This window comes from Euprymna scolopes, chromosome 19 (assembly GCF_053919585.1).
Source record: "Euprymna scolopes isolate OS-2025 chromosome 19, ASM5391958v1, whole genome shotgun sequence".
Lineage (NCBI taxonomy): Eukaryota > Metazoa > Mollusca > Cephalopoda > Sepiida > Sepiolidae > Euprymna > Euprymna scolopes.
Window position 1 is genome coordinate 14,179,829 of NC_136500.1, and position 72,089 is coordinate 14,251,917.

Sequence of the window (72,089 nt, forward strand, 5' to 3'; positions counted from 1 at the left end):
GCTTTTCCATCACATCTTCAGCTGTTGTGGTGGTCTCAAGCTGTGTACATAACAGATATTCTTCCTTGATATCACACAAGAAAATATACCTAACAAACACGAGTAGCTGTGCACACGAACTCACATCCGTTGACTCATCCAGTTGTATTGCAAACATACCAGCTGGAGACGATTTGATCTCCTGTATCACTTTTTCCTTTATGTCATCTGACATTTCATTAATTCTCCGCTTCACTGTGTCGTTTGACAAGGAAATTTGTTGAATTTTACGTTCATTTGCATCTCCAAGAACACGCTTGACCATCTTTAAAGTACATGGCTTAATTAAGGTTTCACCAATTGTGTGGGGCTTCTTTTGCTTCGCTATTTCAAGGGCAACCTCGTATGATGCCTCAACTACACTTGAGGTCTGTTGTTGGAAAGCACCAGTTGCATCCAGTTTCTGTTTTCCGAAACTACTTTCATGGCGCCTGAAGAAATCGGGGTCTTTTTCAGCATACTGTGGATGGATGGTCTGCAAATGATGCTTCAACTTACTAGGCCTCATAGAATCGTTCCCCAACACTTTGAAGCACAGTACACACTGAGGTTTCTCGATGCCATCAGCGAGAATTGATGTAAATCCGTAGCTAATGTACTCTTCACTGTACTTCCGCTTCTTAGTAACACTAGTAGCCATCGCAAATCTAGGGAAAATAAAGAAGACAGACCATCAGAACAAACATTAAGTGATAAGACAAAAGAATGATAATGAAGGACAGATAAATAGGACAAGTGATAAAATGACAAACACACAAATATCCACATACATAATACATCCATGGACTCACACATTAAGCACACACACAGTCATACACAAACATGCACAGAGAGAGTAAAGATGATAAACATTCACACTCAACCTAGCAAGCTGAAATGTACTTTCTACAGCAAGAACACACCTCCTTTGACAAGCACTGCCCCAATTGAAATTATGAGAAGAATAGCGAGTCACATCAATATTAGCACTAAAAAAAAAAAAGCAGGAATACCTGAGTAGGGAATGAGCATGAATACAATGATACCAAAAAATAAGAAAATAATAAAGGAAGTGCACAAATATTTCACACACGAAAACAGCGACCGCATTTATAATTGTCGAACAAAATAAGTAAAACAGTATACAGTATGGTTCAGAATCAATTATACCCACATGTTTACGTGCTGATATCCAAGGCCACACTGAGATAATTCGATCACCTCTCTCCCACATACATACACACATACATACATACACACGTACACACACATTCGTAACAATATTATGTAGGTAACAAAATTTTATTGTCAACTTAATCAATTAAAAAAGAAAATTCCACCATGGCCCCCCTAAATTATTGCCATGGCCCCCTTGGGGGCCATGGCCCCCAGGTTGAGAGTCTATGATCTAGACTCTAGATCGACGCGAAATAATTGGTTACCTATATGAATAAGTGGAATTATTTGAAATCCAGGTACTTATATTATAATATTTTTGCATATTCTCTTAGAAAATCATCCTAAATATTAGTTAGACAATAAATAAATAAATTAATTATTTCAAAAACCTGTTTTTTTTTTTTTTTTAATATTTATGTATGTATTATTTATGTACGTTTTTTGTGCAAGACAAAAAATGTCAATTGTTAACTTTTTGGGAAAATTAAACATTTAAAATTTTATTGAAAATAGTAGAAAAAGTTTTACATTATTCTGTTTTCTATATGATAAAATTCAGGGTTTTATCTTTCTGGAAAAAAAAAAGTTACTCAGAAATAATGGATTTTAATAAATGTAATTTCGTTTTAAAAAACAACTTGATTTTGCGGCCACTGTTTACCGATGTATTGGAAAATTCAAAATGGCGCCCGACTGTCTCTTTAACATTGTAAGTTTGGGAAAAGATGTTATAAATAATAAACTAGACAAAATACTATTAAAAAACAACCGAATATATGTCAACTTATGTCACGGTAACATATATTGAGCGAATTTCTAACAGTATTTTGTCTAGTTTATTATTTATAATACCTTTTCCCAAGCTTACCCTCTCCGAGAGAGAGAGAGTCGGGCGCCATTTTGAATTTTCCAATACATGGGTAAACACTGCATGTTTTTCGAGCTGAATAAACATGTTACACTGAATAAAAACACAAAAAATATATCCAGTTAGGAAGAAAAGTAACTTATCTTGCGCGCCCCAACATGACATCCCCCCCTGCCGTCGTTTATGGTCAAAAGTAGTTCAGGGGTAAATACCATGCAAACGGTAAATTTGCCCCAAGTTTGACTATCAGATTCGTTGTCAGCGACCTCAATTACCTATAAAAAAAACAAATTAGAATGGTCGGTGTTATCTGATAGTTAATTTTTCAAGCAGGAAATATTCTGGAAACTTGTATTTGGCGCTGCTGCTGCTAGCGCCCCCCCCCCAGTCGTCCATTTTTTTTTGTTTAGCTTTTTTCCTTGAAAACATTACAAGTTTTCTTCTATTTGACTCCCATGCATGTGAAAAATAATTACGGTAAGTTTTTCTGTTATTATTTGACAATAAAAATTACTTTGCAACTTACCTGCATCATTCATTTTTCTATTTAAAAAAGTAATAATTATTAAAAAAAAAAACAAAAAAAAAACGGTATGTTTTATGGCATTTCAGAACTTCGCAAGGTTACCCGAAACATTCGATATGAAATAAAAAGCACTTAAAAATACTTAAAAATACCAACGAATGATGCAGATAAGTTGGAAAGTAACTTTTATTGATAATGTTACCATTTATTATTCTTTTAATGGCTAATTTCGTGAATTTGACCTTTTTTGAAATGGTTTGGCTTCTGTTTTCTTTGTTTTTTTTAAAAATAATTTTACCACTATATTAATTTTATAGTAATTAAAGAAAATGCTAGAATTAGTTTTTTCAAACAGTTTCGTGTTGAAATATTCTGGAAACTTGTATTTGGCGCTGCTAGCCCCCCCCCCTGTCGGCCATTTATTTTTTCGCGTTTTCTCTCTCTGTAAGCCCCCCACCCCACCCCTCGTCCATTTTCTCCGTCAGATGGCAGCATGTGACGTCATTTTACGGAGAAATCCGAGCGACTGATAAGCCACGCCCAGGCCAGCTCATGCACTAGTACCCTAGTTTTTTGAAAACGTTTTCCTTTTGTTGTCCTTAGTAAAAAATGACCGATATTGCTGGTTCATACTTTTACCAAGTGTTAAACGATCAGGGCATGTCTATATTGCCGATTCAAAGGCCACTATGGTATTCAATACGTCAATACACCTCAACACGTAAATATACATACACATACAAATCTATTTCATGAAATAGGATATATATGCGGTGTTTATTTGATCTATTGATGTTTTTCCCCGAATTCTGTCAAACGAACCTATCAATCTGTAAAGTTAACATTTTCAAATAATTTTATTTAAACTTTGATACATACACCTGTAGTTATTGTTAAAAATACTCTTTCTTTATTTAGTTCTCATGAGAGATCATGTGACAGCAAGTTTTTTTTAGGCTACTACTGTCTCAGTTTGAATAATTAATACAAGGGATTTTTACTTGAGACCAAGTGACATTAAAATCATCATTCTCCACATTTAAGTTGTCATTATTTTGCATGTTATGATCAAGTGACAACAAGCAAACATCATTCTATAATTTGCAGTCAATTATTGTTACTTCAGTTTAAGTGCAAAATCTCCCCACTTAACTAGAGCTCTGAAATAAATTGCTGTTTATTTCAATAATTAAATAACATTTTCAACGACTGGTCATAAAATAATTCTAATAAAAATTATTTGAATTCCTGGAAAAAAAGGCATTTCATCTTAAATCGTACATGTTATTTCAGAACAATTTAAAAACTACTTTAAAATTAGAGATCAAGCAAGAGGAAGTCTTTAAACTTTTACTGTCTCAATTTTAATTTTAATACAAGGGAGATAACTTAGTTAAATTAATTCAGAGTTATTGAACTTGAACTTCACATGTTACATTATCTGTAATCATTTTTTACTTGAGATCGAGTGACATTAAAATCATCATTCTCCATATTTCAGTTGTTTGGAATTATTTATGCAGCATATTTGATCAAGTGGAAACAGCTCAACATCGTCCTATAATTTGCAGTCAAGTTTTGTTACGCCATTTTAAGTGACAAGTCTCCCCACTGTTATGAGTTGTGAAATAAATTATTAACTGAAAGCTGATTATTTCAATAATATTTTAATAATGAAATAAAGATGGTCGCTATTCAAACCAATCACTGTTTGGCGTTCGATCGAATTGCATCTCTCTTCACTACAAACTGTTTATATCTCAATATAACATTTATTTTTCACCGTCTGATTATAACTTAACTAAATAATATCTCATACTTATAACGTATGTCACACCGTTCACAAATGACATCATGAATCTATAATTGTCGCACGATGAAACTCGCGCATACATCGACTGAAGTAAAAACTTGTATACAATTATCCGCTAGTATTTTTTAATTCCATAGTTATATATGACTTTTAAATATTTTAAGCGAAATTCACTTTAACAACCCCGTCACACGCATCCTTTCCAGTTTTTATTTTTTCTATTAAAGCCCGAACTTAGGGTTAGTGGTAGATTAAAAATATGGAATTATGTGTTTTTATCACTTATAACATCGTCTTTTTTCTTTTTTTTTTTTTTTTTACTAAAGTTTCATTAGAAATATTAATTATACAATAGATTGTTACGATTACATTTTTAATTACCGGTAAAAACTAATTTCGCATAAATATTCTTTTGAGAAATAAAAAAACAAAACAAAACGCTTTTTTATTATCACGACTGGCTAACGCATAATAAATAACTACAAATAATATAATTAATTGCTGTCACTTGATCTAAAATACAAAGTAAATAAAGCTAATGGAATAATATGGACAAAGATGGAATACAAGACTTGTAAGCATTTAAACAGTTAAATAGGTCGTTTTTGGCTTTTGAAATACTTGGCAAATTCGCAAATATTACAAGATTTCAAGTATTTATATATTTTATAGAGATTAAAACATTACCTTAATCTTAGTCATGATGGTCTTATGACGATTTAATGACTAAACGATTCAACCTTCAAAATCCTATTTATATAATATTCTGCTTGTTCCTTTCTTAATTAATGGAAAAGGCCAAATAACTTTTAGAGGTTAAAATGTAAAAAAAAAAAAAGAAGCCAAATTCATTAATTCTCGCTTATAAAAAGACCATCTGGCAACTCGGAACAAGAATATATGACTGGCCACAGTTTGATGTAGCCTCGTTTTCACATATTATTATAATAATATATGATCATTGTTGTAATGGTGTGAGAAAAGAACGCGTAGTAATTTCGAAGTGCATGGTTTTTAACCCCCTCCTCCCTCCGCAAAAAAAGTGAATGAAATTTTACATAATAAATGAACATTCAAATTAAGCAGGGCAAAGTAAATTAAAGTTTGTCTCTTACAATGTGACTTCATTATTAGTATTGAACTATGCAGCACAATATTACTTTCAGAGCATTTATTGGTATTTATTAATTTATCTCATTTGGGTTCTTCTTTATTTTAAATATAATGGACACTATTTCCATAGAAATATTAATAAACTCATATTTGCTGCATGTTATTGGATTTTCAGTCTAAAATATTTTTTGCACTATCCAGAAAAATATCAATTTTATCAAAACATAATTGTTGATTAAATACATTTCATAGCAACCATTTTTTTCGAATTTCGGAAAACTCGTCCCCTTTTACTAAGTAGGAAAACTTATTGAATAAACATCGATTTAAAACACATTTTAAAACCGTTCTTGAAGAAGGTATTGTCTTTAAAAGAGAATACACATCCCATAATATTTAAAAAAAATATTTTTACTTGTTTATTGTTGTTTTAAAAAAATGAAATTAATTTTTCTAAGTTTTCGTTTTCTACCTAACTTTGAAAGTTTTTGGTCTTTCAACTTATTTTAAAGAGTTTATTTAGTTTAAAAAAAAAAGTAATGTCGGGTGTTACTTATGAACAATAATGCCCGACAGAAGAGGATCACGTCTTAGGAGGATAATTGCTAAAAAATAGCAAATTAAAGAAAATATTAAGGTAGATATAGTGTTAAAACGAGCACCACCCCCCAATAAAAAAAAAAAAAGAAATTTGTATATTTTTAGGTAATAATGCACAACCCATAATATTTTAAAAAATATTTTTACATGTTTATTGTTTAAAAAAAATTTAATTGATTTTTTTTAGTTTTCGTTTTTTACCTAGCTTTGTAAGTTTTTGGTGTTTAAACTTATTTTAAAGAGTTTATTTAGTTAAAAAGAAATAACAAGTCATGTCGCACTCACTCGACATTACTTAGTAAATAATTTTTAACAAAAAAATGTCCGAAAATTAAAGAAAATACTGAGGTAGATGGAGTTTTAAAACGATCCTCACCCACCCCCAAAAGAATATAAATATGTATATTTTTAAGTACTGCACAAGTGCACAAGTGACCCCGAAATGACTTTCAAACGATACCCCCTCCTCCCCATGTTAAGAATTGCTTTCGAAATAATAACGTTATTATTTCAACGCCGTACCAAAATAAGACCGTGTTTTCTTTTTTTGTTATTTTGTAATAACACAAGAATTATTTAACTGAATTAATTCTTCTAAATAAAATAATTGCTTACTTTGATAATACGTGTTTTCTTTATTTTTGTTTCTTAATGACACAAAAAGTGTTAAAACTAGAGTATTTTTTTAAATAAATATTTGGTTTCGTTTTTCGTATCTTATTTTTTTTTTTAAACAAGAGTTAAAAATAATTTTTAAAAATATTATGGGGGTGCATAGTCTCTTTTAGAAACAATATCTCCTTCAAGAACGATAATAAAATGTGTTTTCAATCGATATTTATTCAATAAGGGATCATTTTTCTTACCTAGCAAAAAGGGGGGATTTTTCCGGGTACGGGCTTTCCGGAGACAAGTTTTCCCGGGACGAGTTTTTCGGGCACCATTTTTTACACATCCCCAAATTCTATATCAATCTGTAAAGTAAATAACATTTGTAAATAATTCATGTTATTCTGTAGTATTTTATCTAATATCTATTTTTACTTATCTTTTATGTAATTCTTATTGAATACGGAAATCTAAAATGAAGAGATTTTTTTAGCGCAAGAAGCTTTGATAATATTTTTTTTTATCCTTTTTATTCAATAAGTTCGTCTATAATTAATGCTTTTATGTTTATTTCTGTTTATTTGTCGAGCTTTCAACTAACTTTATTCATAAATTATAAATGAAAAAGATTTTATTTCAACGGAAAAGAAAACTTTAATATACACACAAAATTATTCTTTCGTACTCTTTTTTCACAACTCTAATATAGTCATAATATTGTCTGTTTTATAATCTGGGAAATAACTTAGTTAAATAATTTTGGAGTTATCGAACTTTTATTGCAAGTAAAGATTCATTTATTTTTATTTAAGATAAAGTGATATTCAAGTCATCATTCTCCACATTTCAGTTGTTCGTAATTATCCTGTATATTAGATCAAGTAACAACAAGCCAACATTTTTGTTACTTCAGTACAAGTGTTCGAGTCGAACTCTAAATATTTTTATTGATTGAAAGTTGATTTTATTTTAATAATTAAATAACATTAGAAACATATTTCCAACGATTTATATCTCGCCATAAAATAATTTACTGTAAAAACGATAATTGGCAATTTATATTTGTTTGTATTACAAATAATAAAATAAAACTTTTTTTTTATTATTTAAATGTCTTTTTTTTGGGTGGGATAATATATTTTAAATAGTTTATTTACAATTTCTTCTATAATTGGAATATTTTTATTTTCTTGCTTTAAAACTCTTTTTACACAGTTTATATTAAAATATTTTTAAAATTATTTGATCTTTCTTATTAGTATAATAGTTTTCTAATGAACAGAAACATAAAATTTGAATTTAGTAAACATAATAATTACGTATATAAATAGAGAATATTTGCGAATGAATCTCAGGACAAAAATGATAAGGTTCGTTTGTTGGATTGTACGGCTAATCAACCCTTTGAGTCATTTTATGCAGATTATCTTTGGATTTAGAGAGTTATTAATTCATGCTCTAGCTGACATTCGAGTGATATGTTCTTTTTAAAGTTTTGATAAGATTCTTTTAACGGTATGGTTCTGTTGTTTTGTTTTACGGTACATCAACATTTTTTGTAGGTATTTATAATAATTACTTTAAATTGCAGTTTATTACTAATCTATTCAATCTAATGCTCGGTGAAACCTCATAGGAAATATTCAATAAATTTAATAATAAATAATGGTGTGTATTACTGTACACAGATTCGAAAAAGTTGTCAAAAAACAAATATATAACAAATAAATGTTATCAAAGCAAGATAAGCTACTTTTCTACCTAACTGGATATGTTTTTGATGTCTTTATTTAATGTAATATGTTAATTCAGCTCGAAAAACACAGTGTTTACCGATGTATTGGAAAATTAAAATGGCACCCGACTTTCTCATTGAATGATACGGTATGTCTGGGAAAGGGAGTTAAAATTATAAAAGCAGACAAAATACTGTTAGAAACTAGCTCAATATATGTTATTCGGTGGATTTTTAATATTATTTTGTCTTGGGCGCCATTTGCCTTTGATAACATTTATTTGTTTTTTTTTTTATTTTACAACTTTTTCGGATATAAATTGCCTAAAAACAAGTGATGTCGAAAAATGTCGTTTCACTTATAAACGCACCTAAAGAGGAAAATCACATTGAAAAAAAGTCAATGACAGAATATTGAAAACTTATAAAACATAAAAATCGCGTTAAATTACAAGAGTAAGAAAAAACTTTCATAATAAATTTGTGGCCCTGAAAAGGGCCGTTTGAATACGAAGAGAGATAATAAATTTAAGCTCTCTCGCCTCGGATACGACGAGCCAATTGGATGTCCTTCGGCATGATGGTGACACGTTTGGCGTGGATGGCACACAAGTTGGTGTCTTCGAAAAGACCAACCAAGTAAGCTTCACTGGCCTCCTGAAGAGCCATCACAGAAGAACTCTGGAAACGGAGATCGGTCTTGAAGTCTTGGGCGATTTCACGAACCAAACGTTGGAAGGGAAGTTTCCTGATGAGAAGCTCAGTGGATTTTTGATAACGTCTGATCTCACGGAGAGCTACAGTACCGGGCCTGTAACGATGGGGTTTCTTCACTCCACCAGTGGCTGGAGCACTTTTACGCGCCGCTTTGGTAGCCAACTGTTTACGAGGAGCTTTTCCTCCGGTGGATTTACGAGCGGTCTGCTTAGTACGGGCCATTACGACGAACTTATTATTCAAATGATTTCCAAATGAATTTTACGCACGAGCCGACGACCGTTACAGCTTTTATATGAGCTGTTATCAGCTGCTGCTGCTACTTTCTGAAGTGCTCGTTCAGTTTTCCTTTGTTCGGTGCTCGCAAAATGTTCAAATATTTCCCTTTATTCTCATTGGTGATAAAGCATCACGTGGGGTGCTTTCAACTAGGTCCGCCGGATTTTGTGCGGAGACCTATATATAGTGAATTTGATTTGTTGTCCGCCGTACATTAGTATTTTCATACTACTACTACTTCAATTGACAACAAGATGTCTGGTCGCGGAAAGGGAGGAAAAGGTTTAGGAAAAGGAGGCGCTAAGCGTCATCGTAAAGTACTTCGTGATAACATCCAGGGTATCACGAAACCCGCTATCCGTCGTCTTGCCCGTCGAGGTGGTGTGAAACGTATCTCTGGTCTGATCTACGAAGAAACTCGTGGTGTCCTGAAAGTTTTCCTTGAAAATGTCATCCGTGATGCCGTCACGTACACCGAGCACGCCAAGAGGAAGACTGTCACGGCCATGGATGTCGTCTACGCTCTGAAGAGACAAGGAAGAACCCTTTACGGATTCGGAGGTTAAACCATTATTTGACCCAAGACAAAACGAACCAAACGGCCCTTTTCAGGGCCACCAACTTTTTCCGAAAAGTATTTTTCCAAATCTAACTTTTATGCGTTTATCTTTTCATAACGTCTAATTTGATGGGGTTTTTTAAAACCCTTTTTTCATTATTCTGTATAATTCGCTTTTTTATTTTTTTTTCATTGCAGACATGAATAATTAGCTATTCTGGTTAAAAACTTCAGACTTAAAAATAATTTTCCAATTATAACAAAAGTATTAATCCCCATGTACTAACTTTCAATATTTATAATTCTGTCTTAAGCAAATATGGTATCCAGGTTTTGAAATTATTTATATCACTATAAAAGAAAAAAAATCCTATAATTTTAAATAACATTGTTTTTAGGCAAGAATTTTAGTTAAATTATCGGGGGAAATATTCAAAATAAAGTGGGGAAATTTTATCAGTTCTCAAAGATAATGACTGGAATTTAAAAAAAAGAAAGTGATGATAATAAAATTGCATATATTTCTTCTTTATATCTAATCGATTCATGTTTTTTGATCATCGTTGGTGTCTTAATCAGGTGGTAATTCAATTAAGTAAATTCATTTTTCACTAAAAGCATATTTAGGTGGTTATATTGATGGGGTTTGACTCACGTGACAAGTGAATTCTACAGATTTCATTTTAATAAACACTTACAAAACCAAATGTTCTCTATTATAACTGCCCAACTCATAATAATTCCGAGTAGCAATATTATTTTAATAAACATTTCAGTTTATTTGATAAATAAATGTTTGGAAAAAACAATTGAACAGTAGTGATAGAAATCCATCCATTAGATGCAGCCATCTTGTTTTCGCTCCAACTTATCAACAAGGCAATACTTATGTTTTAAATACAGATACTTTAAAATAAGTTACAACATCAAAATCCTATTCATAAACAGTAAAACTTATAAAAAGTCGATAAAAATTCATGATCGTTTAGTTACTATGGCAACTAAAACATGTCCTTTGCTAATGCGTAGGGAGAAGTTAGTGTTTTTTATGGTGTTCGGCAGGGAACTCAAATCGCGACCAGTACCAACCAATTGATTAAAGTGGTTTAATCGCAAAAAAGTTCGTGAACAAATAACAGCGTTGCAAATAATTTAGTTTTGAGACAAACTACGAAAATAAATACCACACTGTTTTTAAGCAATATTATAAATATTTGAAGCGGGAATCAATTTTTTATTTTTTTTTCACTAGAAATAACAAAACGGAAACGTGGTAAAAAAAAACAAAAAACAAAAAAAAAAAAACAATGATAAATCAAATAAATATTATCAAAGACAAGATAAGTTATTAGAGGTTGTTTGTACACATAGATTCGAAAAAGTTGTCAAAAAACAAATACATAACAAATAAATGTTATCAAAGGCGAGATAAGTTACTTTTCTACCTAAGTGGCTAGTTTTCTAATGTTTTTATTTAATGTAACATGTTTATTCAGCTCGAGAAACATAGTGTTTACCGATGTATTGGAAAATTGCAAATGGCGCCCGACTCTCTCTCTCTCTCTTTTACGCGATAAGTTTGGGAAAAGGAATTAAAAAAAAAAACTACACAAAATACGGTTAGAAACTCGCTCAATATGTGTTAACGTGACATAGGCTGGCATATTTTTGGTGGGTTTATAACAGTATTTTGTATATTATTTTATTTTCAACTCTTTTTCCTAAACTTACCGTGTCAAAGAGAGTCAAGCGCCATTTTTAATTTTCCAATACATCGGTAACCACTATGTTTTACGAGCCGAATAAACATGTTACATTAAATAAACACGCTAGAAAATTATCCACTTCTTGCCTTTGATAACATTTATTTGTTATATATTTGTTTTTTAATCGAATCTATGTGTACAGTAAAACTTTGTTATTCTTCTACCTATTTTGATTGTGGCTTAATTTATTTTGAAGCGATTAAAAATTTCGGAAAAAGTGTTCAATGTTACGGGAGAACTAGAAAAGAAAAATGGCCGAAACGAGAGTGTCATATCTTTTGAAGTCTGTATAATTGCTCAGTAGTGAATTCAACAAAATACTGATAGAAACCCACCCAATAAATTTCACGTTAACATTTATTTGTAATCTAGTTTTTTGAAAACGTTTTCCTTTTGTTGTCTTTAGTAAAAAAATGACCGATATTGCTGGTTCATACTTTTACCAAGTGTTAGTCAGTAAACGATCAGGGCATGTCTATATTGACGATTCAAAGGCCACGATGGTATCCAATAGGTCAATCACACACCTCAACACGTAAATATACATACACATACAAACCTATTTCATGAAATAGGATATATATGCGGTGTTTATTTGATCTATTGATGTTTTTCCCCGAATTCTGTCAAACGAACGTATCAATCTGTAAAGTTAACATTTTCAAATAATTTTATTTAAACTTTGATACATACACCTGTAGTTATTGTTAAAAAATACTCTTTTTTTATTTAGTTCTCATGAGATCATGTGACAGCAAGTTTTTTTAGGCTACTACTATCTCAGTTTGAATAATTAATACAAGGGAGATCGGACTTCACATGTAATAATTTTTACTTGAGACCAAGTGACATTAAAATCATCATTCTCCACATTTTAGTTGTCATTATTTTGCATGTTATGATCAAGTGGCAACAAGCAAACATCATTCTATAATTTGCAGTCAATTATTGTTACTTCAGTTTGAGTACAAAATCTCCCCACTGACTAGAGCTCTGAAATAAATTGCTGTTTATTTCAATAATTAAATAACATTTTCAACGACTGGTCAGAAAATAATTTATTCTAATAAAAATGATTTGAATTTCTGGAAAAGGAGATCAAGCGAGGGGAAGTCTTCTTTAAACTTTTACTGTCTCAATTTTAATTTTAATACAAGGGAGATAACTTAGTTAAATTAATTCAGAGTTATTGAACTTGAACTTTACATGTTACATTTTCTGTAATCATTTTTTACTTGAGATCGTGTGACATTAAAATCATCATTCTCCATATTTCAGTTGTTTGGAATTATTTATGCAGCATATTTGATCAAGTGAAACAACACAATATCGTCCTAAAATTTGCAGTCAAGTTTTGTTACGCCATTTTAAGTGACAAGTCTCCCCACTGTCCTGAGTTGTGAAATAAATTATTAACTGAAAGCTGATTATTTCAATAATATTTTAATAATGAAATAAAGATGGTCGCTATTCAAACCAATCACTGTTTGGCGTTCGATCGAATCGCATCTCTCTTCACTACAAACTGTTTATATCTCAATATAACATTTATTTTTCACCGTCTGATTCTAACTTAACTAAATAATATCTCATACTTATAACGTATGTCACAGTCACACCGTTCACAAATGACTTCATGAATCTGTAATTGTCGCATGATGAAACTCGCGCATACATCGACTGAAGTAAAAACTTGACTTGTATACAATTATCCGCTAGTATTTTTTTTTAATTCCATAGTTATATATGACTTTTAAATATTTTAAGCGAAATTCACTTTAACAAACCCGTCACACGCATCCTTTCCAGATTTTATTTTTCTATTAAAACCCGAACTTAGTGGTAGATTAAAAGTATGGAATTATGTGTTTTTATCACTTATAACATCGTCTTTTTTTTTTTTTTTTTTTTTTACTAAAGTTTCATCAGAAATATTAATTATACAATAGATTGTTACGATTACATTTTGAAGTACCGGTAAAAACTAATTTCGCATAAATATTCTTTTGAGAAAAAAACAAAACAAAAAAAAACGCTTTTTTATTATCACGACTGGCTAACGCATAATAAATAACTACAAATAATATAATTAATTGCTGTCACTTGATCTAAAATACAAAGTAAATAAAGCTAATGGAATAATATGGACAAAGATGGAATACAAGACTTGTAAGCATTTAAACAGTTAAATAGGTCGTTTTTTGGCTTTTGAAATACTTGACAAATTCGCAAATATTACAAGATTTCAAGTATTTATATATTTTATAGAGATTAAAACATTACCTTAATCTTAATGGCTTAAATAATGGTTTTATGACGATTTTATTCAACCAATGATTTAATGACTAAACGATTCAATCTTCAAAATCCTATTTATATAATATTCTGCTTGTTCCTTTCTTAATTAATGGAAAAGGCCAAATAACTTTTAGAGGTTAAAATGTAAAAAAAAAAAAAGCCAAATTCATTAATTCTCGCTTATAAAAAAAACCATCTGGCAACTCGGAAAAGAATATATGACTGGCCACAGTTTGATGTAGCATCGTTTTCACATATTATTATAATAATATATGATTATTGTTGTAATGGTGTGAGAAAAGAACGCGTAGTAATTTCGAAGTGAATGGTTTTTAACCCATTCCTCCCTCCACAAAAAAAAGTGAATGAAATTTTACATAGTAAAGGAGCATTCAAATGAAGCAGGGCAAAGTAAATTAAAGTTTGTCTCTTACAATGTGACTTCATTATTAGTATTGAACTATGTAGCACAATATTACTTTCAGAGCATTTATTGGTACTTATTAATTTCTCATTTGGGTTCTTCTTTATTTTAAATATAATGGACACTATTTCCATAGAAATATTAATAAACTCATATTTGCTGCATGTTATTGGATTTTCAGTCTAAAATATTTTTTGCACTATCCAGAAAAATATCAATTTTATCAAAACATAATTGTTGATTAAATACATTTCATAGCAACCATTTTTTTCGAATTTCGGAAAACTCGCCCCCTTTTGCTAAGTAGGAAAACTGGTCCCTTATTGAATAAACAGATTTAAAACACATTTTATAACCGTTCTTGAAGAAGATATTGTCTTTAAAAGAGAATACACATCCCATAATATTTTAAAAAAATATTTTTACTTGTTTATTGTTGTTTTAAAAAAATGAAATTAATTTTTCTAAGTTTTCGTTTTCTACCTAGCTTTGAAAGTTTTTGGTCTTTCAACTTATTTTAAAGAGTTTATTTAGTCTAAAAAAAAAAAAAGTAATGTCGGGTGTTACTTATGAACAATAATGCCCGACAGAAGAGGATCACGTCTTAGGGGGATAATTGCTCAAAAATAGCAAATTAAAAAAAATATTAAGGTAGATATAGTGTTAAAACGAGCCCCCCCCCAATAAAAAAAAAAGAAATTTGTATATTTTTAGGTAATAATGCACAACCCATAATATTTTAAAAAATATTTTTACATGTTTATTGTTTTAAAAAAAATTTAATTGATTTTATTTAGTTTTCGTTTTCTACCTAGCTTTGTAAGTTTTTGGTGTTTAAACTTATTTTAAAGAGTTTATTTAGTTAAAAAGAAATAACAAGTAATGTCGCACTCACTCGACATTACTTAGTAAATAATTTTTAACAAAAAAATGTCTGAAAATTAAAGAAAATACTGAGGTAGATGTAGTTTTAAAACGAGCCTCCCCCACCCACAAAAGAATATAAATATGTATATTTTTAAGTACTGCACAAGTGACCCCGAAATGACTTTCAAACGATACCCCCTCCTCCCCATGTTAAGAATTGCTTTCGAAATAATAACGTTATTATTTCAACGCCGTACCAAAATAAGACCGTGTTTTCTTTTTTTGTTATTTTGTAATAACACAAGAATTATTTAACTGAATTAATTCTTCTAAATAAAATAATTGCTTACTTTGATAATACGTGTTTTCTTTATTTTTGTTTCTTAATGACACAAAAAGTGTTAAAACTAGAGTATTTTTTAAAATAAATATTTGGTTTCGTTTTTCGTATCTTATTTTTTTTTTTTAAGCAAGAGTTAAAAATAATTTTTAAAAATATTATGGGGGTGCATAGTCTCTTTTAGAAACAATATCTCCTTCAAGAACGATAATAAAATGTGTTTTCAATCGATATTTATTCAATAAGGGATCATTTTTCTTACCTAGCAAAAAGGGGGATTTTTCCGGGCACGGGCTTTTTCCCGGGACGAGTTTTTCGGGCACCATTTTTTACACATCCCCAAATTCTATATCAATCTGTAAAGTAAATAACATTTGTAAATAATTCATGTTATTCTGTAGTATTTTATCTAATATCTATTTTTACTTATCTTTTATGTAATTCTTATTGAATACGGAAATCTAAAATGAAGAGATTTTTTTTAGCGCAAGAAGCTTTCATATGTATCTAATATTTTTTTTTAAATCCTTTTAATTCAATAAGTTCGTCTACAATTAATGCTTTTATGTTTATTTCTGTTTATTTGTCGAGCTTTCAACTAACTTTACTCATAAATTATAAATGAAAAAGATTTTATTTCAACGGAAAAGAAAACTTTAATATACACACAAAATTATTCTCTCGTACTCTTTTCACAACAACTGTAATATAGTCATAATATTGTCTGTTTTATAATCTGGGAAATATAAGGGAAATAACTTAGTTAAATAATTTTGGAGTTATCGAACTTTTATTGCAAGTAAAGATTAATTTATTTTTATTTAAGATAAAGTGATATTCAAGTCATCATTCTCCACATTTAGGTTGTTCGTAATTATCCTGTATATTAGATCAAGTAACAACAAGCCAACATTTTTGTTACTTCAGTACAAGTGTTCGAGTCGAACTCTAAATATTTTTATTGATTGAAAGCTGATTTTATTTTAATAAATAACATTAGAAACATATTTCCAACGATATATATCTCGCCATAAAATAATTTACTGTAAAAACGATAATTGGCAATTTATATTTGGTTGTATTACAAATAATAAAATAAAACTTTTTTATTATTTAAATGTCTTTTTTTGGATGGGATAATATATTTTAAATAGTTTATTTACAATTTCTTCTATAATTGGAATATTTTTATTTTCTTGCTTGAAAACTCTTTACAGTTTATATTAAAATATTTTTAAAATACTTTATTTTATCTTTCTTATTAGTATAATAGTTTTCTTATGAACAGAAACATAAAATTTGAACTTAGTAAACATAGTATATAAATAGAATATTTGCGAATGAATCTCAGTGGACAAAAATGATGAGGTTCGTTTGTTGGATTGTACGGCAGATCAACCCTTTGTCATTTTATGCAGATTATCTTTGGATTTAGAGTTATTAATTCATGCTGTTGCTGACATACGAGTGATATGTTCTTTTTAAAGTTTTGATAAGATTCTTTTAACGGTATGGTTTTTTTTGTTTTGTTTTACGGTACATCAACATTTTTTGCAACTATTCATAATAATTACTTTAAATTGCAGTTTATTACTAATCTATTCAATCTAATGCTCGGTGAAACCTCATAGAAAATATTGAATAAATTTAATAAATAATGGTTTGTATTACTATACACAGATTCGAAAATGTCAAACAAATATATAACAAATAAATGTTATCAAAGAAAGATAAGCTACTTTTCTACCTAACTGGATATGTTTTTAGTGTCTTTATTTAATGTAATACAGGCACCGCCAAAATTGGGGGGGGGGGGGGCAGGTCAGTACTTTTTGACGGACCGTCTTTTTAAAAATCTACCAAAAATCAGGTAATTATCCGATCAATACGAAATTTTCAGCGATTATTAGAAGAATGAACTTTATAACAGTGTACTTATTTTTCATAAACGATATTTATATATATATATTTTTTTTTTTTTTTGCTTACAACCCCCCCCCCCCCTTGTTTTGAAGTGGGAACAAATATGCTTAAAATAATCATCTGAAACTGAACAAAACATTGTGTTATTGTAAGGGACAGAATTATAGATTAAAAAAAAAAAAAAAAAAATTGTTTGCATACCTTATTTTGACGTCTGAATATCAGAACTTCGATTGTGTTTAATTATCCCGCTTTTGAGTTTTGAAGTGTGAAATTCGGTGAATATGTTAAGTAAAATAATTAATTTAAGTTAAGCAAAACAAAAAAAAATTTTTTTTAATATTTATACGAAAAAAGCCATTTTAAAATTTTTGATAAATAAATTAATTTTTTTTAACGAGCCGAATAATGCATGACCATTATTAAACAGGGCATGCTTTGAATCGATACAAAAAAAAAACATTCGATAAATATTGTGCCCTTTGTGTTAAAAATAGCATCATTTTTTTCGATCCCGTTTGAAAACGTTTGCCGCCTTTCGACTACGGTGGACCAAACGCGCTGAAATAATTTTTTTTATTCTGCTTTAAATTGCCCCCAACCCCATTTTGGGGAGCCTAGCCCCCACACACATACACATTAAAAACCAAACTCATACAAATGGTCACCCATCTGGTACTGGCCAGCCTCAGCTTAATAATACATTGAAATTTTCGTCACTGAAAAATAAGTTTTTTTTTGGCCTGTTTGGTCTTCCATAGTTTTCTTCTTATAATCCGCAAACGTAAACAGAGTCGATCTCGACTCTACATAGACGCGAAATATCTGGTTACCTATATGAATAAGTGGAATTATTTGAAATTCAGGTACTTATATTATATTTTTGCATATTCTCTAAGAAAATCATCCTAAATCTTAGTTAGACAATAAGTAATTATTTCAAAAACCTTTTTTTTTTTTTTAAATATTTAAGTACGTTTTTTGTGCAAGACAAAAAATGTCAATTGTTAACTTTTTGGGAAAATTTAAGATTTAAAATCTAATTAAAAATAGAAAAAGTTTTACATTATTCTGTTTTCTATGATAAAATTCAGGGTTTTATCTTTCAGAAAAAAAGTTACTCAGAAATAATGGATTTTAATAAACGTAATTTAGTTTTAAAAAACTTGATTTTGCGGCCATTTTTGGCGGTGCCTAATGTAATGTTTATTCAGCTCGAAAAACATAGTATTTACCGATGTATTGGAAAATTAAAGTGGCACCCGACTTTCTCATTGATACGGTATGTCTGGGAAAGGGAGTTAAAATTATAAAAGCAGACAAAATAATGTTAGAAACTCGCTCAATATACGTTATTCGGTGGATTTTTGATATTATTTTGTCTTGGGCGCCATTTGCCTCTGATAACATTTGTTTTTTTTGACAACTTTTTCGGATACAAATTGCCTAAAAACAATTGATGTCGAAAAATGTCGTTTCACTTATAAATACACCTAAAGAGGAAAATCACCTTGAAAAAGTACAATTACGGAATATAGAATATATAAAAAACATAAAAATCGCATTAAATCACAAGAGTAAAGAAAAACTTTCATAATAAATTTGTGGCCCTGAAAAGGGCCGTTTGAATATGAAGAGAGATAATAAATTTAAGCTCTCTCGCCTCGGATACGACGAGCCAATTGGATGTCTTTCGGCATGATGGTGACACGTTTGGCGTGGATGGCACACAAGTTGGTGTCTTCGAAAAGACCAACCAAGTAAGCTTCACTGGCCTCCTGAAGAGCCATCACAGAAGAACTCTGGAAACGGAGATCGGTCTTGAAGTCTTGGGCGATTTCACGAACCAAACGTTGGAAGGGAAGTTTCCTGATGAGAAGCTCAGTGGATTTTTGATAACGTCTGATCTCACGGAGAGCTACAGTACCGGGCCTGTAACGATGGGGTTTCTTCACTCCACCAGTGGCTGGAGCACTTTTACGCGCCGCTTTGGTAGCCAACTGTTTACGAGGAGCTTTTCCTCCGGTGGATTTACGAGCGGTCTGCTTAGTACGGGCCATTACGACGAACTTATTATTCAATTGATTTCCAAATGAATTTTACGCACGAGCCGACGACCGTTACAGCTTTTATATGAGCTGTTATCAGCTGCTGCTGCTACTTTCTGAAGTGCTCGTTCAGTTTTCCTTTGTTCGGTGCTCGCAAAATGTTCAAATATTTCCCTTTATTCTCATTGGTAATAAAGAATCACGTGGGGTGCTTTCAACTAGGTCCGCCGGATTTTGTGCGGAGACCTATATATAGTGAATTTGCTATGTTGTCCGCACACAATCTTAATTCTCGCCTACTTAAAAACGGCCTTATGCCTAATTTGCTCAGTGGGGGAGCAAATAAACACCATCTTAATTCTCGCCTACTAAACTCATAAGAACAAGATGTCTGGTCGTGGAAAGGGAGGAAAAGGTTTAGGAAAAGGAGGCGCTAAGCGTCATCGTAAAGTACTTCGTGATAACATCCAGGGTATCACGAAACCCGCTATCCGTCGTCTTGCCCGTCGAGGTGGTGTGAAACGTATCTCTGGTCTGATCTACGAAGAAACTCGCGGTGTCCTGAAAGTTTTCCTTGAAAATGTCATCCGTGATGCCGTCACGTATACCGAACACGCCAAGAGGAAGACTGTCACCGCCATGGATGTCGTCTATGCTCTGAAGAGACAAGGAAGAACCCTTTACGGATTCGGAGGTTAAACCATTATTTGGCTCAAGACAAAACGAACCAAACCAAACGGCCCTTTTCAGGGCCACCAACTTTTTCCGAAAAGTATTTTTCCAAATCTAACTTTTATGCGTTTATCTTTTCATAACGTCTAATTTGATGGGTTTTTTTAAACCCTTTTTTCATTATTCTGTATAATTCGCTTATTTTTTTTTCACTGCGGACATGAATAATTAGCTATTCTGTTTAAAAACCTCAGACTTAAAAATAATTTTCCAATTATAACAAAAGTATTAATCCCATGTACTAACTTTCAATATTTGAGCAAATATGGTATATCACTCAAAAAGAACAAAAATCCTATAATTTTAAATAACTTTGTTTTTAGGCAAGAATTTAAGTTAAATTATCTGGGAAATATTCAAAACAAAGTGGGGAATTTTGTCAGTTCTCAAAGATAATGACTGCAATTGAAAAAAGATAAGGAATTATGATAATAAAATTGCATATTTCTTTATATCTAATCGATTCATGTTTGATCATCGTTGGTGTCTTTTAATGGGGTGGTAATTCAATTAAGTAAATTCATTTTTGCAGTGTACTCTGTCCCGAAAATGTTCGATAACTCTTGGCGGTTCACAATTTACTATGACACGGTCTAAGCAGGTGCGCGTTCATATTAATTTGATTTTATGCAAACGAAATTGAATAAAATACACCGTCTAAAAGCACGCGGTCGCTTTTTCATTAAAGTTTCGATAAATTTGCACGTTTTTTTTTTTTTTTTTTTTTTTTTTTTTTTTTTTTTTTTTAATACGCACGTTAAAGTTATTTCAAGTTATTACAAATACACAATTATTTAATTAATTTATTTTTAATTTTTACGTTTTAATTTAAGTTCTAGTATTTATCTTTATATTATTTATCTGTTCAATATGAGAACAGAAATTGTTAACAATTGCCGAAATACATGAAACGAGTTGGACTTTTGCAAAGTTTACCGAAGTCATTGGAACTGATCAGCTACACACGCTGCAGCTTTAGGCCTGATACGGAATACCAGCGTATGGCGAAGTTGCAACAATCGTAGGGTTCTGCATAAACGGTCAAAAACTTCTGATGGATATGTGTGGAATTGTCCCTCAGATTCTTGCAAATCCACAGCCACTGTCAGGAAATGCTCCTTCTTCGAAAGAAGCCGCTTGCCGATAAGTAAGTTGCTGACATTAATATTCTGGAGCAGGAAATGATCCAGCGCAGAATAAAAGATGAAATCGGTGTATCGGAACACACAATAGTTGATTGGATGTCTTTCAGGGTTTGTTTTACTGTACAGATTCGAAAAAGTTGTCAAAAAACAAATATATAACAAATAAATGTTATCAAAGGCAAGATAAATTACTTTTCTACCAAACTGGATATATTTTTCGTGTTTTTATTCAATGGAACATGTTTATTCAGCTCGAAAAACAGTGTTTACTGATGTATTGGAAAATTCAAAATGGCGGCCGACTATCTCTTAAACACGGTAAGTTCGAGAAAAGGTGTTATAAATAATAAACTAGACAAAATACTGTTAGAAATTCGCTCAATATATATTATCGTGACATAGGTTGATATATATTCGGTGTTTAATAGTATTTTGTCTAGTTTTTTATTTATAACACCTTTTCTCGAACTTACCGTGTTTAAGAGATAGTCGGCCGCCATTTTGAATTGTCAAATATATCGTTAAACACTGCATGTTTTTCGAGCTGAATAAATATGTTACATTGAATAAAAACACAAAACATCCAGTTTGGTAGAAAAGTAACTTATCTTGCCTTTGATAACATTTATTTGTTATATATTTGTTTTTTGACAACTTTTTCGAATCTGTGTACAGTAATACAAACCCGATTATGGTTATCAACTTTGTCGCATTAAAAAAATTCGTCGCGGCTTAAAATTAAAAATAAATTAATTAAATAATTGTGTATTTGTAATAACTTGAAATAACTTTAACGTGCGTATTAAAAAAAAAAAAAAAACGTGCAAATTTATCGAAACTTTAATGAAAAAGCGACCGCGTGCTTTTAGACGGTGTATTTTATTCAATTTCGTTTGCATAAAATCAAATTAATATGAACGCGCACCTGCTTAGACGGTGTCATAGTAAATTGTGAACCGCCAAGAGTTATCGAACATTTTCGGGACACTACAACACTGCCTTCATTTTTAACTAAAAGTATATTTAGGTGGTTTTATCAACAAGGCAATACTTATGTTTTAAATAGAGATACTCTAAAATAATTTAAAACATCAAAATCCTATTCAGGTAAGGAGAAAATTTATCTTGCCTTTGGTTACATTTTGTTTTTTGTTTCTTACTATTTTTTCGTTTCTGTTAAATAAATGCCCCTTTTTAAATCAATAGATGTCCTCAAAATTTAACAAAATACTGGTAAGCACTCAGTAAATGTCAATGTGACAATATGGATCTGAGATTTGTGCACATTTTGAAATTGTTCACTTCTGGAAAATACTTTTACAAATAAAATCGGTACTTTATTTAGAAAGATGCGAAATATGTCAGTTGAAAAACTAATTTACGGACATTTTTATTGCTAAAATTCGACTAGAAACTTTTCCGTCATTTTTTTTTTTTTTTTTTTTTTAATGTAAACTAACATTTTCAACATAAGTTTTCCTCGTACACCGTTTTCCTATTTTGAACTGTAATATTTTGCATATTTCTCAATATAAATAAGCACCCGACAATTTTTAAAGATCATTAAAAGAAAATTTGACGGTTTATTATACAAGACCCAAGAGTTATGTCCCTTTGTTTAATATAGTAAGTTTATTATAATTAGTGAAGTCATTGTTTTGTAATTAAACCGGTTTATCGACGGGAGATAACTAAAAACTAGGCACCGCCAAAACTGGGGGGGCAGGTCAGTACTTTTTGACGGACCGTCTTTTTAAAAATCTACCAAAAATCAGGTAATTATCCGATCAATACGAAATTTTCAGCGATTATTAGAAGAATGAACTTTATAACAGTGTACTTATTTTTCATAAACGATATTTATATATATATATTTTTTTTTGCTTACAAACCCCCCCCTTGTTTTGAAGTGGGAACAAATATGCTTAAAATAATCATCTGAAACTGAACAAAACATATTGTGTTGTTGTAAGGGACAGAATTATAGATTAAAAAAAAACAAACAAAAAAACATTGTTTGCATACCTTATTTTGACGTCTGAATATCAGAACTTCGATTGTGTTTAATTATCCCGCTTTTGAGTTTTGAAGTGTGAAATTCGGTGAATATGTTAAGTAAAATAATTAATTTAAGTTAAGCAAAACAAAAAAAATTTTTTTTTTATATTTATACGAAAAAAGCCATTTTAAAATTTTTGATAAATAAATTAACAATTTTTTTTTAGCGAGCCGAATAATGCATGACCATTATTAAACAGAGCATGCTTTGAATAATCGATACAAAAAAAAAAAATTCGATAAATATTGTGCCCTTTGTGTTAAAAATAGCATCATTTTTTTCGATCTCGTTTGAAAACGTTTGCCGCCTTTCGACTACGGTGGACCAAACGCGCTGAAATAATTTTTTTTTATTCTGCTTTAAATTGCCCCCTCCCCCCATTTTGGGGAGCCTGGCCCCCACACACATACACATTAAAAACCAAACTCATACAAATGGTCACCCATCTGGTACTGGCCAGCCTCAGCTTAATAATACATTGAAATTTTCGTCACTGAAAAATAAGTTTTTTTGGCCTGTTTGGTCTTCCATAGTTTTCGTCTCAATCAAAAGAAAACGTAAACAGAGTCGATCTGAACTCTACGGCGACGCGAAATGTCTGGTTACCTATATGAATAAGTGGAATTATTTGAAATTCAGGTACTTATATTATAATATTTTTGCATATTCTCTTAGAAAATCATCCTAAATCTTAGTTAGACAATAAATGAATAAATAAATTATTTCAAAAACCCTTTTTTTTTTTAATATTTAAGTACGTTATTTGTGCAAGACAAAAAATATCAATTGTTAACTTTTTGGGAAAATTTAACATTTAAAATTGAATTAAAAATAGTAGAAAAAGTTTTACATTCTGTTTTCTATATGATAAAATTCAGGGTTTTATCTTTCTGGAAAAAAAAAAGTTACTCAGAAATAATGGATTGTAATAAATGTAATTTAGTTTTAAAAAACAACAACAACTTGATTTTGCGGCCATTTTTGGCGGTGCCTACTAAAAACTCAATTAGGTAAATTTTCTTTCGATAATTGTTGTAATCAATAATTATTTTTTAACCGATTATTTTTCGTAATTTTGGAGAGTTTAATTACGGCGACATTACATTCTAACATATCGTTTCTTTCTACTAAATAAATATGTAGTAAACTTCAAATTTTAAAAACAAGCTATTAGAAACTCATGTCGAAATATTTGCAAGCAAAGTCAAAAAAAGAATTACTACTTATCCTTACATTTTGCTACAAAAATGGCGGGAAATTGTGCCTTGAAATGATTTTCTTGATTCTCGAAAACGGAATCAATATATATATATATATATATATATTCTCTCTCAAATCGAAAAAATGAAATTATATTAAACAAATACGCAGCATAATTAAATTTCATAGAAAATAAACCCGAACAAAATTAATAAGGTAAAAAACAAAATAAGTAAAATGAATAAATTCTATTGAAATAAAAATAAAATGATTTTTCTGTGACCCCTGTGTGTATGACACACTGCAGCACATGTACGTCTGTGTGCATATATTAGTAATACAATATTACATAGGATGATGCAGAAGTATAGGCAACATGACGTCCGCAGCAAACTATCAAAAACATTTTTATTAAGTCAAGTATTGTAACCCCATTTGGCTTTGTTTTACAATCCAGATACAAAAACGTTGCCAGAAAACAAATATAACGAATAAATGTTAGAAAATGTAAGATAAGTTCGTTTTCTCTATAACTGGATAAGATTTCAATATTGTTTTTCATGTAAAATGTTTATTCTGTTCGAAAAGCAAGCATTGAACGCTACCGATGAACAAGAAAAAAATGGCCGCGATGTCTTTGAAGACTCGACAAAAACTTCAAAATAAGAAATAAAAGAATGGGGATTTTTTTTTTTTACAATATACGTGGTACGAAAACATTTCAAATTAAAGACGAGTTACTCTTCTACCTATCTGATAAAGTTTTTGTGGCTTTATTCACTTTAAAACGTTTATGCGGTTCGAAAAACTGTCTAGATTCAGGTGAACACAAGAAAAACTTGCAGCGAATGTTTGAAATTTCGACGATGAGTTAAAGATTAATCGATTTATTTGGACAAAAACTAAGTTTTTTCTGTCGATTTTACAAGGGGTGTAATCTTTTAAATGCTGTTTCAATTATATTTGATATGCAAGAATTGAACTCCGAAATTAAGATTTGAACTTCGGTAAGACAATAAGAGAAAATCCAAAAAACATTCGCACATTAGAAAAAAAAACAATTCATTTAGAATTTGTATAATTTATCTTTTAAAAACTTAAAGTTGGTTACTTGCTAGTATTGATTACGCAATAGCCCATTTTTCTTTTTTTAAAATTATTTAAGAGGTTTATTTTTTTTTAATTTCAGACATTAAATGAATGCCTGTTAAAAAACAAAAAAAAATTATTTCAGGTAATATGTAAATGCATATTATAATGTGATTGGCTTTTCAATGTGACTGTATGGATAACGAATAAGAAAGTTGGAAAAAATTAAAAATTTAAATAACATTGAAAGAAATGCTAAAATTTGTATTAAGATTGACTTAAACAAATTTACAAGTTTACAAGTTCACAAATAAATCTGTTTACAAATATAATTTAAGACTTTCTTTCCCTAATCTTCTCCGAATATACATTATATAGAAATAAGTAATATTTACGCCATAGAAAGAGATGGGAATATTTATGAAATCTAAACTGTGAATAATCGCATTAAAATATAGAAAGTGAAGAAACATTCGTGAAAAAATGGGTGGCCCTGAAAAGGGCCGTTTGGGGAATGTGTTTTCTCTGGAAGAAAACGCTTTTTACTTGGCGCTGGTGTATTTGGTGACAGCTTTGGTTCCTTCAGAGACAGCATGTTTAGCCAACTCACCAGGGAGAAGGAGACGGACAGCGGTCTGGACCTCACGGCTGCTAAGTGTTCTTTTCTTGCTGTAATGGGACAGACGGCTGGCTTCATTAGCGATTCTCTCAAAAAGATCGTTCACAAAACTGTTCATAATAGACATGGCTTTGCTAGAAATTCCAGTGTCAGGATGAACTTGTTTCATTACTTTATAAATGTAGATGGAATAACTTTCCTTCCTCTTCTTTTTCCTTTTCTTGCCATCACGGGCAGGTTTAGCCTTACCGGCTTTCTTAGCGCCTTTCGAGCTGACTTCGGGTTTAGGAGGCATTTTACTTTTTTTAGTTCAGTAAATACTGAAGCCACTCACGCTCGAATGCTTTATATATTAGTAAAACCGGCTCCCAGAGAGCGCTGTGTTTGCTACATTTTCATTGGTTCAAAAAGTAACACAAAAGAAAATTTGAAAAATGAAAAGAGCGCTAAAATAGCAGCAGGTGCTCGGTCGCAACGACCGTTAATCCTAATGGCGGGCACCGACTCTTTCAACGTAAACAAAACACGAAAACTAGATCATTGATTTTGCTGTAAAATAAATGGTGCTTTTTTAAAATGCTTTTTGTAAATTTTCAGATCAGGTTCACCTCCCCAATTTGCTTTTAAATGACAACTTATATGGATTTTCGACTATGCTGAATATGAAAATCGCATTCAAAATTTGCAGAAATAATTAGTTATCGAAATATAAAAAGTTGTATTATGCATTGTATTCTTTGGCGGTCATCTTTTACGCGAGTGCAGTGTCCGTCATAGATGAGTAGATTTGTTTATGGCGCACGCGAACGCGCGTAAAAAAGATCAAAGAACACGATGCGTACAACGTTTTATATCTCGATAACTACTTATTTCTGCAAATTTTCAATGCGATTTTCATATTCAGCATTGAATAAAACCACTAAAAGTTGGCATTTAAAAGAAAATTGTGGAGGTGGACCTAATCTAAAAAATACCAACGATTTTTACCGATTTTGGAAAACGGGATTAATACATTTTCGTTTTTTAAAATTCAAAATAAAATTATATTGAAGAAATACGCAACATTTCAAATTTTAAAAAGATAAATCAATAAAGCAAATTTGATACATATTTTTTTTTTTTTTATTGATTATTAAGTAATTTCAATAATTATTTCGTACACTAAAATACCAAAAATAAAATGAAAACTTATCTTGAAATAAAAATAAAATGACTTTTCGGTGAATACCTAATCACTAACGACCAATATATTGTTGTGTGGAAGAAAGTTTTAGTTTTCTTTATTCGTCTTGATATTCTGGCAAAAAAATGTATAAATTATATATCGTTAATTTTAACATTTAACATTTCTACAACGAGTCATATTGTGGGTTAACTTTTACGGATAGGGTCCCGACGTCCCGCCTCGTTCTGAGTTCGGGAAGAAGCCGTCTGACGTAAGCGGTTTCGAGGCGAAAAATTACCCCCTTCAATAAAGTGCGTAGTTGTTAACTTAACAAAAAAAACAAAAAAAAACATCAAATAATTAGATTTTTTTTTATTTTAACAGTTCAAATAATTAGAATAATAATAATAAAAAAATAAACAGTTAAATTAGCATTTTTTTTACTCCCTTATAAATTCCACAAATAATGTGAATTTTTGTTATACCGAATTTTTTTAATTCAACAGTTCAAATAATTAAAATTAAAAAAAAAATAAACAGCTCCCATAAGTAGAATTTTAAAAACAATTCCAATAATTAGAATTTTTGATAGTTCAACAGTTGAAATAATTAGAATTCATAAAAAATATACAGTTCAAATTAGAATAAATTAAAAAAAAAAAGACAGTTCACATGATTAGAATCTTTATAAGAAGTACGGTGTCCGGAAAACTCGTCCCCGGAAACCCCGTACCCGGAAAATTCGTACCCCGAAACCTAACCCCCCCTCTCCCCCCCTTTTGTGCTAGGTAGGAAAACTGGTCCCTTATTGAATAAATATCGATTGAAAAACATTTTATGATCGTTCTTGAAGGAGATATTGTTTTTAAAAGAGACTATGCACACCCATAATATTTTTAAAAAATTATTTTTAACTCTTGTTTAAAAAAAAAAAAACTTGATCACGGAGTCAAGATACGAAAATCAAAACCATATATTTATTTAAAAATTAATCTAGTTTTAACACTTTTTGTGTCATTACAAAAGAAAAATAAAATAAATAAAACACATTATCAAAGAAAGCAATTATTTTATTTAGAAGAATTAATTCAGTTTAAATAATTCTTGTGTTATTACAAAACAACAAAAAAAGAAAATCCGGTACTTATGTAATTTTGGTACTGCGCTGAAATAATAACGTTATTATTTCGAAAGCCATTCTAACATGGGAAGGGGAGGGTATCGTTTAAAAGTCATTTCGGAGGCATTTATGCAGTATGCAGATGGCGGCTATTGTTAGGGGGCGATAACTCCAATTTCTTCTGGGTCAAATAACCCGGCAAATAAGTAACAAACAAGATTGTTTTTTCCGAACACAAAATATTTGAAAACCAAAAACATTTATTGTATAAAAATGTAGCAATATGTAATTGTAAAAACATTTATTTAAGTCTGTGTAAGAAAATATAATTTTAATAAAACAATTTTGTAATAAAAATAACATTAGATTTTTATAAAGTAAAATAGTTTTGTTTTCGAACAAATAAATAATTTAAATGAAACATCATTTGGAATTAAAGCAACTTTGAAGGGTCACCATAAAATTAATAATTTAAATGCTTTTTGACGGAGACGCGATGCACCACATGGTGACAGTTTAGTGAAACGCACCAAGTAAAGATGGCTGTCGTGTGCATACTGCAGAAGTGCCTGTTAGTGCTTCGTGAACTAAAAAGTGTTAAAACTAAATTAATTTTTCGGTACGTGGACCTTGCATAAACGGTGTTTTTATTTAATGATTGCTCCCTAAAAGAGTTTTTTTTTTCACTTTCTTTGTATATCATAGACTTTATTTTTAATCGCGCGTGTATTTATTTTATTTTTTTGAATTTTTTTTCTTTGTGTGAATTTGATTCATACTTTTATTTCGTGCTTGTTTTTATTTTATTTTTATTTAATTTTAATTTTATTTTATTATTTTCTCCACTAAATATTATTTTTTTGTTAAATATTTTTTTATACATATTCAAATAATGCTTTTGCCCCCCTCCTTTTTTTGGCCTCAAATAGCACCTTCAAAAAATTTTATTGATTAAATAAACCAAAATTTTTTGCGCATTCGTTTTGAGGGAGCAATCATTAACTAAAAACACCGTTCATGCAGAGTCCAAGTTCCCCGTAAAGTACAAATTTTTCTCAATAGAATATTTGTTTTATTATTTGATAATACAAAACGTGTTTTCTTTTTGTTTGTTTGTTTCGTAATAACACCAGAAATGTTAAAACTGAAGTATTTTTTTTTTTTTTTTTATTAATATATGGTTTGTTTCCCGTTCGGTTTCGTTACATAATCAACCGTATCCACTTCCGGTAGCTTGATTTTTTTCCGAGCAGTGATCTTGGACATTACTTAAAAGTATACAAATTTATTTTATTTTCGATGGGGTGGAGGCTCGTGTTAAACTATATCTAACTTAGTATTTTCTTTAATTTTCTATTTTTGAGCGATTATCGAGACACCTAAGACGTTATCCTATTATGTTGGACATTTTTTGTTCAAAAGTAACACTCGACATTACTTGTTTTTTTTTAACCAAATAAACTCTTTAAAATAAGTTGAAACACCAAAAACTTACAAAACTAAGTAGAAAACGAAAACTTAGAAAAATCAATTTAATTTTTTTAAAACAACAGTAAATAAGTAAAAATATTTTAAATATAAATATATATATATATATATATATATATATATATATATATATATATATATATATATATATATATATATAGTAAAACTTTAAATATATATATATAGTAAAACTTTATATATATATATAGTAAAACTTTATATATATATATAGTAAAACTTTATATATATATATATATAGTAAAACTTTATATATATATATATATAGTAAAACTTTATATATATATATATAGTAAAACTTTATATATATATATATAGTAAAACTTTATATATATATATAGTAAAACTTTATATATATATATATATATAGTAAAACTTTATATATATATATATATATATATAGTAAAACTTTATATATATATATATAGTAAAACTTTATATATATATATATATAGTAAAACTTTATATATATATATATAGTAAAACTTTATATATATATATATATATAGTAAAACTTTATATATATATATATATATAGTAAAACTTTATATATATATATATATATATATATATATAGTAAAACTTTATATATATATATATATATATATATAGTAAAACTTATATATATATATATATAGTAAAACTTTATATATATATATAGTAAAACTTTATATATATATATAGTAAAACTTTATATATATATATAGTAAAACTTTATATATATATATATATATATAGTAAAACTTTATATATATATTATATATATATATGTGTGTATACATATAATATATATATGTATATATATAATAAAATACACGTAGAATATATAAGTGTTGGGACGATTAATCGGAATCGGAAAAATAGCCTTATTTCGGATTCCAAACCGATACTTTTTTTTTGACAATAAAAAAAATGAAACAAGCACAATTTTTTATGAGAAGTTGTTCATTTACAACATCATATTGAGAAGGGCCACAGAATGCGTTACAAATCTCATTTACATATTTAACAATGATTCACAGAGTTAAATTTTTTATTGGTCACCGAGAGATAACTTGCCAATTTCCTTTGTAAACTTTTCGCATTTATCCGCTAAATGTCTATATGTACCCATCCGAAGGAGTTCACTTTATTATTAAAATGTTTTAAACGCTCTGGACGGGGTTTTTAAATTTCGTTAGCGCCAGCTGTCTATTGACATGTGTGTTATCGGCTTCTTCTGAAATAAAGTTTTATGGCACTTTTCTTTGGACACAAGTGAAAAATATAGATGAAAATCCTCGATGAGTTTATCAAAATCTTTGATTATACAGAAAAAGAAAACATTCTGGAGATTTTCTTAATTAAAAAGGAAGTCATATCTACATTTAAACTTATACACGTACCACAAAAAGAAGGGTGGGATTGGGACAGTTATTCCTGTAATTAACAGAAAAAGAAAACAAATGATAAACAAATATGCAACAAGTAAATGTTATCAAAGGCAAGACTCTTCTACATACCTCAATAAATTTATTTGTATTTAAACTCTGTTTAAAGTGGTTTGGGTTCGAAGCAAACTTAGTGCATCCTCTTTGAATTAGACTTAAAAAAAATGGCTGCCCAATAACCCCAACAGAAGGACGATAAACAAACGATTGTATAAACACATAAATTAATGTTAACAATCGATCGAAAATGTTATGCTGTACGAGTATTTTGTTTAATTTTCGATTTTTGTGCGATTAAGCAAGAATGGGCCGGAAATGAATATCATTTTACGTAAATTTTATATAAGAAACAGTTTTCCCACGAGAAATGTTAAAATAATTGCTTTTTTGCTTTTTTCCACAGAATCATTTAAAAATGTAGAATCCTATTTTGGGGAAGTGATTTAGCTAAAGGGATTAATATATTTACTGCTGCTATTATTATTATTAGTAGTAGTAGTAGTAGTAATAGTAGTAGTAGACTATAGGTAGAAACCTTCTTCCTATATTAAAGATTAAAAATACGACAATGGTAAATAGCAAGCAACTCGAACACAACAACTCGAACACAATGTTTGTATATTAAAATAATTTTTATTTAAACAAAGTAGCTTTATATATATATATATATATATATATATATATATATATATATGGGATATTGATTACGTTTTTTCATTACTTGCGATCTCCTGTGGTCACGAAATGTAAAGCATTTTGGATATTTAAAGCAGGATAGTTCACAGAGCAAATGTGGTATTGTTGAGATTTATGAAGTGAAAATGATGGACAAATTGTGAAAGAATTGAAGGAAAATGCTTATCGGAATGAGTCGAAAAGAGTATAGATAGCATGACTATAAAAGTAATGGCTGAAAATCCTGGAAATGTTATTCCAAGCGTATTTGATGAAGAACACCGTGAATAAAATGCATCCCATTTCCAAAATGTGGCTTTGACTAGGTTAATTTGTTTCTATTAGTTTTTTTGGTAAGCAAAATAAATATTCTAGAGTTCACTTGCCTATTCAATATGACAGATTTTAAAAAGCTTTTCACACCTAAACGGCCATATGCGCCTATTAGAGACTGCACACTTTAATATCAAACGATTTAAAATGCTTGGGCATTTCTTTCTGACGTCTGATTGACCTTGGTCTTGTATGATCACCACATCCTCTGAAGTATTTCATGTTTTCTTATATTTTGTTTGGTTTTGGCATAAGTGAAAAATATAAATGAAAATCTCGCTAGAACATATAAACAGTAAACATTTAGAAGTTTGTTAACTTAAAAATTATTTACATTTAATATACCCCCAAACATATAAGTTTCTACTTTTTAGGCGATTACGTGTGAATACACTGAAACGTTATTTTAGAATTTAGAAGGGGGTCCAGTTGTGCATATAAATATAATGTAAAATGATCCCATTTTCGGTACAATCTAACTTTTTAAGCAGTTAAGTAATTTTTATCACTAATTCTAAATCCACTCAGCAAAATCATAAAATCACATGTAATTGCTTTTTTTTCCGTATTACCACCCAGAATTAGAGTTAGTAGTAAGAAAGGAGCCTGGCTTTTATGACTTTTAACTATCACATATTTTATACTAAATTTTGATTTGGAACATAAACATTCAGAAGATTTAAAACAAATAAAGTTGGTTACATGTCCTTAAAACATTGGTCAATAAGGTGTGATCATTTTGCGGTAAATTTATATACGAAACTTATTGTTTGGTGTTTTATTGTATTTTTCCCACGAAAATTTTTTCAAGCTGTTTACATGTAATCGATTAAAAATGGACTATCATATTTTCTTTTTAGGTGTATTATAATATAAGTTGGATTTTTAAAAATGATAAACGTGGCTTTTCATACGTAATTGTATGCTAGATAAATGGCTAAAGATTCTTGTAAAAATAAACTTTATTCATTTTCATTCCTGAGAAAAAATATTTTCCCGGTAAGCTACACAGAGATTTATCAAAAAAGGTTTTTTTTTTTAGAAACAAAACATCGACTTCAGCTATTATTATTGGATTTTAAATAATTATAAACGCGGTTTTCATATGTAATTTTATGTTTATTCGCTGGATAAAAATGTACAAATAATTTTTTTTCTGTCGAAATTTGTTCTTATGACGGAATGAAATTTGGCACTGTGACATACTTTTTGGTAAAGCAAAATGGCGGATTGTAATCTTGCGTCGTAGCGTCCTGGCGTCCCAAAAATAATAACTGCTTTCCATCAAGTTTTTTTTAAAGGTTTTCACACGCAATCACCTGTAAAAGTAATATTTCCTTTTGGAATGGGGATTTAGCTGATTGTTAATCTAAAAATCTGTCGTTATTATTAATTATTATTATTATTATTATTATTATTTGCATCTCGTTTTTGTTTACGGCAAAGCAAATCAATTTAATAACCCACCAAATTTTTATAATTAAAATAAAATATTAACTTCAATCATAGAGAGAATAGTTAACAAAGCCGACGACTTCCCCATGTTAAAAATGCTTTTCTAAATAGTAAAATTATTTAGAAATTTGTTCGTAATGGCGTTGTTAAATATTTTGTTCTTACATAATTTTACATTTGTCCTACTAATCGTCGACTAATTTCAACTGTTTATGAAAACTTTCAAGTAGCATGTAGTACACTAACGACGAACTGATACAATCTAGCTTTGTTTTAAAATGAAAATAAATCTTTTTTTGTCATCCAATTTTCAACCAATTACAAGGAAAACACTTGAGAAAAAATATACGCAGAAAATACCCGGAAATTTGAAAATTTACTACAAAAAACAACAAATTTTTAATTACATATTTATTAATTTTAAAAGAATCAGAATCGGAATCGAGAATCGTATCGGAAATTTAGAACGGAGCTCCCTATCTTGGGTTGAGCATATTGGGAAGTGATATACTAATTACCATTAGTGTATTAAGCGATGCTTTTTGTGTAAACAAATTGAGCTTAGATATTTGAACAATGTTAAAATATTGCTAATTCACTGCCCGCATAGCAGCAGCCGAATAGCGCAATGGTTAGAAGCTCCGACTGTCATTTGGGCGGTCGGGTTTATATTATTACAATGATATGTGAAAACGAGGCTACATCAAATAGGGATCAGTCATATATTTTTGTTCAGAGATGCCAGCTTGGTCTTTTTTTTCGTGAATTTAGACATTTTGAAGCAGTTTGGCCTTTAAAAATTATTTGGCCTTATCCAAAGCGTTAAGTATGGACTAATTAAGAAAGGAACAATCAGAATATTATATAAATCGTTATAAAACCATAACCAAGATTTAGGTAATGTTTTAATCTCTATAAAATATATAAATACTTCCAATCTTGTAATATTTGAGAATTCAAGCCAGAAATGACCGTCTATTCGACAGTTTAAATGCTTGCAATTTTTTATATTAATATTTCTAATGGTCACAAAGTAATTTATTTTGGTTTCAATTAGCAAAATATTAAAATTCTATTTTTTTTTATTCATTTAGCTTGTAGATTAGATCACGCGACAGCAAGTCTTTTGTGTCCTTGGCCATATCATTCCATTATCTTTATTTACTTTGTATTTTAGTCAAGCGACAACAAGTTCAAATATACATAATTATATTTGTAGTTATTTATTATGTGTTAGCAAGTCATGATAAAAAAATGTTCCTTTTTTTTTAATTTCTCAAAAGAGATTTCAAATAAAATAATATTTATACGAAATTAATTTTTACCAGTACTTCAAAATGTAATCGTCACAAACAATCTATTGTATAATTAATATTTCTGATGAAACTTTTATGACGATGTTAAAAATCATGAAAACACATAATTACATACTTTTAATCTACCATTAACCCTAAGTTCTGGTTGTAATAGAAAAAATAAAAACTGGAAAGGATGCTTGCGACATAATTTCACTTAAAATATTAAAAATCATATATAACTATGGAATTAAAAAAATAAAATATATTTACTAGCGGCTTCATAGGTAATTGCATACGATAAGTTTTTACTCCAGTCGATATATGCGCAAGTTTCATCGTACGGCGATTACAGATTCATGACGTCATTTGTGAACGGTGTGACATACGTTATAAGTATGAAACATTATTTAGTTATAATCAGACGGTGAAAAATATTAAAGAAAATAAACCCACTTTTAAAATATAAATTACGAGTTTTTTTTTTTTTTTAAATTTTATTCGCAGTTTTGTTAGGGGTGTTGAAAATTCTGATACACCTATCGCAACGAACATATATAATATAAATATGTCTATTTATAAGTGCAGATTTTCACGTGTGCTACTGGAAACAGATAACGTGTTGTCAAAGTAATGGAAAAAAACCCAAATCTGGTTAAAATAAACGAAATCGAAACAAGACGGTGGCTGAAGACAAAACATTTTAACTTATTTCAAACGAAATTTAAATAGGGATAGATAAAATAAATTTTTAAATGGGGATGGATCAAATAAATTAACTGAACGTGTGATTCTAAATGATGAGAAAAAAAAAAAATTAGACAAGTCAGAAATAAAAATCGCATTAAGTAAGATTCACGAAAAACATTCCTGGAAAACGTGAGTGGCCCTGAAAAGGGCCGTTTGTGATTTGTCAAGTAAATAAGAGAATTTACTTGGACGCTTTCTGGGTCTTCTTGGGAAGAAGGACAGCTTGAATGTTGGGAAGGACACCACCTTGGGCAATGGTCACTCCGGCCAAGAATTTGTTCAATTCTTCGTCATTACGGATGGCCAATTGCAAGTGACGGGGAATGATTCTCGATTTCTTGTTGTCTCTCGCAGCATTTCCAGCCAACTCGAGAACCTCAGCGGCCAAATATTCCATGACGGCAGCCAAATAGACGGGTGCACCTGCACCAATTCTCTCAGAATAGTTACCCTTGCGGAGGAGACGATGGATACGACCAACGGGGAATTGAAGTCCGGCACGGGATGAACGAGTCTTGCTCTTTCCCTTGGCTTTACCTCCTTTACCACGACCAGACATTTTCAATATTAACGTTTTCAAAAACTAAAAACGATTATGTTTACAAAACGCACGCAACTTGCCTTAAATACGTGCAGATCGGCTCCTGGGAACTGCTGGCTTTGTTTTGTCTGCATTAAGTTTTAACCGCTCTCGTCAGATTGGTCAGAAAATAGCAAAACTACACAAGCTGTGAAGTTTTGCTGCTAGTTTCTGACCAATCAAATACGAGAGATTTGAGAGAGAAAATTTTGATTGTTGCTGGGAGCCGGCGTGTTTCGTATAAAAAGGGAAGAGAATGAAGTTGCCTTTATCATTCGTGTATCGTCGAAATGGCTCCCCCTACTGAAGTTAGCAAGAAAGGCGCTAAGAAAGCCGGTAAGGCTAAACCTGCCCGTGATGGCAAGAAAAAGAGAAAGAAGAGGAAGGAAAGTTATTCCATCTACATTTACAAAGTAATGAAACAAGTTCATCCTGACACTGGAATTTCTAGCAAAGCCATGTGGTCGACCTAGACGAGAGGATCCAAAATGGCCGACCAGGACTGAGATATGACACGTGACCGGATGTAAAGGAAGAAATATCTCATGTAGTTAATTTAAGCCGTCGTTTCGTATCTTACAACATATACAACAAATAAATGTTAAATAATAATGAAACCTTACCAAAACAAAACGAAGTAAAAAAAAAAAAAAATATCTGACAATTCATCGGCTCTAACTGAAATAATTTATTAAGGAAACAACGGTTCGAGCTGAAATAATTTATTAAGGAAACAACGGCTCTAGCTGAAATAATTTATTAAGGAAACAACGTAAATAAATAAATTAGAGAAAAGGAAAAAAAACAAAACAATTTGCAACTTACCTGCATGGCGTCGTCTGCTGAAATTTACGGCAAATGAGTCGTTTATAAGATATGCATTTTTTTTTAACGGTAAATGTTACCTTACCAAAACAAAACGAAGTAAAAAAAAAAACGGAAAATTCATCGGCTCTAGCTGAAGGGAAAAAAAACATAACGAATGAAGGTTTTTGTTCATATTTTTTTAGACAGGGTATTTATTTAGAAAAGGAAAAAAAAACATCACGAATGAAGGTTTTTGTTCATATTTTTAGACAGGGTATTTTTCTGTTACGTGCGTTAAGAACAGATTAAAATTTCTTATTGCTGTGTCTGTTTTCATACCATACGCTTCCCTATACATGGCCTCGTCCACATGTGACCATTTCATGTTACCTACCGATCCAGACACATGCTTAACCTTTCTTTTAATACGGGACCAGTAGCCCTCTATACTGTTCGTACAGACACCTGTGACGGGGTCTACGAAATGTTCAGAGTGATTTACTGTGCCGTGTTGGTAACCGAGTGATGTACGCCTGCTATAACTCCTCCATTCATGTGTGAATATGGTAGACCCCGGTTCCACATTTTCTAAAATAGCCGCTTCTAGGGTGACGGCCGTCCGGTCGGGTATTTGACGCAAAAAACCGAGTTTCGCTGTTCTGTCATAAAACCCTATTACCCATTCTTGCCTACTAACTCTGCCAACGTTATTTTTTCGTTTGAAAAGTAAACTTTCGTCTACTTCAACTATGTGTCCCGTTCCGCCCAACTTTTTTTTTTATCTTTTAATAACTTGCTCGTGCATATATCTCTGCAATACTCAAACCATTGAATGGCGACACCCGTAGAAACCCCACTGAAATTTGCGGAAGTAGTCACAGGTGTCTGTGAAACAAAATCGAACATAATTTGCAGTATAGTGTGAATATGGAGCTTTGACTTCTCGAAAAAGGTGCCATTCCGCACCGACATCCTTGTACCACACATAGTGCATCTCCAACAAACTGTGTCTAGTTTAAACGCTGGATATGGCCTGATACACATTGAATGTCCACAATCACATATTTTCTGGGTTGACACGAGCTGTTTACTTTGGGCATACTGTAATCCTTTCTCCTGGGTAAAATTAAGGAGAATTTCCATTCTTGGAGAAGTAGCCATTTTTTACAAGCGATACGGTAGAGAGAAGAGCAGTGTTGCCAACTGATATTTCCAAAACTAGATTAGGGAATTAAAGAAGGCCTAAATCAGCCCATTAGTATCTCATGGGTTAAAAAGTGCCATTTTAGCACATAGATGTTAATGTTTATATGGAACCTTCCAGCAGGGCACAGCCCCTAAAAAGGTCAAAGAAAGGGAAAAGTAGAGAAAGTAAATTCAAGTGCCTATCAGGGTTGCCAGCTTGGCTTTTTTTTTTCAATTTTGGCTTCAAATTTGGCTTTTTTCTGATAATTTTATATAAATATTTATTAAATATAGATTATTAAAGAAAAAGTTATAATAAAGTAATTTAAACAGTTGGTTGGATATCAAAACTTGTAGATTAAAAAAAAAAACTTTTGACCTCCAACTCCCATTCATAGATTTACATGAGGAAAACAGTCCCCCTCTGCACTAAGGGAATATCACACCTAAATGTTTAATCCGGTTTCACAGTTATTTACTAAATGTCTATATGGACCCTTTCAAAAAGTTCACAGTTGAGTATGAAACCATTTTGGGGACATTTTTTAGTGCTGGTGCCTTGTCTCTGCCAATTAAGTCACTGAGTATATTTCCTCTGAAATAATTAATTATTGTATTTTTCGTTTGAAATTCTTTAAAAGTAGTGTTCTGAAATTAATTGAATCAATTTATTTTGTAATTTATAGAAATTTGAAAACTTATAACTATAGCTATTTAAAGTTGTATTTAAAATGAATATTTTTTAAGTATTCATATACTTTTTCCTGAGTAGTCCCAAAAGTTTCATTAAAAGTCAATAATTATAGATTTTCTAACTATCTTGGATCAATAGACATATTTGCCTTAATAATGACGCATAGATTGTCCTTGGAAACAAAGTCTAGTTTTAGAGTTATGACTAAAATTAAATTTATCAATATTTTAGAGATATTTTAAGTTGATACCTCCAATCCCCTGATTAAATTTGGTCTTCTGATGACTGACATAATTATTTTAAGAATATGATTGACAAATAGAAACTTATGTACAAATTGTACCAATAAATATGGTATGGAAAAAAATGGCACTAGTAAAAATGGTAAGTAGATGTGGAGTCTAAGAATAACCAACTACCTTTCAATTATGCTGTCATCTTAGAAATATGTCGATTATACTCACATGTTTACTCATTTTAAGTGTTTTCTTCATATTTCATGTGTAATACTAAATAGATGCTAACTCCAAATGGTTACTAATGTCATAATCGTAAAAAAAACAAACATTTATAAACATCTTTTTTATGTAATCTGTCCCCGTTGTCAATCAATGCTTATATTAAAATGTAGTACCTGCTCTGATGACCTAACTTTATCTAGTCTGTCCTTAGTCGATGAAAGAAAAATTCTTCTAAATTGGGGTATATAATTTTGGCTATGGGAGATAAATTCTGTGCCTTTTACTTTTTCAGGCAATTTCATTTGGTTTTACAATTTTGACTAAAATGATACAGCTACACAACATTGATAGTCTTTATAGTCAAGAAGAAACCATAAATAATGATGAAATTAAGTATTTAGAAGAAGTTCTCCACTATTTGCCATGAATTTTCAACTTATTACTTTTTATTTTCAGGAAGAATTGTGTTTCTATTTGCTACCATTGACCAAATTTAAATAAGTTCTTTTGCATTGTTATAAATAATATATATGTTCATATGTGCCTTTTATACAATGTCATTTTACTCCATTTGAAAATGTTCCATTAATTATTGTAAATACATTCAATTCTACAGACTTGCGATTCTGCATCTTTCATGTATATATAAACAAATCAGAAAAACTGAACTTTTTGGACAAGTTATATTTCTGTTACCTTTCTACCACATTTACCTCTGCTCTGACAGTCTATTCACATGAACTATCACAAACATTTATGTTCATAGCTGTGTTTTAATTCAATATTCGTTTTATTCTTGTTTTGATGTTTTTTATATTTTCTAAAAATAAACTGAATGAGTTCAACCTTATTTATGTAAAAGCCCAACTCACTTCTTCATTCTCTCATGATTTTTGTGTTTGTCGTTATATCCAATCTGTGATAGTAATTAATGAAAAGTATTTTGAACACATTTTTCAGCTATATTGAAGATGTTGACTCTCAAATGTTTGTGTTTTTCCTCTGTTTTATTTTCTTAATGCAAAGTCCTTCTTTATGAAATTGAAACCGTAGCCTCTTTGATATATTTTTAAGGGAATTAAAAAATATATTTATTTATAAATTCACACTGTGAAACATAAGTCTATATATTTTTAAATCGTACTGGAGGATGTTAAAGAAAAATAACATGTGAAAATGTTATATTTAAATAATTTAAGTTAATAATCTTGTATATCTCCTTTCGCAGATGAAATTCTGGTTATATGCCCTTAAAATGCTATCATGTTAAAATGGGTGATCACTTTATGTTTATATCTGAGACTGATCTCTCACTCTAAATTCGAAAATACACAGGTTTTTCTAAGATATACAAACGTAATTGTTTAAAAAAGTAGATCTATTCGTTGGGGGGGCCTCTAAAGTTCTCATTTACAAATTTACCAACTTTTCCTTAAATTATTTAATATTAAAATAATACTAAATATTCTTCAATGATTTCTTGTATAATATTTAACATATCTAAACTGTATAATTTATTGTAATGATATTAAAAACCATTCCCTGTTAAATTAAAACCGAAAATATGCTAGGAGGGGGAGCATATTTTTCAGTTTCAATTTCGTAGGTAACATCTTTGTCAATAAAAATACTACAAAACTAATATAGTAAAAAAATACAGCCAATATAGGAGTTAAAAACTTCAATATAGTCAATTTTTCTTTAATTTTCAATTTGGCTTTTTTTTTTTGGCTTTTTTTTACTAATAGCAACTTACACTAATTATTAGCAAAAGAAAAACACAATTCTCCTTTCATTCAGTTTTTAAGATATGCATTTTTTGTCCCTAATCTGCATTCTAAACTATTTGGGGGGGGGGGGTCACAAATATAACTGAACACAATAAAAGAAATTACTTTTCAATAAATTGATTATTGCATTCACTTTTATGCATTTTGTTAAAATTTTTAAATAATTATTTTTTGTATTATCACCCAGACTTAGGGTTATTATCAGGAACGGGCGTGTTTTTTTTTTTTTTTTCTTTTAACACATTTCACGATAGACATTCATATGGGCAAGATTTAAAACAAACAAAACTGGTTACATGTCCTTACAATGTGATCTAATCCCAAATGTGTGATCGTTTTATTTTTTTCCATTTTCCAGTTGTTTACATGTAATCGCCTAATGAAAGGAGAATTGTGTTTTTCTTTTGCTAATAATTAGTGTAAGTTGCTATTAATTAGTATAAGCTCGAGCCGTTGTTTCCTTAATAAATTATTTCAGCTAGAGCCGATGAATTGTCAGATATTTTTTTTTTTTTTTTTTTTTTTTTACTTCGTTTTGTTTTGGTAAGGTTTCATTATTATTTAACATTTATTTGTTGTATATGTTGCAAGATACGAAACGACGGCTTAAATTAAATACATGAGATATTTCTTCCTTTACATCCGGTCACGTGTCATATCTCAGTCCTGGTCGGCCATTTTGGATCCTCTCGTCTAGGTCGACCAGCCATGTCTATTATGAACAGTTTTGTGAACGATCTTTTTGAGAGAATCGCTAATGAAGCCAGCCGTCTGTCCCATTACAGCAAGAAAAGAACACTTAGCAGCCGTGAGGTCCAGACCGCTGTCCGTCTCCTTCTCCCTGGTGAGTTGGCTAAACATGCTGTCTCTGAGGGAACCAAAGCTGTCACCAAATACACCAGCGCCAAGTAAAAAGCGTTTTCTTCCCAAGAAAACAAATTCCCAAAACGGCCCTTTTCAGGGCCACCCATTTTTTCACGAATGTTTCTTCACTTTCTATATTTTGATGCGATTGACACAGGTTTTGTTGTAGATTTCACAATTATCTCTGTCTATGAAGTAAATTAAAAAGCAAAAGAAAAGTAGGGACTGGGCTACTTTTTTAATTACTTTGGGTTTGCATTACTGTACACATAGATTCGAAAAAGTTGTCAAAAAATATATAACAAATAAATATTATCAAAGGCAAGATAAGTTACTTGGGTTGGTACTTTTCTACCAAATTGGATATATTTTTTTGTGTTTTTATTCAATGTAACATGTTTATTCAGGTCGAAAAACATGCAGTGTTTACCGATGTATTGGAAAATTCAAGATGGCGCCCGACTCTCTCTTTAACACGGTAAGTTTGGGAAAAAGTGTTATAAATAATAAACTAGACAAAATACTATTAAAAACCCACCGAATATATGTCAACTTATGTCACGGTAACATATATTAAGCGAATTTCTAACAATATTTTGTCTAGTTTATTATTTATAACACCTTTTCCCAAACTTACGATGTTAAAGAGAGAGTCAGGCGCCATTTTGAATTTTCCAATACATCGGTAAACACTGTATGGTTTTCGAGCTTAATAAATATGTTACATTGAATAAAAACACAAAAAATATATCCAGTTAGGTAGAAAAGTAACTTATCTTGCCTTTGATAACATTTATTTGTTATATATTTCCTTTTTGACAACTTTTTCGAATCTATGTGTACAGTAATACAAACCCGGTACTTGGATTATAATACCGTGCCGAGTACCATATGGCTTAACTTTTCCCAAACTAAAAACCATGCTACCAGCAGTACATAAATATTACTTGTTTCGGTAAACCTGTCCAATAAGCTAACCCTAATCGGGGTTGTCATATAAAAGACCAAATTCATCACTGTAGCAACATCACAAACAAAAATGCCAAATAGAAAAAAAAAAATTGCGTAAAATATATAAACATTTATATATTTTTTACGTCATTATTATTTTTTATGTAGATAGGCCATGTTTTAAACCGACGCATTTCAGGTTAACCTGTACGGATAGGGTCCCGCCTCGTTTTGAGTTCAGGGAAGAAATCGTTGTCGAGGCGAAAAATTACCCCTTCAATAAAGTGCCGAGTTAACTTAAAAAAAAAAAAGTGCAAATAATTAGAATCTATTTTTATTTTCGCAGTTCAAATAATTTGTATTTTTTACCCCCTTATAAATTCCACAAATAATCAGAATTTTTGGTAAATCGAATTTTTTTAAATTCAACAGTTCAAATAACTAGATTAAAAAATAAATAAATAAACAGTTCAAATAATTAGAGAAAAAAAAACAAAAAAACAGCTGTCGTCATGCGTCCTCGGTTGTATTTTCTTTTCGTTACGACAGTGACTTTTATTCCAGGGCCCCTTAATTTTGTTGGGGTTGCTAATAATTTCTTTTTGTCTAGGTGTTATGTCCCTTGGATCGGTGGGAGTTGTCCCCCTTTGTTCAATGTTTATAATGTAAACTCTCGGACGTAAACATGAATAAACGAGACTTGGTTAGTCGGCCATGTTGGTCTGAACGATCACATATCCTTGTCCTATTATTATTAATAGAAACCTGACATAACATGGTGTCAGAAGTGGGGTACGAACCCACGCCCACTTCCAAACACCAACGAACATGACAAAAACCCGCCGGTTCTTAGGGATGGTGAATCAATTAGGAAAATTCATTCCAAACCTAGCAGACATGACAAAACCATTAAGGGATTTATTGAGTCATAAATATGCGTTTGTTTGGGACAATGCATTCTCCTCCATCAAGAAAGCATTGTGTTTAGCACCTGTGCTATGCCTGTACAATCCATCAAGTGAGGCTGTGGTTTCTAGCGACGCTTCATCTAATGGGCTGGGAGCAGTATTATTACAACGACAGGATGACACAAAATTACATCCCATCGCCTACGCTTCACGAGCCATGTCAGAAACTGAAACTCGTTATGCACAGATAGAAAAGGAGGCCCTAGCCATAACATGGGCTTGTGAACGCTTTTCAGACTATCTTGTTGGACTACACTTCACAGTGGGGACAGATCACAAACCACTGGTGCCACTACTAGGTACTAAGGACCTCAGTGAACTTCCAGCAAGGATACAGAGGTTTCGAATACATTTAATGAGGTATGCATACATAATTCGCTATGTCCCTGGTAAGGAACTATACACAGCTGATGCTCTGTCAAGAGCGGTATCTAACAACGGACCCACCAAACAAGACAAGGACCTCGAAGAGTTGGCAACAGCGTTCATCCACACCATGATGGAATCTTTACCTGCCACAGAAAAACGTCTGAAAGAGCTGGAGGAAGCCACTAAAACTGATGAAATCAGCAACTGCATATTACAATATGTAAGAAATGGCTGGCCATCCAAGGGTCATGTCCCAGCATCAATTAAACCCTATTGGGCCTACCGTGGCATCATCACGTGTGAGAATGGATTACTGATGTATGGCACATGGATCATAATCCCATCGCTACTGAGACCGACTATTATTGCCAAAATCCACTCTGGTCATCAGGGAATTATCAGGTGCAGACAAAGAGCTCGCCAGTCCTATGGTGGCCAGGACTATCTGAACAAATCAAAAGAACTGTAGAAAACTGTCCAAGATGCGCCGAGCTAAGACACCAACCGTCTGAACCCCTCATGACAACTGAGCTTCCAACAAGACCATGGCACACTGTAGCCGCCGATCTGTTTGAGTTGAAAGGCAGCAGCTATGTCATACTTGTCGACTACTTCTCTCGATATGCAGAAATCGCCATGCTTACATCAATGACTTCCAGCGCAATGATACAAAGTTTTAAAGCTATTTTTGCCAGACATGGGGTACCTGTCATCCTAAGAACAGACCCAGGAAGCCAGTACACTTTGAAGGACTTTGCCAAGTTCGCAAATGACTGGGGTTTCCAGCACGTTACAAACAGTCCCCGCTATTCCCAAAGCAACGGAGCTGCAGAAGCCTGTGTGAAAACAATGAAGAGAAGGTTAAAGACGGCAAAATACCCATATCTTTCTTTGCTTGCACACAGAGCGACACCAATGGACTGTTGGTTTAGCCCCAGCGAACTGTTAATGGGCTGACGTCTGAGGACAAACGTCCAAACTCACCCGGATCTACTAAACCCCAGTTGGCCCGATCTTGAGAATTTTAGACAGAGGGAAAGGAACCAGAAGGCTCAACAGCAACTCACACACCGCCTATCAAAAAAAGCTAAAGAGCTACAACCACTCGAAAATGGCACACCGGTATGGGTCAGAAGCTCCAACCCCCCAAACCAGGAAGGCATCGTTGTTGGAATGGCAAATACACCACGTTCCTACATTCTACGGACCAAAGACGAAGGGACAATAATCCGACGCAATTGACGACACATTGTACCCAAACCACCAGAAATGGTCGAGGCTCACACATCGGAGACCCATGAAGACAGTCATCTACCTAGGGAAGAAACAGTCAAAACAGCATGCCCCACTTTCACCTCTCAAGAGTATACAACAACAACAGTGTGAAAAAAAAAAACTGTTTATAGGGTAAAGTAGATTACCCGGTGATAGCGTAAGCTCCGAGGGGTTGCAAAGGATGCCCTATGCGACCCCCCCCCTACTGGGTTGAGTAACAAGTATTGTAGTACAGCGAGCAGCGAGTAACTAAGTTGTGCCAACCGTTCACCAGTAAGTCATTAACAGAACTGGTACTAGTCAGAGACACAATTCTTTTATAACAGAAGAATTGTGCCTCCCCCTACTCCTCCAAGTCTATAAGAGACTCGTCCTCTCAACCACTCAGATTAGAATTCCGCCCTCGAGGCCGGCGCCACCAAGTAAGCAATCTTCTTTTTTTATTTTTATTTTCTCACACACTCCCGACAAAAACGAGAAAAAAAAACAAAAGGTAGAAGAGAGAAAAGAAAAAGAAAAAAGTTACATCAAAATGACAGACCACCAAAATACTCAATCAAAAAACAACTTAGTACAATAAAGCAGTAGTCGATCAGTCCAGATATCAATCAAGCAGGCAGCAGGCTAGGTCTACCCCGTCGTTTTTTCAGGGGCACGCATTCTGGGCAATACCACTTTTGCCTGTTGGGAGGTTCTGAGTCGATACCGACACATCGGAAATGATACCAATCGTCGCACGAGTCACACCCGATCATATTCTGATTCTGCTGTGGAGAGCTGCACAGGGGACACAACCAGATTTGCTCCTCAACACTAGGGAGTGAATCCAACGTCTCCCCTCCCTCCGCAACAGGGGGTCTTTCAGGAGTCCTAGAAAGCTCTAAGGGGTACAGATGTTTCAGGGAATGTACTTCCTCCAAGCCCTCACCTTTTTGAACACGTGCTGCTCTAACGACACCATCATGGCCTGGAATCAGTTCAGTAATAATTCCTAAGACCCAAAACGGTCTGGGTTTCAAAGGACTCTTAATCAGCACAACATCATCCTTCTGGATGCGGGTTCTTGTACTGAGTCGGGATCGACCAGGAATTTTCCCTCCCAGCTCTAGCAGGTACTCCTCATACCATAGTTTGTGGAAATCTGTCAGACATTGGTCCCTAAGTTCCAAGGTTTGAATTAGCCTCTCCCTGCTGGGAGGCAACAAGGTTGTTCTATCCTCTCTATCCAGTTGTATCAATAGCCTGGAGCTCTGATTGGGCTTAAGGAACATATTGGGGGTAATTGGAGTAGCATTTTTGTCGGCTGACACCTGGTAAGTAAGAGGCCAGTTATTAACAGACCTCTGAATATCCGATAACACTGTCAGAAGGGTAAAGTAATCCAATCTACCCCTGCCAAGAATCTTAAATAGGCAGTTCTTCATGGTCTTGATACATCACTCCTATGTTCCTCCATACCAAGGAGAGAACAAGGGAATGGTTTTAAGTTTTAACTTACAAGGACCGTATTTCCTTTGATAGTCCGTAAAAAGAGAGAGATGGTCGAAAATCTTTCCACTTCCTATAAACGTTTTCGCGTTGTCACTATAAAGGGTTTCGGGAACGCCATATCGGTTAGTAAATCGAACCAGGGCCTGGAAGAAAGAGGGTATGCTCATGTCGGGAACTACTTCAATGTGTATTGCTCTGATATTCAAGCAAGTGAACAGGAGCAAGTACATTTTCGTATCTAATTTCCCGTCACTCACCCAAAGATGGCCAGTAAAATCAATCCCAGTGTGTTGATAGGGGACTCTGAAATCAGTACGGTGCGACGGCAGGGCAGCAGCAGCATTTGGCGTCACTGGTGTTGAATTATAACGTTTACATCTGGCACAAACAGCCAGTACCTTGTTCACAGCTTCTCGACCCTGCGGGGCCCAATAACCGCTTCGCCTCAACTCCGCTAAAGTTGACCCAGTTCCAAGGTGGCAACACCTTTCGTGACAATCCAAAATGATGAGTCTGGTAACAGGATGATGTTTCCCTATCAGAATGGGGTTTTTAACTTCATAACCAAAGTGGGAAGATTGGTTGATTCTTCCCCGAGATCGAATCAAACCGTCAGGGTCCAGAAAAAGATCCAGAGCACGAACCCTAACTGGCATGGGTTTACCACTCGGCTCCTTTAGATACTCCACTTCCACGGGGAATTCTTGCCGTTGCACTGTCTTCATAAGGTAGATCGCTGCCTTAGAGTTGTAGTCCCATTGTCGATTAAATCGGATGGCTAGGAACTTAAACACCAAGGCAGTAACAGTCAGTAAACCAGAGAAAGAGGAAAACCTCTGAAAAGGTATGGCGGAAGTGTACTCTTGATCATGGATCAAAGAACAATTCGCTGAACTGCGGGTCATTCGCTGGCATATCTCACTCAAACAGGGCATATCTTGTCCTGGCCATTGAGATATTCCTTCGCATAGCCAGGAAGGGCCTGAACACCAAAATTCCATCTTAGATTGGAACTTTCTCAATGTTAATCCTCTTGTTAACAAATCCGCCGGGTTGAGTGTACTATCAACATATCTGAAGAGAGTCTTCAAGCCATAGAGAGACTCCAACTCCACTTTCATCTGCAGAACGTCTTTAAGTCTATTTTTTGCAAAAACATTTTTGCTAGCCATGTTTTGAGATAAAATCCAGGACAAGACCACCTGTGCATCCGTGGCTATACACAAATTCTCGGGGACAAATCCTTCACAATTGTCCAGGATTGTGGGGAGAAACTTGAAGGCGAGGAAAACGGCCATTAGTTCCAACACAGGCAAAGTCTTGTCCTTCATAGGTGCCACCTTAGCTTTCGCAAATAATAAGGATGACCGACCATTTTGCACAATATACACGGCAAACCCATATGCTTCCTTGGACGCGTCGCAAAACAGGTACATATCTCCAGGCAGCCCTGCCATAAGCGCCTTGCGCAAAAAACGGAAGTCACTCAATCCTGAAAGGTCCCTGGCTAGTTCTCTCCAATCGCTCAAGATTGCCGGCTGGAGTGGATCATCCCAACCTGCACCATTCTTCCACATGGACCTGATTAGCACTCTACTGCGGATAGTAACCGGGAGACATAGGGACAATGGATCGAAGACCTTAGCTGACTCGGAAAGAACACCTCTCTTAGTTGTCACATCAGGATTGTATTTTACCGGAGCGACGTACAACTCCTCCGAATGTGGGAAGTATCGGTAGCCAAGTACTCTTTCCCACTCCTCTTCATGGATACTTAGAGTACCATCCTCCTTCATCCTAGTGCGGAGCGCCTGACTGTTTTAGTTGCATGACTGGATAACAAAGCCCCTTTCCAGCAAACACTCTCTAACAAGGGAATACAATGTAGTAAGCTCACTTGCGTCTGCTACGGATGCCACAAGGTTATCCACATAAAACCGGTCCTCCATCATCCTGCGGCAAGCATCCTGAGGGTATTTTGCCGCATGCAATTTTAAGATGCACCCCAACACAAATGGGCTTGAGGTAAATCCGAATATCAAGGTGGTATAGCAGAAGCAGCGCAAACAATCTCCTTGCTTAAGAAAAAAGCAAAACCGGTTCCTATCCACCTCCAGCTTAAGCCGAATCATTAGGAATGCTTGGCGAATGTCTGCTAGTAGCACATAATTGTTGGCTCTAAAGGCCAACAACAACTTTAAGATGTCCCCTGTTAAGTTAACGCCAGAATATGCTGCTTCGTTCAGCGATAATCCATCTCCTGTCTTCAAACTACAGTTGAACACTGGTCTGATCCTGGTAGTTGCCGTAGGGTCCGACTTGAAAACTGGTCTATGTGGTATCCACACATATTTGTTGAACTCCTGAGGGGAGACAAAAATCTCTTCAATTATACCGTCCTCCTGTTGCTGACGAAACACCTCCAAATATTCATCATATATTTTTCTTTTAGTCAAGTTCGCTGCCACCCGGTCTAAAACATGCAAGGAAGTTGCATGATTAGAGGGGACTCTGGCTAATCTATCGTGATGCCAGGGGAGCTCCACATAATAGCTTCCATCCCGAAGCTCTACAGTTTCCTCAAATCACTTCATCTGCACTTTATCGTAATCAGAAAAGTCCTCCTGACTGGGAAGCCCCAGAGATTCCAATGTAAACATTTGTTCTAGTCCTCTTTGTACCATACTGTCAGGAAAGCACTCCGCCATGGGATCCAGGTATGTTGATTGTGTTTCAAGGACAAAACATAAATGTGATGCATCGACCTGGGGGGTATGTTCCAACACCGAATTAAACGAAAGGTGAGTAACCTCAGAGAGGGGCTTATCTTCCAAGAAAAAAGAGTCCTGCTCCGAACGGAACCAGTCCAGGCGGGGTTGCAAAGGTCCATCCATTCAAACACGGGATCAGCTTCAATGAGTCCAGGTGTTCAATCAGGTCTAACCCAATTATTCCCTTGATCGGTATTAAATCCCTTCCGGTCTCAAACTGGCCGGCCAAAGCATATTTTGCATCCTGAAAGACACGCAATAGAGATTCCAGGTTGGCCACTCGAACCGACAAGTCCATACCATCAGCTACCAAGACAGGAGATGTCACAGTCCTTCCAGAACCCAAGTCAACTCCCAGGACTACCTCTGTGAACCCACGCTGACACTCACCTAGAAAGGTAGACAATCTCAGCTGACAATTGACATCAAGGGTTTCGATTGGGCACAAAGTTCTCAGTACATCTGCCGCCAGATATGTCCGCCCGCTACCCGTGTCCAGTAGGCAATTCACTGACACTATCTTTGGTCCACAAGAGAATGTAACTGAGAGAATGGGTGGCAACGTGCGGGAATATCCGGTTGAAGTTGCATTGTTCACATCCACATGAAAAGAAGGAGTATTGAGACGTATTCTGTCTTACTGTTGATGTAAATGCAGTGGAGGCATCGCCCTTAATCTGCAATCTATTGCTTCTCCAGTTAGTCTCAATATGGAGGACAAAGGCGGCACCTGTCTATCTGTTAGCGCTATTATCTCCCCTTTCAATTTGAGAGGAAATTTCCTAAATAGAATCTTAGCCATCAGTCTGGCTCCGCCAGAATCGTCCACAGAAAAGTCACACGAAAAGGAATTCCCCAGCTCTTCTAACAGCGATGCCGTCCTGGAAACGAAGTCCCCCAGCTCAAAAAGGGCTCCACCTTTCTTCGGTACATAGTCCAGAATATCCTGGAATATTTGGTCAATGATTTCATCCAGGTCCAGATACTCCCTCTTCAGTATAGCCATGGCTTGCTGGTAATTGGTGTCAGTGCAACTCAGGTGATTTACCAGTCTCAAGGCTCTATCTAAGAGTGAACACTTCAAGAAGTTCAACCTCTCGGCATCATTGCCCAGGCCGATCACGCAGTTCTCAAACCTAGTCAAGAAGTTTCTGAAACTCATGCGGTCGGACTCCATTTCCTGTCCGCTAAATGTAGGTCCTGTGATCTGTATACATGGGGGTTTAACAATGAAGGAAGAACCTCTCCCGGTAGTTGCAGAAGCCCTTGAAAACTCAAAGGCAGATTCTGAGTAAGGGCTGGGCTCTGGCTGTCGGTATGCTTGATCCAAATCGCCCAAGTCTTCATAATAATCCTTCAGTTGAGGCAGCCAAGCACCCTCAATCTCGGCAGGTGTACTCTCATTAAAGGAGCCTAACTCCAGCTGTGTGATACAAGTCTCTAACTCGACAATGAATTGTCGAATCTCCATTCTTAAGAATGAGTACGCCAATGGCCAAACTCCATCACGACACATCTTCAGTTGTCCCTGAATCTTCTGAGTCAATGACTCCCTTCTGCGTAGGAGCTGCTCTTTCGTGACGTTCATGACAGTAGTTAACCAACGAAAGAGTAAGCAGCAAATCCTTTGCAAGATGTGAAAAAAAAAAACTGTTTAGAGGGTAAAGTAGATTACCCGGTGATAGCGTAAGCTCCGAGGGGTTGCAAAGGATGCCCTATGCGACCCCCCCTACTGGGTCGAGTAACAAGTATTGTAGTACGGCGAGCAGCGAGTAACTAAGTTGTGCCAACCGTTCACCAGTAAGTCATTAACAGAACTGGTACTAGTCAGAGACACAATTCTTTTATAACAGAAGAATTGTGCCTCCCTCTACTCTTCCAAGTCTATAAGAGACTCGTCCTCTCAACCACTCAGATTAGAATTCCGCCCTCGAGGCCGGCGCCACCAAGTAAGCAATCTTCTTTTTTTATTTTTATTTTTATTTTCTCACAAACCAGATCTGGGCGTCAGTCAAGACCACCTATTAAACTAGACCTATAATATATGTATATACAAATATATATATATATATATATATAAAAGTAAATAAATGAACTCTTTTCTTTTAATAGATATATCAAGTGTGTGTGTGTGTGTGTGTGTGTGTGTGTGTGTGTGTGTGTGTGTGTGTGTGTGTGTGAGTGAGTGAGTGAGTGAGACCATATAGTAAAAGAACATTAAACATTATTAAATAAAATAAAAAAGAGAGATGTTATGTCCCTTGGATCGGTGGGAGTTGTTCCCCTTTGCTTTGTTCAATGTTTATAATGTAAACTCTCGGACGTAAACGTGAATAAGTCGGCCATGTTGGTCTGAACGATCACATATCCTTGTCCTATTATTATTAATAGAAACCTGACATAACACTAGGGCACCTCCAACAATAATTTTTGCTCCTTTTTACTTCTGTTATTTGTCTTTAACAAATGACGCACATAAGGTCCTTCTTTTTGTAAGATGTTATTTTCTCCTAAGAAAATTTTCGCCTCATTGTAACAACTCCAAAATTTGCTTATGCTTGTCAAATCCATGCTGAAGGGGTTTTAGGGTTAGGGTAATTTTCTGCCTCGACACCACTTACGTCAAACGACTTTTCCCCAAACTCAGAACAAGGCGGGACGTCGGAACCCTATCCGTACAGGTTAATCGCATTTCATATTATTTATTTATTGAAGAGTTTAGCTTCCAAATATTTATGTTTAACAAATAAAAGTCTGTTTTTTTTTTTCGGAAAAAATCTTAATGATTTTTTTTTTCGGAAAAAAAAAACCAAAAAAAAAAAAAAAACACAGAAGTTTATTTGTTAATTATTTTATCTTTTCCATGCGATTTGACATCCTAGGTTTTCGGATATTCTGAAAATGAATATCGCATGCAAAATAGTTTTTATGTAATAATCTTATGCTTTCTGACGGCAATTCAAACAACGCACGTTGTTTACCCTTATTTCTATAATCTGCAAAAAAAAAAAAAAAACAAAACAAAAAAATATTTTTACTTGTTTGATTCAAAATTTTTTATATTTGAATTTCAGTTTTTGTTAATAAATCCAGTTTCGCTAGCTGCAGAATCCCATTAAAATTTCAATGGCATAATAATGAATATTTAACTATTATCTACAATTACTTTTTAATGGCCATCCATTTTACATCTGAAAAAAAAAAATAATATAAAATAAAAGTGCACTTTTGGGTACTCCTTGGGCATTGAGTTCCATGGCGACTAGCAGAAAAAAATAATAGTCGCTCCCTTAGTCCCCCCCCCTAGTCAAGGCTGACGCATGCGCACATAACATTTTTTATTTACTGATGTTGCTGTAGTAACTAAACGATTATTTGTCACTTTTATAAACATTTATTTATTTTGAAAAAAGTTTTACTCTTTATGAATATTAAAAGAAAAAAGTTACTAAACATTTATGGTTATCTTTCAGATGCAAGGTTCATTGTTTACTTGCGGTTTTAACGATGTAAGATTCCGTTGTACGGAAGACCAAATCGGCCAAAATGTCTATGATGTTTTTATTGGCGCTTTTCTTCGTATTTTTAATAACATTTTTTTGCACCATTTACAAGTTCTTTTTACAAATAATTTTTTTAATACTGTAATAGTAAAATAAAGATACATTTATTAATTATACGAAAAAGTATCTCGTAATGTTTTCACACGAGATTTTTTTCCTGTTGATTTCTCTTTTTTTTTTTAATATTAAAATTGATTTACTTGTTATAAATAAAAAACTATACAAAATACTATTAAAAACCCGCCGAATATATGTCAACCTATGTCACGGTAACATATATTGAGCGAGTTTTTAACAGAATTTTATCTGGGTTTTTATTTATTTATTTATCATTTAGAAGAAACGATTAATTTAGAATGAGTAGAATTTATCTTTTAAAAACTTTTAATGTTGGTTACTTGCTTGGTTGGCATTGATTACGTATTAGCTCTATTTTTTCTTTATTTAAAAGCTTACTTTTTAAAAATTTCAGACGTTAAATGAATGCCCGTTAAAATCCAAAGCAAAAATATTTCAGTTAATATTTAAGTGCATATTATAATGCGATTGTTTTTTTGTTTTTTTTTGTTAATGTGATTGTACGGATAACGAATAAGAAAGCTGGAAAAAATTTATAAATTCAAATAAAAACAATACAGGAAATGCAGGTTTGTATTACTGTACACATAGATTCGAAAAAGTTGTCAAAAAAACAAATAAATGTTATCAAAGGGAAGCTTAGTTGGGTTTGTATTACTGTACACATAGATTCGAAAAAGTTGTCAAAAAACAAATATATAACAAATAAATGTTATCAAAGGCAAGATAAGTTACTTTTCTACCAAAGTGGATATATTTTTCGTGTTTTTATTCAATGTAACATGTTTATTCAGCTCGAAAACCATACAGTGTTTACCGATGTATTGGAACATTCAAGATGGCGTCTGATTCTCTCTTTAACACGGTAAGTGTGGGAAAAGATGTTATAAATAAAAAACGGGATAAAATACTGTTAAAAACTCGCTCAATGTTACCGTGACATATATTCGGCGGGTTTTTAATAGTATTTTGTCTAGTTTTTTTATTTATAACACCTTTTCCCAAGCTTACCGTGTTAAAGAGGGTGTGAGACGGCAGACGCCATCTTGAATTTTCCAATACATCGGTAAACACTATGTTTTTCGAGCTGAATAAATAAGTTACATTGAATAAAAACACAAAAAATATATCCAGTTTGGCAGAAAAGTAACTTATCTTGCCTTTGGACAACTTTTTCGAATCTATGTGTACAGTAATACAAACCCGCTTAGTTACTTTTCCACTAAACTGGATATATTTTTGTGTCTTTATTCAATGTAACATGTTTATTCGGCTCGAAAAACATGCAGTGTTTACCGATGTATTGGAACATTCAAGATGGCGTCTGACTCTCTCTCTTTAACACGGTAAGTTTGGGAAAAGGTGTTATAAATAATAAACTAGACAAAATACTATTAAAAACCCACCGAATATATGTCAACTTATGTCACGGTAACATATATTGAGCGAATTTCCAACAGTATTTTGTCTAATGTATTATTTATAACACCTTTTCCCACACTTACCGTGTTAAAGAGAGAGTTGGACGCCATTTTGAATTTTCCAATACATCGGTAAACACTGTATCATGCTTTTCGAGCTGAATAAACATGTTACATTGAATAAAAACACGAAAATTATATCCAGTTTGGTAGAAAAGTAACTTATCTTGCCCTTGATAACATTTATTTGTTATATATTTGTTTTTTTGACAACTTTTTCGAATCTATGTGTACAGTAATACAAACCCGGAAATGCTAACATTTGTATTAAGATTGACAAGTTCACAAATAAAAAAATACAAATATAATTTAAGACTTTCTTTCCCTAATCGTGAACAAATATAAGTAATATTTACGCCATAGAAAGAGATGGGAATATTTATGAAATCTAAACTGTGAATAATCGCATTAAAATATAGAAAGTGAAGAAACATTCGTGAAAAAATGTGTGGCCCTTAAAAGGGCCGTTTTGGGAATTTTTTTCTTTGGAAGGAAACGGTTTTTACTTGGCGCTGGTGTACTTGGTGACAGCTTTGGTTCCCTCAGAGACAGCATGTTTAGCCAACTCACCAGGGAGAAGGAGACGGCCACGGTCTGGACCTCACGGCTGCTGAGTGTTCTTTTCTTGCTGTAATGGGACAGACGGCTGGCTTCATTAGCGATTCTCCCAAAAAGATCGTTCACAAAACTGTTCATAATAGACATGGCTTTGCTAGAAATTCCAGTGTCAGGATGAACTTGTTTCATTACTTTGTAAATGTAGATGGAATAACTTTCCTTCCTCTTCTTTCTCTTTTTCTTGCCATCACGGGCAGGTTTAGCCTTACCGGCTTTCTTAGCGCCTTTCTTGCTAACTTCAGTAGGGGGAGCCATTTCGACGAACGATACACGAAAATATATATTTTATTGCTTCGTAAAATCAACAAACAATTTTTAAAACAACAAAATTAGGCACAAGGCCCTAATCGACGTTTGGGAGGGGAAGGGTTCAGGGTCTTTGTGACTAAAGTAATTAAAAAGGAAATGAATGTAGACTTTGGAGTCTTACTCTCGACTGGCAACATTTACCAAAATACCTCATTCACTCTATGGATCTTAAACTAACTAATAAATCCCCAGCGTTTAAGAATGAAAACAATATTTACAGTTGAAGAAGAGTTGTCTGTATGTTTGTGTATGCATTTTTTTTTTTTTTTTTTTTATTAAGGTGTGTGTGTGCATGTGTGAAAAAAGAAAGTTCAATTTCATTAGAAATAAAAAAAGTTTTTGAATCAAGGGAGAAGATTGTTCGTGGAGTGGGGAAAAAACTAAAAGTGTTCGTATGAAAAACAAACAATACGACCTACAGAGTTGTTAGTGAGACCCCCCTGTACTAATCTAGGTGACTAGACCCCCCACTGTTTTCCGGGGAACCGAAAACAAGCAGGGCATCCCTAATTGGGGATTGGGGAAAATATCTTAATGGCAGTGGGAGAAAACAAAGCAACTGGTGGAGGAGGGTTGGAAGGTGACCTCTGAGTAGGGGAGTGACCGGGGATGTTGAAAAAACAAGGATGTGGCACAAAGGGGATGGGCAGACTCAGAGGTTCTCTAGTACCAAAAAATAAAATCAGGAACAGGATCTCATTTATACCACCAGTCAAGAGTCTTCTTAAGTTTTTCTTAGCTAGAACCTAAGCGGGGTGGGTTCCGAAGGCCCCAGCACCGCCCGTGCCATGCTTAAGGAGGGAACACGTATTGAAACTTGACTCCTCGACGGATGCACAAGCTAGTGCTGTGCACCCACCTCTTGTCGAAATCCGTTCTAGGCAACCTCCTCCAATCGCATCTGATCTTTACCTTAAGCAGATGTTTAAAGTAAACGATCAGATCACGATCTGGAACCGATGTCCCTTCGTGGACCAACTTGAGGCGCGTGATCCAAATCACCATGCGCGCTACTGCCAGGATCGCCAGGAAAACCATTCTTTCCTCCCTGGGGAACGGCGGCTCCATGTTGTACACAAAAAACCCTTCGTCGAGATCGAGCGGACATTCGGCATCGATGCGAGCCGTTACCCCCTCGACGTACTCCAATAAGGGCTGGATCCGGCTGCAACTAAAAAACGCGTGCCCTATCGTTTCGGGCTCGCGTTCGTCACAGCGCGGACAGAAGCCACTTGTATTTTCTTTATACCGGCGGAGTACGTCGAGAAGGGGCAGCGCGTTACGGACCAGTCGCCAGGTGAGGGAAAATTCCGAGTTGTTCAGAATCTCCCGTCCCGGCGCCCAACTCCAATGAGAGCGGACAACCCCCATCGACCATCCCATCCGCCTACAAAGTGGATCCTTCGCGGTCCCCTCCACTAGCTCCCGATATAGTTTCTTTCTTGGCTGATCGAGGACACTGGTCCCCGGCAAAGCTCTAAGAGCGGTCCGGCATTCGGAGAAGAACTTAGACTCCCCCCTCGGCCTACGACGACCTTCTACCGAGGAGTTGGATTTGAGATTGGGAAACGCGTTCTCAACCACAGGGACCCAAGGAGCGTCTTCTTCAAGCGAACGACCCAAGAAAGCCAATCTCTCGGCATTTCTATGACACAAGAGACTGGGCTGACCCAGGCCTCCCTCGCTCGGCTTCTGGACGAACGATACACGAATGATAAAGGCAACTTCATTCTCTTCCCTTTTTATACGAAACACGCTGGCTCCCAGCAACAATCACAATTTTCTCTCTCAAATCTCTCGTATTTGATTGGTCAGAAACTAGCAACAAAACTACACAACTTGTGAAAGCACTTAAAACAGACAAAAAAAGAAAGCGATTGTGTGAAAGCGGCGGTAAAATAATCAGCAGTCAGTTGGCGTATTTAACGCAAGTTGCGTGCGTTTTGTAAAGTAAATCGTTTGAGTTTTTGAAACAGCAAACAAACCTAAAAATGTCTGGTCGTGGTAAAGGAGGTAAAGCCAAGGGAAAGAGCAAGACTCGTTCATCCCGTGCCGGACTTCAATTCCCCGTTGGTCGTATCCATCGTCTCCTCCGCAAGGGTAACTACTCTGAGAGAATTGGTGCCGGTGCACCCGTCTATTTGGCTGCCGTCATGGAATATTTGGCCGCTGAGGTTCTCGAGTTGGCTGGAAATGCTGCGAGAGACAACAAGAAATCCAGAATCATCCCCCGTCACTTGCAATTGGCCATCCGTAATGACGAAGAATTAAACAAATTCTTGGCCGGAGTGACCATTGCCCAGGGTGGTGTCCTTCCCAACATCCAAGCTGTACTTCTTCCCAAGAAGACCCAGAAAGCTGCCAAGTAAATTCTCTTATTTCCTTGACACAACACAAACGGCCCTTTTCAGGGCCACTCACATTTTCCCGAAATGTTTTTCGTCAATCTTACTTAATGCAATTTTTTCTTTTTGACTTTTGTGATTATTTATAAAATATTATTTTTTTTTTGCGTTCATTATTAATCGCTCTTTCAGTAGATTTAATATAAAATTTAGCCCCATCATTTGAATTTCGTTTGAAGTAAATTGAAATGTCTTGTCATACGACGTGCGATTAAAGTCAGTCGCCATCTTGTTTTGATTTCGCTTATTCTGTCTAAAGAGATTTTTTGTTGGGTTTCTCCATAACCTACTTGCATTAACTGCTCCCAGTGGCAAACGTGAAACTACAGACTTTTAATCGACATGGTCATTTCGGGCTAGCCACATTTTCTCGAAATGTTTTTCGTGAATCTTACTTAATGCGATTTTTTTATTTCTGACCTTTGTGATTCTTTATAAAATATTACTTTTTTTTTTTTTTTTGCATTCATTGTTTTACGCACCTTCAGAAAATTCAATATAAAGTTTGGGTCTGTATTACTGTACACATAGATTCGAAAAAGTTGTCAAAAAACAAATATATAACAAATAAATGTTATCAAAGGCAAGATAAGTTACTTTTCTACCAAAGTGGATATGATTTTTTCGTGTTTTTATTCAATGTAACATATTTACTCAGCTCGAAAAACATACAGTGTTTACCGATGTATTGGAACATTCAAGATGGCGTCTGATTCTCTCTTTAACACGGTAAGTTTGGGAAAAGGTGTTATAAATAAAAAAACTATACAAAATACTATTAAAAACCCGCCGAATATATGTCAACCTATGTCACGGTAACATATATTGAGCGAGTTTTTAACAGTATTTTATCTGGGTTTTTATTTATAACACCTTTTCCCAAACTTACCGTGTTAAAGAGAGAATCAGACGCCATCTTGAATTTTCCAATACATCGGTAAACACTGTATGTTTTTCGAGTTGAATAAATATGTTACATTGAATAAAAACACGAAAAATATATCCAGTTTGGTAGAAAAGTAACTTATCTTGCCTTTGATAACATTTATTTGTTATATATTTGTTTTTTGACAACTTTTTCGAATCTATGTTTACAGTAATACAAACCCGTCAGTCGCCATTTTGTTTTGATTTCGTTTATTCTGTCTAAAGAGATTTTTGTTGTGTTTCTCCATAACGCGCTTGCAGTAACTGTTTCCAATGGCAAACGTGAAAATACAGACTTTTAATCGACATATTTATAATATATTATAAATGGTCATTTCGATTTCTTTTTAACTTAAAATAGATCCAGAAGTTGAATGATAAACCAATTGATTAAAGTGGTTTAATCGCAAAAAGTTCGTGAACAAATAACAGCGCAAACTACTTAAATAAATATGACACTGTTTTTAAGCAATATTATAAATAATTTGAAGCGGGAATCAATTATTTATTTATTTTTTTTTAACAAACAAACCAATGAGGTTAACCTTTACGGAGATGGTCCCAATGTCCGCCTCGTTCTGAGTTCGGGGAGAGGTCGTCTGACGTAGGTGGTGTCTAGGCAGAAAATTACCCCTTCAATAAAGTGCACAGTTGTTAACTTAAGAAGAAAAAAACCCGTTCCAATAATTAGAATTTTTATTTTTTATTTTATTTTAAACACTTCAAATAATTAGAATTAAAAAAAAAATAAACAGTTCAAATAATTAGAATTTTACACAAAATAAACAGTTAAAATAATTAGAATTTTTGATAATTACACAGTTCAAATAATTAGAATATATAAAAAAAATAAACAGTTCAAATAATTAGAATTTTTGATAATTCAACAGTTCAAATAATTGGAATTTTACAAAATAGACAGTTCAAATAATTAGAATTAAAAAAAAAACACAAAAAAAAAAACCCAGTCCACATGATTTGAATAGTTCCACGTGGTTAGTTAACCCTGTAAAATTCTGCGGTTAGGGTAATTTTCTGCCTCGAGACCGCCTACGTCAGACGGCCTCTCCCCGAACTCAGAACGAGGCAAACGTCGGGACCATCTCCGTAAAGGATAACCCAAAAAACAAATAAATTTTATCAAAGGCGAGATAAGTTACTTTTCTACCTAAGTGGATAATTTTCTAATGTTTTTTTTTTTTTTTAATTTTATTTAATGTAACATGTTTATTCAGCTCGAAAAACATACAGTGTTTACCGATGTATTGGAAAATTTAAAATGGCGCCCGACTCTCTCTTTGACACGATAAGTTTGAGAAAAGGAGTTAAAAATAAAAAAAAACTACACAAAATACTATTAGAAACTCGCTCGATATATGTTAACGTGACACAGGCTGACATATTTTTGGTGAGTTTATAACAGTATTTTGTATATAATTTATTTTTAACTCTTTTTCCCAAACTTACCGAATCAAAGAGGGAGTCGGTCGCCATTTTCAATTTTTCAATACATCATAAACACTGTATGTTTTACGAGCTGAACAAAAACATGTTACATTAAATAAAAACCGCTACTTAGGTAGAAAAGTAACTTATCTTGGCTTTGATAACATTTCTTTATTTAGTTCTCATGAGAGATCATGCGACAGCAAGTTTTGCTTTAGGTTACTACTGTCTCAGGTTGAATAATTAATACAAGGGAGATCGGACTTCACATGTAATCATTTTTACTTGAGATCAAGTGACATTAAAATCATCATTCTCCACCTTTTAGTTGTTATTATTTTGCATGTATGATCAAGTGGCAACAAGCCAACATCATCCTATAATTTGCAGTCAATCATTTTTACTTCAGTGTAAGTACAAAATCTCCCCACTGACTAGAACTCTGAAATAAATTGTCATTGACTGAAAGCTGTTTATTTCAATAATTAAATAACATTTTCAACGACATATATCTGGTCATAAAATAATTTATTCTAATAAAAATGATTTGAATTCCTGGAAAAAAGGCATTTTATCTAAAATGTTACATGTGATTTAAGAACAATTTAAAAACTACTTTAAAATTAGAGTTCCAGCGAGAGGAGGTCTACTTTAAACTTTTACTGTCTCAATTTTAATTTTAATACAAGGGAGATAACTTAGTTAAATTAATTTAGAGTTATTGAACTTCACATGTTACATTATCTGTAATCATTTTTTACTTGAGATCGTGTGACATTAAAATCATCATTCTCCATATTTCAGTTGTTTGTAATTATTTATGTTGCATATTTGATCAAGTGGAAACAGCTCAACATCGTCCTATAATTTGCAGTCAAGTTTTGTTACTCCATTTCAAGTTGCAAGTCTCCCCACTGTTATGAGTTGTGAAATAAATTATTAACTGAAAGCTGATTGTTTCAATAATATTTTAATAATGAAATAAAGTTGGTCGCTAATCACTGTTTGGCGTTCGATCGAATCGCATCTCTCATCACTACAAACTGTTTATATCTCAATAAAATATTTATTTTTTACCGTTTGATTCTAACTTAACTAAATAATATCTCATACTTATAACGAATGCTACACCGTTCACAAATGACTTCATGAATCTATAATTGTCGCACGATGAAACTCGCGCATACATCGACTGAAGTAAAAACTTATTGCATACAATTAGCCGCTAGTAATTTTTTTTATTTATTTCAGTTATATATGACTTTTAAATATTTTCAGCGAAATTGACTTTAACAAACCCGTCACACGCATCCTTTCCAGCTTTTATTTTTTTTCTATTAAAACCCGAACTTATAAATATTCTTTTGAGAAATAAAAAAAAACAAACAAAAAAAAAACGCCTTTTTATTATCACGCCTTGCTAACGCATAATAAATAACTACAAATAATATAATTATGTAGATTTGCACTTGCTGTCACTTGATCTAAAATACAAAGTAAATAAAGCTAATGGAATAATATGGACGAAGATGGAACACAAGACTTGTAAGCATTTAAACTGTCAAATAGGTCGTTTTTTGGTTTTTGAAATACTTGACAAATTCGCAAATATTACAAGATTTGAAGTATTTATATATTTTATAGAGATTCAAACCGTCTTAGTTATGGTTATGTGACGATTTTATTCAGCCAATGATTTAATGACTAAACGATTCAACCTTCAAAATCCTATTTGTATAATATTCTGCTTGTTCCTTTCTTAATTAGTTCATACTTTACGCTTTGGAAAAAGCCAAATAACTTTTAAAGGCTAAAATGTGAAAAAAAAAAAAAATGCCAAATTCACTAATTTTCGCTTATAAAAAGACCATATGGCAACTCGGAACAAGAATATATGACTGGCCACAGTTTGATGTAGCCTCGTTTTCACATATCATTATGATAATATATGATCATTGTTGTAATGGTGTGAGAAAAGAACGCGTAGTAATTTCGAAGTGAATGGTTTTTAACCCCTTCCTCCCTCCGCAAAAAAAAAAAAAAAAAAAAAAGTGGATGAAATTTTACATAATAAATGAACATTCAAATGAAGCAGGGCAAAGTAAATTAAAGTTTGTCTCTTACAATGTGACTTCATTATCAGTATTGAACTATGCAGCTGCAGCACAATATTACTTTCAGAGCATTTATTGGTATTTATCAATTTATCTCATTTGGGTTCTTCTTTATTTTAAATATAATGGACACCATTTCCCTAGAAATGTTAATAAACTCATATTTGCTGCATGTTATTGGATTTTCATTCTAAAATATTTTTTGCACTATCCAGAAAAATATCAATTTTATCAAAACAAAATTGTTGATTAAATACATTTCATAACAACCATTTTTTACACACATCCATAAATTCTGTATTAATCTGTAAAGTAAATAACATTTGTAAATAATTCATTTTATTCTGTAGTATTTTTATCTAATATCTATTTTTACTTATCTTTTATGTAATTCCTATTAAATACGGAAATCTAAAATGAAAAGATATTTTTAACGCAAGAAGCTTTGGTATTTTTAAAAAATCCCTTTTTATTAAATAAGTTCGTCTACAATTAATGCTTTTGTGTTTATTTCTGTTTATTTGTGGAGTTTTCGACTAACTTTGCTCATAAATTATGAATGAAAAAGATTTTATTTCAACTGTAAAGAAAACTTTAATGTACACACAAAATCATTTAAAATAATCTTTCGTACGCCTTTTTTTTTTCCACAACAGCTGTCATATAGTCATAATATTGTCTGTTTTATAATCTGGGAAATATAAGGGAAATAACTTAGTTAAATAATTTTTGAGGTATCGAACCTTTTAAGTAAAGATTTATTTATTTTATTTAAGATAAAGTGATATTGAAGTCATCCATTCTCCACATTTCAGTTGTTCAAGCCAACATTTTTTGTTACTTCAGTACAAGTGACAACACTTTTTATTAATTGAAAGTTGATTTTATTTTAATAGTTAAATAACATTAGAAACACATTTCCAACGATATATATCTCGCCATAAAATAATTTACTGTAAAAACGATAATTGGCAATTTATATTTGTTTGTATTACAAATAATAAAATAAAACTTTTCTATTGTTATATTTTTATTATTTAAATGTCTTTTTTGGATGGGATAATATATTTTAAATGGTTTATTTACAATTTCTTCTATAATTGGAATATTTTTATTTTCTTGCTTAAACTCTTTTTACACAGTTTATATGAAACTATTTTTAAAATACTTTATTTTATCTTTCTTATTAGTATAATAGTTTTCTAATGAACAGAAACATATAAAATTTGAATTTAGTAAACATAATAATTACGTATATAAATAGAGAATATTTGCGAATGACACTCAGTGGACAAAAATGATGAGGTTTGTTTGTTGGATTGTACGGCAGATCAACCCTTTGAGTCATTTTATGCAGATTATCTTTGGATCTAGAGAGTTATTAATTCATGCTCTAGCTGACATACGAGTGATATGTTCTTTTTAAAGTTTTGATAAGATTCTTTTAACGGTATGGTTTTGTTGTTTTGTTTTACGGTACATCATTTTTTTGTAGTTATTTATAATAATTACTTTAAATTGCAGTTTATTACTAATCTATTCAATCTAATGCTCGGTGAAACCACATAGGAAATATTTGGTGTCAAAAATCATGCAAAGTTTATTTGGACGGAATCGCCAAATTGGCTGACAGTTTTTACCTGTCACCAAGTAATGGCTCGAATAGGTTAATATGTATAAACGCAACTTTTGGAATATCAGTTTGTTCTTGCTAGATGTTTAACTTCAGGCAAGTCCTTAGGCAGACAACAAATTAATAGATTTGTCAACTTTGAAAGAATGTAAGTTTACTAAAATGCATTTCTATTCCATGCAAAATAAAATACTTTTAGCTATTGAATAAATTTAATAAGTGAGGGTTTTTATTACTGTGAACAGATTCGAAAAAGTTGTCATAAAAACAAATAAATGTTATCAAAGGAAGGCAAGATAAGCTACTTTTCTACCTAACTGGATATGTTTTTATTTAATGTAACATGTTTATTCAGTTCGAAAAACATACAGTGTTTACCGATGTATGGGAAAATTAAACTTGGCACACGACTTTCTCTTTGAAACGGTAAGTTTGGAAAAAGGAGTTAAAACTATAAAACCGGACAAAATACTGTTAGAAACACTCGCTCAATATGTTACCGTGACATATATTCCATGGGTTTTTAACATTATTTTATCTTGAGCGCCATTTTCAATTTTCCAAATACATCGGTAAACATCATGTTTTTCGAGCTGATTAAACATGTTACATTCAATAAAGACACTAAAAACATATCCAATTAGGTAGAAAAGTAATCTATCTTGCCTTTGATAACATTTATTTGTTATACATTTGGTTTTGACAACTTTTTTGTAATCTGTGTACAGTAATACAAACACAGAAATAAATTTGTTTACGAAGATTATTAGGAAATGCGGAAATTAGAGCCGAACATCATGAATGAATATAAATTGCCTAAGAATAATTGATGTCGAAAAATGTTGTTTCATTTATGAATACACCTAAAGAGGAAAATCACATTGAAAAAAGTCAATGACAGAATATAGAAAACTTATAAAACATAAAAATCGCATTAAATGACAACAGTAAAGAAAAACTTTCATAATAAATTTGTGGCCCTGAAAAGGGCCGTTTGAATATGAAGAGGGATAATAAATTTAAGCTCTCTCGCCTCGAATACGACGAGCCAATTGGATGTCTTTCGGCATGATGGTGACACGTTTGGCGTGGATGGCACACAAGTTGGTGTCTTCGAAAAGACCAACCAAGTAAGCTTCACTGGCCTCCTGAAGAGCCATCACAGAAGAACTCTGGAAACGGAGATCGGTCTTGAAGTCTTGGGCGATTTCACGAACCAAACGTTGGAAGGGAAGTTTCCTGATGAGAAGCTCAGTGGATTTTTGATAACGTCTGATCTCACGGAGAGCTACAGTACCGGGCCTGTAACGATGGGGTTTCTTCACTCCACCAGTGGCTGGAGCACTTTTACGCGCCGCTTTGGTAGCCAACTGTTTACGAGGAGCTTTTCCTCCGGTGGATTTACGAGCGGTCTGCTTAGTACGAGCCATTATAAATGAACTACTTCAAATGATGAAATTATATATTTTATTGCTTAGTAAAAAAATCTTGAAAATACAATTAACAAAAAATTTCTTAAACAACAAAATTAGGCACAAGGCCCTACAAGAAGTTTGGGAGGGGAAGGGTTCGGGTCTTTGTGACTAAAGTGATTAAAAAGGTAATGAATGTAGACTTTGGAGTCTTACTCTTGACTGGCAACATTTACCAAAATACCTCATTCACTCTATGGATCTTAAACTAACTAATAAATCCCCAGCGTTTAAGAATGAAAACCATATTTACAAAAGGTGTGTGTGTGCATGTGTGAAAAAATACAGTTCAATTTCATTAGAAATAAAAAGTTTTTGAATTAAGAGAAAGATTGTTCGTGGAGTGGGGAAAAAACTAAAAAGTTTTTGTGGCTTTACTCACTTTAAAACGTTTATGCGGTTCGAAAAACTGTCTAGATTCAGGTGAACACAAGAAAAACTTGCAGCGAATGTTTGAAATTTCGACGATCAGTTAAAGATTAATCGATTTATTTGGACAAAAACTAAGTTTTTTTTCTGTCGATTTTACAAGGGGTGTAATCTTTTAAATGCTGTTTCGATTCTATATGATATGCAAGAACTGAACTCCGAAATTAAGATTTGAAGTTCGGATAGACAATAGAGAAAATTCAAAGATATTCGCACATTAGAAGAAACGATTAATTTAGAATGAGTAGAATTTATCTTTTAAAAACTTTTAAAGTTGGTTACTTGCTTGGTTGGCATTGATTACGCAATAGCTCTATTTTTTCTTTAATTATTTAAAAGCTTACTTTTTAAAAATTTCAGACGTTAAATGAATGCCCGTTAAAATCCAAAAAGAAAAATCTTTCAGTTTTTTTTTTTTTTTAATGTGATTGTACGGATAACGAATAAGAAAGCTGGAAAAATTTATAAATTCAAATAAAAACAATACAGGAAATCCGGGTTTGTATTACTGTACACATAGATTCGAAAAAGTTGTCAAAAAACAAATATATAACAAATAAATGTTATCAAAGGCAAGATAAGTTACTTTTCTACCAAACTGGATATATTTTTCGTGTTTTTATTCAATGTAACATGTTTATTCAGCTCGAAAACCATACAGTGTTTACCGATGTATTGGAACATTCAAGATGGCGTCTGATTCTCTCTTTAACACGGTAAGTGTGGGAAAAGATGTTATAAATAAAAAACGGGATAAAATACTGTTAAAAACTCGCTCAATATATGTTACCGTGACATAAGTTGACATATATTCGGCGGGTTTTTAATAGTATTTTGTATATTTTTTTTATTTATAACACCTTTTCCCAAACTTACCGTGTTAAAGAGGGGGTGAGACGCCATCTTGAATTTTCCAATACATCGGTAAACACTGTATGCTTTTCGAGCTGAATAAATATGTTACATTGAATAAAAACACAAAAAATATATCCAGTTTGGCAGAAAAGTAACTTATCTTGCCTTTGATAACATTTATTTGTTATATATTTGTTTTTTGACAACTTTTTCGAATCTATGTGTACAGTAATACAAACCCGCTTAGTTACTTTTCTACTAAACTGGATATATTTTTGTGTTTTTATTCAATGTAACATGTTTATTCAGCTCGAAAAACATGCAGTGTTTACCGATGTATTGGAAAATTCAAGATGGCATCTGACTCTCTCTTTAACACGCAAAGTTTGGGAAAAGGTGTTATAAATAATAAACTAGACAAAATATTATTAAAAACCCACCGAATATATGTCACGGTAACATATATTGAGCGAATTTCCAACAGTATTTTGTCTAATGTATTATTTATAACACCTTTTCCCGAACTTACGGTGTTAAAGAGAGAGTTGGACGCCATTTTGAATTTTCCAATACATCGGTAAACACTACGCTTTTCGAGCTGAATAAACATGTTACATTGAATAAAAATACGGAAATTATATCCAGTTTGGTAGAAAAGTAACTTATGTTGCCTTTGATAACATTTATTTGTTATATATTTGTTTTTTTGACAACTTTTTCGAATCTGTGTACAGTAATAGAAACCCGGAAATTCTAACATTTGTAATAAGATTGACTTAAATTTACAAGTTCACAAATAAAAATCTGCTTACAAATAAAAAAAAATACAAATATAATTTAAGACTTTCTTTCCCTAATCGTGAACAAATATAAGTAATATTTACGCCATAGAAAAGAGATGGGAATATTTATGAAATCTAAACTGTGAATAATCGCATTAAAATATAGAAAGTGAAGAAACATTCGTGAAAAAATGTGTGGCCCTGAAAAGGGCCGTTTTGGGAATTTGTTTTCTTTGGAAGGAAACGCTTTTTACTTGGCGCTGGTGTACTTGGTGACAGCTTTGGTTCCCTCAGAGACAGCATGTTTAGCCAACTCACCAGGGAGAAGGAGACGGACAGCAGTCTGGACCTCACGGCTGCTAAGTGTTCTTTTCTTGCTGTAATGGGACAGACGGCTGGCTTCATTAGCGATTCTCTCAAAAAGATCGTTAACAAAACTGTTCATAATAGACATGGCTTTGCTAGAAATTCCAGTGTCAGGATGAACTTGTTTCATTACTTTGTAAATGTAGATGGAATAACTTTCCTTCCTCTTCTTTCTCTTTTTCTTGCCATCACGGGCAGGTTTAGCCTTACCGGCTTTCTTAGCGCCTTTCTTGCTAACTTCAGTAGGGGGAGCCATTTCGAATTTAGAAATGATAAGGCAACTTCTTCCCTTCCCTTTTTATACGAAACAGACCGGCTCCCAGCAACAATCAAGATGTTCTCTCTCAAATCTCTCGTATTTGATTGGTCAGAAATTAGCAACTACAAAACTACACAACTTGTGAAAGCACTTAAAACAGAAAGCCGTTGGGTGAAATAAATCAAAATTTTCTCTCTCAAATCTCTCGTATTTGATTGGTCAGAAACTAGCAACAAAACTACACAATTTGTGAAAAAAGCCGTTGTGTGAGCGGTAAAATAATCAGCAGTTTGCCGGAGCCGATCTGTCCGTATTTAACGCAAGTTGCGTGCGTTTTGTAAAGTAAATCGTTTGAGTTTTTGAAACAGCAAACAAACCTAAAAATGTCTGGTCGTGGTAAAGGAGGTAAAGCCAAGGGAAAGAGCAAGACTCGTTCATCCCGTGCCGGACTTCAATTCCCCGTTGGTCGTATCCATCGTCTCCTCCGCAAGGGTAACTATTCGGAGAGAATTGGTGCAGGTGCACCCGTCTATTTGGCTGCCGTCATGGAATATTTGGCCGCTGAGGTTCTCGAGTTGGCTGGAAATGCTGCGAGAGACAACAAGAAATCGAGAATCATCCCCCGTCACTTGCAATTGGCCATCCGTAATGACGAAGAATTAAACAAATTCTTGGCCGGAGTGACCATTGCCCAGGGTGGTGTCCTTCCCAACATCCAAGCTGTACTTCTTCCCAAGAAGACCCAGAAAGCTGCCAAGTAAATTCTCTTATTTCCTTGACACAACACAAACGGCCCTTTTCAGGGCCACCAACATTTTCCCGAAATGTTTTTCGTCAATCTTACTTAATGCGATTTTTTCTTTCTGACTTTTGTGATTATTTATAAAATATTATTTTTTTTTGCATTCATTATTTAACACCCTTTCAGTAGATTTAATATAAAATTTAGCCCCATCATTTGAATTTCGTTTGAAGTAAATTAAGATGCCTTGTCATACGACATGCGATGCGGTTAAAGTCAGTCGCCATCTTGTTTTGATTTCGTTTATTCTGTCTAAGGAGATTTAAAGTGGTTTAATCGCAAAAATGTTCGTGAACAAATAACTGTGTCGCAAATAATTTAGTTTTCTTAGAGACAAAGTACGTAAATAAATACCACACTGTTTTTAAGCAATATTATAAATATTTGAAGCGGAATCAATTATTTTTTTTTCACTAGAAATAACAAAACGGAAACGTGGTAAAAAAAACTGATAAATAAAATAAATGTTATCAAAGGCGAGATAAGTTACTTTTCTACCTAAGTGGATAATTTTCTAGTGTTTTTATTTAATGTAACATGTTCAGCTCGAAAAACAGTGTTTCCCGATGTATTGGAAAATTAAAAATGGCGCCCGACTCTCTCTTTGACAAGATAAGTTTGGGAAAGGAGTTAAAAAAACTACACAAAATACTATTAGAAACTCGCTCAATATGTGTTAACGTGACATAGGCTGGCATATTTTCGGTGGGTTCATAACAGTATTTTGTATATTATTTTATTTTTAACTCTTTTTCCCAAACTTACCGTGTCAAAGAGAGAGTCAAGCGCCATTTTTAATTTTCCAATACATCGGTAACCACTGTATGTTTTACGAGCCGAATAAACGTGTTACATTAAATAAACACGCTAGAAAATTATCCACTTCTTGCCTTTGATAACATTTATTTGTTACATATTTGTTTTTTAAACGAATCTATGTGTACAGCAATTGTGGCTTAATTTATTTTGAAGCGATTACAAATTTCGGAAAAAAAGTGTTCAATGTTACGGGAGAACTAGAAAAGAAAAATGGCCGAAACGAGAGGGTCATATCTTTTGAAGTCTGTATAATTGCTCAGTAGTGAATTCAACAAAATACTGATAGAAACCCACCCAATAAATTTCACGTTAACATTTATTTGTAATCTAGTTTTTTGAAAACGTTTTCCTTTTGTTGTCCTTAGTAAAAAATGACCGATATTGCTGGTTCATACTTTTACCAAGTGTTAAACGATCAGGGCATGTCTATATTGCCGATTCAAAGGCCACGATGGTATCCAATAGGTCAATCACACACCTCAACACGTAAATATACATACACATACAAACCTATTTCATGAAATAGGATATATATGCGGTGTTTATTTGATCTATTGATGTTTTTCCCCGAATTCTGTCAAACGAACGTATCAATCTGTTAAGTTGAGATTTTCAAATAATTTTATTTAAACTTTGATACATACACCTGTAGTTATTGTTAAAAATACTCTTTCTTTATTTAGTTCTCATGAGAGATCATGTGACAGCAAGTTTTTTTAGGCTACTACTGTTTCAGTTTGAATAATTAATACAAAGGAGATCGGACTTCACATGTAATCATTTTTACTTGAGATCAAGTGACATTAAAATCATCATTCTCCACATTTTAGTTGTCATTATTTTGCATGTTATGATCAAGTGACAACAAGCAAACATCATTCTATAATTTGCAGTCAATTATTGTTACTTCAGTTTGAGTACAAAATCTCCCCACTGACTAGAGCTCTGAAATAAATTTCTGTTTATTTCAATAATTAAATAACATTTTCAACGACTGGTCATAAAATAATTTATTCTAATAAAAATGATTTGAATTTCTGGAAAAAGAGATCAGGCGAGGGAAACTCTTCTTTAAACTTTTACTGTCTTAATTTTAATTTTAATACAAGGGAGATAACTTAGTTAAATTAATTCAAAGTTATTGAACTTGAACTTCACATATGTATATATATGTAATCATTATTTACTTGAGATCGTGTGACATTAAAATAACCATTCTCCATATTTCAGTTGTTTGAAATTATTTATGCAGCATATTTGATCAAGTGGA

The 72,089-nt window shown here is 32.8% G+C and overlaps 8 protein-coding genes and 3 pseudogenes across 8 annotated transcripts in view; 4 read left to right on the top strand and 7 right to left on the bottom strand.

Annotated features, from left to right (window-relative positions):
- Window positions 1–8,958: 8,958 nt before the first annotated feature.
- On the bottom strand, window positions 8,959–9,516 carry LOC145240108 (histone H3). Its single transcript, XM_080103725.1, has one exon. It carries the CDS (start codon window positions 9,398–9,400, stop codon window positions 8,990–8,992), a length of 411 nt encoding a protein of 136 aa, XP_079959851.1. The 5' UTR covers window positions 9,401–9,516; the 3' UTR covers window positions 8,959–8,989.
- A 184-nt stretch (window positions 9,517–9,700) lies between these two features.
- LOC145240109 (histone H4) lies at window positions 9,701–11,089 on the top strand. The gene has a single exon (XM_080103726.1). The coding sequence runs from the start codon at window positions 9,712–9,714 to the stop codon at window positions 10,021–10,023; it is 312 nt and encodes a 103-aa protein (XP_079959852.1). The 5' UTR covers window positions 9,701–9,711; the 3' UTR covers window positions 10,024–11,089.
- A 7,703-nt stretch (window positions 11,090–18,792) lies between these two features.
- Window positions 18,793–19,736, bottom strand: LOC145303433 (histone H3). The gene has a single exon (XM_080144767.1). It carries the CDS (start codon window positions 19,692–19,694, stop codon window positions 19,284–19,286), a length of 411 nt encoding a protein of 136 aa, XP_080000893.1. The 5' UTR covers window positions 19,695–19,736; the 3' UTR covers window positions 18,793–19,283.
- A 274-nt stretch (window positions 19,737–20,010) lies between these two features.
- On the top strand, window positions 20,011–20,392 carry LOC145303434 (histone H4). Its single transcript, XM_080144768.1, has one exon. It carries the CDS (start codon window positions 20,070–20,072, stop codon window positions 20,379–20,381), a length of 312 nt encoding a protein of 103 aa, XP_080000894.1. The 5' UTR covers window positions 20,011–20,069; the 3' UTR covers window positions 20,382–20,392.
- Window positions 20,393–26,400: 6,008 nt separating this feature from the next.
- On the bottom strand, window positions 26,401–26,956 carry LOC145240110 (histone H2B, gonadal pseudogene; annotated as a pseudogene).
- Window positions 26,957–36,186: 9,230 nt separating this feature from the next.
- Window positions 36,187–42,483, bottom strand: LOC145303435 (histone H2A-like). The gene has a single exon (XM_080144769.1). It carries the CDS (start codon window positions 36,812–36,814, stop codon window positions 36,437–36,439), a length of 378 nt encoding a protein of 125 aa, XP_080000895.1. The 5' UTR covers window positions 36,815–42,483; the 3' UTR covers window positions 36,187–36,436.
- A 13,489-nt stretch (window positions 42,484–55,972) lies between these two features.
- LOC145240111 (histone H2B, gonadal pseudogene) lies at window positions 55,973–56,457 on the bottom strand (annotated as a pseudogene).
- Window positions 56,458–58,442: 1,985 nt separating this feature from the next.
- LOC145240112 (histone H2A-like) lies at window positions 58,443–59,130 on the top strand. Its single transcript, XM_080103727.1, has one exon. The coding sequence runs from the start codon at window positions 58,502–58,504 to the stop codon at window positions 58,877–58,879; it is 378 nt and encodes a 125-aa protein (XP_079959853.1). The 5' UTR covers window positions 58,443–58,501; the 3' UTR covers window positions 58,880–59,130.
- Window positions 59,131–66,048: 6,918 nt separating this feature from the next.
- On the bottom strand, window positions 66,049–66,492 carry LOC145240113 (histone H3). The gene has a single exon (XM_080103728.1). The coding sequence runs from the start codon at window positions 66,463–66,465 to the stop codon at window positions 66,055–66,057; it is 411 nt and encodes a 136-aa protein (XP_079959854.1). The 5' UTR covers window positions 66,466–66,492; the 3' UTR covers window positions 66,049–66,054.
- A 2,271-nt stretch (window positions 66,493–68,763) lies between these two features.
- LOC145240114 (histone H2B, gonadal pseudogene) lies at window positions 68,764–69,232 on the bottom strand (annotated as a pseudogene).
- Window positions 69,233–69,439: 207 nt separating this feature from the next.
- LOC145240115 (histone H2A-like) overlaps window positions 69,440–72,089 on the top strand; it is a 2,883-nt gene continuing 233 nt past the window's right edge. Inside the window, exon 1 of the mRNA XM_080103729.1 lies at window positions 69,440–72,089. This exon is cut by the window's right edge and continues 233 nt beyond it. Coding sequence (XP_079959855.1) covers window positions 69,582–69,959 — 378 coding nt within the window. The 5' untranslated portion in view covers window positions 69,440–69,581 and the 3' untranslated portion in view covers window positions 69,960–72,089.

Bases quoted from the DNA above. Each gene is read 5' to 3' on its own strand.
- LOC145303435 (XM_080144769.1), bottom strand. From the start codon at position 36,814: ATGTCTGGTCGTGGTAAAGGAGGTAAAGCCAAGGGAAAGAGCAAGACT.
- LOC145240113 (XM_080103728.1), bottom strand. From the start codon at position 66,465: ATGGCTCGTACTAAGCAGACCGCTCGTAAATCCACCGGAGGAAAAGCT.
- LOC145240108 (XM_080103725.1), bottom strand. From the start codon at position 9,400: ATGGCCCGTACTAAGCAGACCGCTCGTAAATCCACCGGAGGAAAAGCT.
- LOC145240109 (XM_080103726.1), top strand. From the start codon at position 9,712: ATGTCTGGTCGCGGAAAGGGAGGAAAAGGTTTAGGAAAAGGAGGCGCT.
- LOC145303434 (XM_080144768.1), top strand. From the start codon at position 20,070: ATGTCTGGTCGTGGAAAGGGAGGAAAAGGTTTAGGAAAAGGAGGCGCT.
- LOC145303433 (XM_080144767.1), bottom strand. From the start codon at position 19,694: ATGGCCCGTACTAAGCAGACCGCTCGTAAATCCACCGGAGGAAAAGCT.
- LOC145240112 (XM_080103727.1), top strand. From the start codon at position 58,502: ATGTCTGGTCGTGGTAAAGGAGGTAAAGCCAAGGGAAAGAGCAAGACT.